The sequence below is a fragment of the Dipteris shenzhenensis genome, chromosome 23, assembly GCF_047967505.1.
Source record: "Dipteris shenzhenensis isolate YYH24624 ecotype China chromosome 23, Dip_SZ_1.0, whole genome shotgun sequence".
Taxonomy (NCBI): Eukaryota; Viridiplantae; Streptophyta; class Polypodiopsida; order Gleicheniales; family Dipteridaceae; genus Dipteris; species Dipteris shenzhenensis.
In genome coordinates, this window is record NC_141618.1 from 4,955,905 (window position 1) to 5,014,364 (window position 58,460).

The window sequence follows — 58,460 nt, forward strand, 5'->3', positions numbered from 1 at the left end:
CACTATTGTCGAAGAAGCTGCGTTGTAATGCAAGTGGTTCGCATCATTGCTGTAGTCATTTTGGGATGCATTTAATGACTCTGTAATGTTGCAATTTATATGATTTCGATACTATTGCAAACTTATGTGACTATAGTAATATCATAAATTTGTGTCGAATTATGACTCAAGTTGCTGTGTATCACAAATATAACACTTTTTTTAAAACAATGTCGTAAAGTGATGTTGCAAGGACTTTTTTATGGAAGTGCTATTATGACCTAAAATACGGTAGCATTAAACTTGACTAAGCTAGTAGGTTGATTGATATTGGATGTGCAAGTAAGTAGAGGTGGTAGGCAACATGGGCTAAAAGTATGGAAACGAAGAGAGACTAGCTTCTTACTCATGAAAAAGGGTGTAGATGCATGAGGTAGAGGGAAGCAAATATAGGATGAATGAATGCAAGATAGAAACATGGCAAGCAAGGGGGTTGCCTCAACAAAGCTCTGTCTAGTATTGCTAATAAGAACAATGTGAGCATATAATTTCAATAGTCTAAAACCTACTACTTTTGTAAGCAAGGGTATTAGACCATTAGGTGGGAGGAGTACTTCCTCAGACAAGGCTACACTATACTTGCATCCTATCTAATTTCGACAAATCTTACATGCATTGTAAGGCATAGCATTTTTGTTCATACTTTGTCAAAATCTTTGGTTCACATTTCTACATCACATCATGCATTCTCAATTTCGAGTGGTTATTTTCAAAGCCTTGGTTGGTAAATGTTGAGTTCATGTAGATATATAGAAATAAAAGCCAAAAGAAGTGGGAGTGAACAAGATGGCCTTGTTTGTGAGAGGAATGGTGAGTAGCTCATAGGCTAGGTTTTAACTTTTGAGTACGAGATGTGTGGTTGCCCATTCACGCCGTGAAGAAAGAAAGAGGGATCTTCGTGTGTGGGGGGTGGTGGAGCGGGAATTTTTATAACTCGAGTGGGGGAGGCACTTCGAGTATTAATGAATTAATGGGTGGATGGAGGCTACAGATGGACCGTGACAAACGGGGAAAGAAAGGGCGTGGACGAAACCCTAGGCGGGGACCCCAAAAAAAAAAAAAAGAGAGGTAAGCAAGCTGCGATCACAGTCTCGTGAGAAAGAAGGACAAAGGGTAAGCTAAAAAAAAAAAAACAAAAGGAAGGACGGAGTGTCGGGAGGAGAAGGAGATGGAGGAGGAAGAAGAAGAAGAAGAAGCGCTGGAAGCTATGGAGGAATGAAAAGCAGAGAGAGAGAGAGAGAAATACTGAGCTATGGCGCAAAAAGCAAAATGCAAATGCAAACGAAGCTTCAAGTTGAAGCAGAGCAGAAGAGATGAAGAAGAAGAAGAAGAAGAAGAAGCCATGATGAAAGCCTTAGTGTACTGCCTTTGACACAGAAATTGGGGGTTGTGGCGGGCGGCTTCCCTCCCCCCCTCTCCCCACGTGTCACCCCCCCATTCGTCCCCCTCCTCTCGTCCAATCACCTCCTCCCACGTGTCCCCCTCCCCTTGGTCCCCCTCTACCCCACGTTCTCCCTGCGCCCCCTCGATCTGCGGCACTCTCTTTCAATCAATCACTCCACCCCCTTTTGCCCTCGTCGTCTTCTCCGCTTCCAGGGTTTGCTCCCCAGGGTTTTGCTCCATTTTGCCGTGTTCCCTGCCCGATCGATCGCCTGCTCCTGCTCCAACTCTCGCACCATCCTCCGCAGCATCAGCATCGGCATCACTTGCAGTTGCAGCAGCACCACCCGCACCTTTGTCAACCCTCCCCCATTAATTTTTCTCCCTTTTCGCTCCCTTTTTCGTTTTATGTGGTTGCCCTCACGCCTCCCTCACCCCAGCCCCCTCCCCCCCCCCCGCCCCGCCCCCTCCGCCAGCCGTTGACGCTTTCATCGTGCCTTCCTTGCTTTTCAGCATTAGGCATTTCCCCGGGTTCTTCGCCTGTAGATCGCCTTGGTCACGGTTGCTTCTTCCGGTAAGTGTTCCGCTCGCTTGGAGTTGTACCTTTGCATCATGAGAGTCGCCATTCTCTTTGCAATAGTGCATTAGGATTTTTTCCTTTTTTGGGCTTTTCATCTAATAATTTTAGGTTGTTCGTCGGGTCACCTCTCCAATTCAGATAGCTAGCATCCGAGTGATGCGATCCTCGGTCTCCTGATTCCCTAGCCCTCTTTGCTAAACTTTGCATCTGCATTCAATGAACATTCCCAATGAGAGAGAGAGAGAGAGAGAGAGAGAGAGAGAGAGAGAGAGAGAGAGAGAGATTCTTCAATTTTGAATTGAACGGCGTGTCTGCCCATGCAGGAATTGCCACTTTTCCACTCCTGCAACGAAGAGTTGTGAACGGGCAATTATGGGCGATACTTGCAACCCTGGCAGGATACAGCTGCAGGACCGGGCATTGCCCCAGACTTTGTAAACACGGGGGTTGATTCATGGATTTGGCTTGATGAACAACCAAGTGACGTTTTGGAATCTTTCAGGAAGGAAACCAAAGCTAGAAGTTTTTTTAGGCAGAACTTCGAACAGGTATTTTGATCGAGGAAGGGATGAAAGGGGGGTACAGGTGGCAGCTTTGAGCGTGCCTTACAATGTTACAGTGCAGAATCTGGAAGACCATGCAACACATAGATATGACCTAATCTAAGGTCAAAAACTGTTCTTTGCTTTGTAGGGAATCAGCTCCAGTCTCAAGTCGTTTTCTGCATTGTTCTGTGGGTGCAAATTATATTGCTAAAAGGAGAGTTACCGTGCATTCATCAGGACGCATATATCATGTCCTGATGGTTGTCATGTGTTGGAACCCTACGCAACTATAGGCAGAATGGAAACATCTGCGAAAGAATTGATTAATTCCCCTTCTACTTTGAAGCTCAGTGGCAATAAATTGTCTCACCCCCCTGTGAGGTTTCGAATCAAGATGCCATCATCGTGCTCGAGTCCTCTTGTGATGGACTCAGCTATGAACGTGAACGATGGCAGTTGCTGTGGCAGTACTTGTGAGGCAGAGTTATCTTTAGAGCCAGAAGCAGAGCCCGAGCCAGAGCTGGCCTCATCCTTCGCCATTAATAAGTGCCAGACAGCAGCTGGAGAAGAATTCGGTATATGCACAACCAATTGCAATGGAGCAACTTTGGAGGACTACGAGGTCCAGTTCTCCCTGCTTTTATTCTGAAACCCTGTACCAGTTTCATTTGTACCATGTTTCTTGAAAGGTTTGTGGAGACTTTGATTCAGGCTTTGATGTGCTCATTGCTGATGGATGTTAAATTTGGAGCAGACCTTCTGTCTTAATCTTGTATATTTGAGCACTGGACCTTTCTCTACTCATCTGGCTGAAGTACTATGACCTCTGCTTCTGCACGCACCTGGTTGAAGTATCATGATCACAGCTTAGAGCGTTTTGTTCTTTTAGTTACTCTATGTGCATGTGCTTTGTGATTGCAAGAGGTGCTCTCATGTATGCCAAAGGTAGATGTACAGGGAGGTGATTTCACTGATCGCAAGCCTATTTTGGACTTCTGTTTTGCTTGCAACTGCTCTACTTTTCTTCTCTCAACTAAACGTAGAAATGCTCAAAAAGCACAGTGCCTAGGACATGACCTAGTTTTGCCTAGCGTGTAGCTTTTAGGAGCGAATTGTGTGGTTACCTTTACTGAAGAGCATCATTTAGTATGAAGTGTAGATCAGTGACAGCTCTTAGTTCGTGTGTGTGTGTGTGTGGGTAGAGAGAGAGAGAGAGAGAGAGAGAGAGAGAGAGAGAGAGAGATGCTGGTAAGGTTGATTATTTTAACGCCTGCTGGAGGTCGAATGTGACCTATGGGACTAGAAAGAGCGATTACAACATATAGCATAGGGAATTGCATAAAGCATCTCGTATCCTTTCCTATCCCTCTTCGCCCCCCGGGCCCGAGAAAATAACTTCTATTATTGCTTGCTTAACATACATGTAGATGTGCAGCAAGTAGTGGACAATGCATAGGAGAGATGTAGAACCAACAAAACTTATATTTCCATCCACAACAGACATAATACAAAAGCAGAGTGCTATCTAGATGTGAACATTTGTTCTCCTGCCTCTGTGGCACTCCCAAAGCACTCGGCCTGTGTGCTCCCTGTGAGCTTAGGTGGGCCTTGTCATTGTGCCCTGCAAAACACCTTCAAGCCGATCTCCCGGAGAGCCACAAGTAAGGCAATGCTTGACCTCCTTCCTGCCCCAAAATGCAGCCAATGGTAAGGCACAAGCTCCCCCTTTGATCCGTCCTCCTTATTGCCCTGATAGATAGCCAAGTATAGAACCATCTTGATCTGTCCTTCTTGCTGCCCTGATAGACAGCCAAGCACAGAGCCATCTTCGAGCTCTTTGTCTGCAGCACTCAGTGTGTTCCTTCCAGCTCCTGGTCCTCCTGAATGACGGCCCAAAGTCTGCTGAACTGCTATACCTCAAGTAGCTCACTAAGCAAATAAGTAATCAAGTCCAAAGGGCTGGCTTCTATAGGTCCCAAGGGCCCCCAAACCAACTGACCCAAAACAGCTGACCCCTTAGTCTGTGGGGCCGACTCTGGTTGGCTGGATTTGGCCAGCCTATACTGGCTTTCTGGTCCCGCCTCATGGCCACCAGCCTCAATGTGATTGCAAACCTGTGATAAGAGTTAAGAAGTCCACTAAGTGTCGTGGACACAATCTGACTGTTTGGTGCAACTTTAGATGCTTGTTTGGGAGAGACTAAAATGAAATCGTTTAGACTCACAAGCAGTTGTAGCTTGAATGAAGAGATTTTGGACTACTTTTTGATTAGCCTTCTCCTTTAGTGCTAGCCTTTGTCATGGCTAAGTCTGCCCTTCACCTTTGGAGTGCTGACAGAAACTCAGTTCGAAGACTTTGTATAAATGGATGCTCAAGTATGTGTGGGTGTGTGGATTTGTATGTGTGAGAGCATATTTTTATACTATGGTCTAAACCCACTGTTATGCACTGATGACGTCAGTGGGGATGTGATAGTAGCTAGTCCTTGCTATGCGTGGTGATGGAGTTTATGGTCTTCAATCTTATGAGTGACTATAGTGAGATTGAAATTGCACTATGTTGTGTTTTTAGAGGATGAGTTTGGGAATGTTCCTGGATTCATCTAGGTATATGCTTTTAGCGGACATGCAAATTTCGTTCAAGTTGCGGCTTGCTGGTATTGCGATAATTCTTTCTTTCTTAAATGGTGCGTTGCCCTATTAGCTAGATTTAGATGCTCATTTGGGAGAGACTAAAATGAAATCGTTTAGACTTCACAAGTAGTTGTAGCTTGAATGAAGAGATTTTGGACTACTTTTTGATTAGCCTTCTCCTTTAGTGCTAGCCTTCGTCATGGCTGAGTCTGCCCTTCACCTCCGGAGTGCCGATAGAAACTCAGTACGAAGACTTTGTATAAATGGATGCTCAAGTATGTGTGGGTGTGTTTTGTATGTGTGAGAGCATATTTTTAAACTATGGTCTAAACCCACTGTTGGGCAATGATGACGTCAGTGGGGATGTGATAGTAGCTAGTCCCTGCTATGTGTGATGAAGTTTATGGTTTTCAATCTTATGAGTGACTATGGTGAGATTGAAACTGCACTATGTTGTGTTTTTAGAGGATGAGTTTGGGAATGTTTCTACTGTAAATTAGTCCAACTTAGGCTGCAACTCTGAATTTTTCACGATAAGAATGCTCCCCGTAGCTTGGGACTGAGAGGAGAGCACAAGGCAGGATTGGAAACCTACTGAAGGGATGCGTGAGAGCAATGGAGCAAGGAAACAGCCACAAGCAGCACTTGAGTGCAAAAAATACACCTGAATTGAGTGCAAGCTAACCCTAAACCCTTGTCTTGTCAATTCATGATATAAGAGTTGACTTAGTTCCAATAAGAGTATGGTGCCCAATGCTGTAAATAAATCATGTCAAAAGTGATCCATTAACTTCATGCTATCAGTGACATTTTTTGGAGAAAACTCTTTGTCTTTAAATACATAACCAATGAATTGCCAGACAACTTGAGATGCTGAATTCAGGGCAGCAACCATACTTTCGGATTCGTAGGACTTGGCATGTCATCCTGAGTTTTAGTTCCATAATGGGCATAATGTATTTGATTTTAGACTCACAACCGATGCATTTATCTCCAATGGCAGAGCATACGCCAGACTGTGTATAGAGTCTGGTCTCTTTGTCTTCTCTCCAAAACTCTACCGCCAATCGCATGGCTTACAGGACTGGTCTACCATGACTGTTTTTGGGAGTTGTTACTGCGGCAAGTTGTCCTCTAAACAATCTGTCTGCTACCATTGTGAACAGACTGTATGTGCCTTAAAAGCCTACTATCAGCTGCTCTGGTAAGAGCCTTACTAAAAGCAAAATACCTTAGCTTGACATGTTTGGTACTTCCTCTCACTAGAAATTAGGTGCGGAGCAGCGAAGTAATAGACTTACCTTTTACAGTCACCAATTGAGAGCATGAAGTAAGAGACTTACCTTTTACAGTCACCAATTGAGTCTGCCCTTCACCTCCAGAGTGCCGATAGAAACTCAGTACGAAGACTCTGTATAAAAGGATGCTCAAGTATGTGTGGGTGTGTGGATTTGTATGTGTGAGAGCATATTTTTATTCTATGGTCTACACCCACTGTTGGGTGCTGATGACGTTAGTGGGGAAGCTTACAAAAGCTACTTTAATAGCTTTTCCTCCTCCTTAGCTTTCGTTGCTGTATACGCAGGTGATGGACTGTGTGGTCGGAGACGACCTTTTTTTAGATGCTTTGGCCACGCTCTCTCACGATGAAGGCGTAGCTATGCTAAGGAAAGAGACCAAGCAAACATGGCGCCTTTTGACTTGCGACTGGCTGCTCGTTTTCCAGTGGCGTTTGCTCCTCCAAACAGATGGCGACTAGATCAGCAATAGCGGCAACTCCCCTGGCGCTCTCTGGACGATTCAGTGAGAACGCTTGGACTCCATGATTACTCCGCGCCCAGAGACTTCCCTCCTAGAGATCTTTTGGCACTTCAATCAGCTCTTGGATCACATTCGGAGCGGAGCCATGGACTGCAAATCGGTGTTATGTTTCTCCTCCTGCAGGCGCATGAACTAAAACGAGTGGAAGCAGACAGAAGGTCGAGCAGGAGATAACCGGAGATGATGGACATGCTATGTGCTCTTGGAGATGGTTCCTCTACCGAAAGGAAGAAAGCAAACTATGACCAAGAAACACCTCCACTCATGGATCTAGATTCTAAAGCATCTTCGTCCCACTGATCTCCCAGCAAAGATCTGCTTGGATACCATGGAGACAACTCCTACCCTGAGTCTGCTACCATGATCATCTTCACCAAATGTCAAACTTGGAATTGAGCCACTAAGTGCTTTATCTATAACTCACCACATGCTGATACCGACCAGCCTCCTCCCAGTGAGCTCCCTATCCCAATATATAGTCTCAGTCCACAGCTATAATCAGCATACAGGTCCCATCTCTTCTAGACCTCCATCTAGATGTAACACTAGTAGGATTACTCATCCTGACTTTTTGACTCCACCAACTGGTCACTAGCTAACCCCAGCTAGGGATGTAACATTTAACCTCCTGCTCACTTGATTATCTCAGCTCTGAGCATTGCAGGTCGTTGACAATCCCATTGGCCAGCTTCTTTACCCTGCTCTCTTCATCTTCTTGAACGAAGAGTTAAAGTTGATTGTAATTTCTTACGTTTGCATCTCCCCCTTTCATTCATATGGAGTTCTCTTTTCAAAACTCTCTAGTGTCCCTTGTGAGTAGGCTCTATGTGTGCTTGCTTACGATAAGCATTAAACCATTGCATCATGTAGAAAATTTCCCTTCTTGTGGTTCCTCTATAAGGCATGCTTCCATGCTGTCCATGATTGCCATGATGAAAGCGTGCCATCTCTATTTCTTGAATAACTTTCCTTCTTTGAAATTCAATCTTTCCTTCCATGGCATATTCCATGATGAAATTCTGGCAGTAATTGTTCAGTTATCATCACTGATTATCAAGAACCCTCTGTTTTATGGCATATTGCATGACAAAATTCTGGCAGTACTTGTTGGGGATCAAGTTCATTATCATCACTAATTATCCAGAACCCTCTGTTTCATGCGTGAACAAAGCACAGTATCATTAAGAGCCGTCAATCCATTCAGATTCAACCTTTCAGAAAGAGTTCAGACACTTTACCTTGGATGTTGTATTTCTAGCTTGCTTGTATGGTGTTACAAATCATGCTGCCTGCACTGGGTTTACCCAAGAGATTCCAGGATCTTTCGAAACCGAGATGGCAGATTATGCTGGGTACTGATGAGAACATAAGTGTAGCTGTGCTTACTAAGTTTTTCTCATTTGCTCATAATTTTGTTTGAAATAGATTACAAGCTCCCTTGATCCCTTTGTTCTTTCAATCGTTTTACAAAAAACTTAATTTGTAAGATTGGATATATTCTAGTCTTATGAAGGTATATATATTCTGGCGGTGCAGGGTTATCAGGGGATCGAATCTGAGGTGGGGATTTCAAAAAAAGAGAGCAGTGGCGACAGCCTATCAAGTCATCGTGGTAAAAGCTTTGGAAGTCACATCTGAATTTTTGTTCTTGATGTTGCTTTTTCTTCTTCCTCCTTGTGTTATCCCTGATGTAAAAGTTTCACTTCTAATGATTAACGTATTTGAGTTATTCGGGAAGTTTACTTTTGTAGTATCATCACCTTTAGTGCTGTAGACAAGGACTCGTTTACGAAACTTTGCAGATTTTGTGTAGATTTTATGCAGGAGCAGTGGCTTGGTTCTTCGCAAGCAGCAAAAAGTACTACGGAGGAAAAAGATGCATCAGAACAAACTGCAGAGTATGTTTGAAAGCATTGTGTTCCTTTTAGTGTCTTCTTTAGCTGTATTTCATTTCATTGTTGATCCTTAGTTTTAATCATTATCTTAAGTGACAGATTGCGTGAGTGTTAGGATGCCTGTCTTTTACCCTTAGTTTTAATCATTCTCTTTAGTGATAGATTTTGTAAGTGTTAAGTGTGTCTGTCTGTTTTCTACCAATAGGCAGATGAAGCACAGTTAGAAATGTAGTAGGTCAATAGAAGGGGGCATGTAGGCAAATGTGTGGTTTGTAGCATTTTAAATCACAGGATTGTCACTTTGGTATCAGAGCATTAATATCTTGGGAGAGGACAGCTTTGCATAAGGGATACTCCCGTCAGTTTTGGATGTTGGTGCAAGCAATAACGAGGTAGGACACATGATAGTTTCTCTTTATTAGTAGGCAGCCATCCATGCATCTAATGAAGGATGGGGAGGATTGTATAAGCCCCATCCCCACTCATTTGTGCTCGTCATAGTATTTGACATCTGCTCTCCTCTTCCATCCTCAACATCTCTCTCTCTCTCTCTCTCTCTCTCTCTCTCTCTCTCTCTCTCTCAGAGTCCCTCTACCTCTCTTGCTACTCATGCTCTACCCCCTTCTAGCTCAGCCCTTCCCTGCATTGGTATCAGAGCCCTTCCTTAGACATTGTACCTTCTTCAACCCCACTTAGACATTGTATTGCCACAATGAACGAACTTCTTCCTCTCGATTTACAATGCAGACGGTTGCCCATGTACATCTTGTCTTGAAGTCTATTACATGTGTGCATTTGCGATCAATTGCAAGCATTTACTATGTCAAGAGTAAGGTGTATTGGCAAGACCTTTGGCCAGGCAATGCTCAGTGCTTGATGAAGATTTGTTTGCACAAGTTGAATCTTTATAATAACTGGCTTGTTCAAAATTGTAGCTCTTAACGGTTTTTGGTTGATTGAACCTCTCCATCTATTACTTAGAACAGGTTAGTCAGCTGACTAAGAATTCATTTTACATTTATAGAGTCCATATAAAGTGTATCCAAATCATTAGCCATTTACTTGAATGATGGCTGTAACTGAGCTATACTGACTGCCATGTCATCACATTTAGTGTAGTGAATGTGGATGTGACATCGGTGATGATATTATAGCAAGAGGTCCAGCCATGCGTGATGGAGTTCATGGTTTTCAAGCTTCTGGGTGAGTACACTATGTTGTGAGTTTGGGAATGTTCCTGGATTCATCTAGGTATATGCTTTTGCCGTATTACCGGACATGCAAATTTCACCTCGTGAAGTTTTCGTCCATGTTGTGGCCTGCTGGTATTGCGATAATTCTTTCTATCTCAAATGGTGCGTTGCCCTATCAACTAGATTTAGATGCTCGTTTGGGAGAGACTAAAATGAACTCGTTTAGACTTCACAAGCAATTGTAGCTTGAATGAAGAGATTTTGGACTACTTTTTGATCAGCCTTCTCCTTTAGTGCTAGCCTTTGTCATGGCTGAGTTTGCCCTTCACCTCCGGAGTGACAACAGAAACTCAGTACGAAGACTTTGTATAAATGGATGCTCAAGTATTTGTGGGTTTGTGGATTTGTATGTGTGAGAGCATATTTTTATACTATGGTCTACACCCTTTGTTGGGCGTTGATGATGTCAGTGGGGATGTCATAGTAGCTAGTTCCTGCTATGCGTGATGGAGTTTATGGTTTTCAACCTTATGAGTGACTATCATCAGATTGAAACTACACTATGTTGTGTTGTCTATGGTGCATAACGCTAATTCCTCGCTAACGGTTTAAGGAAGGTCTTGCTGTGATTACACGATCATATTACGGTTGCATGTTACATTTGCAACAGCGGACGCATATCTAATTATTGGCGGAAACGAATCTAGATGAACATGCCCAAACTCATCCTCTAAAACAGAAAAGATAATACAGTTCGAACCTCATATACCTAGATGAATCCAGTAGAGAGAAAGGAGATAAGGGTAGAGAGAGAATGGCGTCGACAGGGAAGGGCTGCTTTTATAGGCTACCCTGCACCCCTCCCTACGCCACCTTTTATGGGGCTTAGGGCTGCCTTTTATGGGGCCAAGGGACCAGCCAAACAGCCAGAAGAACTGACTGAAAAGTCCGCCATTTTGGGCTGGTCGGCTCAGCCCTTACAGCCCTATAAATAGGGGGCATCCAGGCCCTCATTTCCCATTCAGCTCCCAAGCCTTCAGCACTCCAAACAGCTCCCCTCTGGCCTCTTGTGTGCAGCCCTGAACACCTCCAAAGTTGGCCCTGATCAGCCTCAGTGTTTGGCCTTCAGTTCAGCCTGTTTGGAAGGTGTATATGCAGCACCACAGTTGAGGATTCGGACCAGCAAACAGAGTAAGGTTAGGGTTCTGTTTCGGCAGCTCTTTTCAATTATCTTTTACAGTTTGCACTGCTCACTTCTCAGCTCTACATTTCAGTCATCTCAGCTCTCTTTTAGGATCTCTCACTCCTAGCATTCACTCTCTCACTCACGCAGTAACCCTACATTCCAGTGGACAGCACCAGCCTCTTCCTTGCCTTGCAGAAGTGCCCTACATTGTGAGCGTGGACAGCATCTAGGTCTCGGTACTGGTCGGGGCCTTTGGGTCTACTATACGTGTGCACTGTGTACTCTTCAGAAGCGCGTTTACGTGCTCTCTCGAAGAGTGTTATTTGTATTTCTCAGTTCTCCAAGTATAAAGCAAATTCTCCCCTGATTGGGGGAGGGGCCCTCATTGGGTACACGGAACCAATCAGATGGAAACACTACCCTACTGTTCTACAGTGGGTAGCAGTGAACAAGGACTGATTTGCCTAACTTGACCTAAGGCTGAGAGACTGACTTATGTAGCTTGTGCCTGACTGTCCCTGGACAAAGGCTCACAAATGGGTCACGGCATACGACAAAATCTCCTATCAGGGAACTATCACGCACTTGTCGATGTAGCGAGTGTGTCACATTGCACCCAAGTGGAGGGGTGCATGTGACATTCCCTCCTCCTCAACTTGGTGGTAGGTTCATTGCTTCCAAGTAGTCCGTCAAAATCTGTGGGAACTCCCGGAAAAAGTCTTCGTCTAACCACAGTGCTTCATGGATACCTCGATCATGAAACTTGGCGTAAAACTTCCAGATCTTACGTCTTGCCCCATGCTTGAATTTATGAAGAAGGATTTGTTCTAGCTGCAAAACTTCGGCTTCATCAAGAACTTCAGGTTGTTGCTCTTCGGAAATCTCTGTAAGAGGAGGTCCAAAATACGGCTTCAACCAAGCTACATGGAACACATTGTGCATAGTCCAACTGTCTGGGAGGTGTAAGTTCATGGAGACATCATTGATCTTATGAATGATAGGGAATGGTCCGAAGCTCCTGAAGGACAGCTTAGGGCTTGCTTCAATCTTTGCTTGATAATGCGTAAATACACCCATTGACGGCTTTTCACGGACTCCGTAATCTCTGCTGTTGATTCGGTGGTTTTGTTTGCTTCAAGAGATGGAGACACCATTAGGGTGAGGAGTGATGTAAACCACCGTCCAAACGCTGCTTCATAAGTTGTGCGACCAAATGCTTGAAGATTATGTATCGTTCAAAATGACCTGCACAAGCGGAGAAACTGCTTCTACTTTCCCTGAGCATCATGACAATATGATTATAAAATATCAAACGCCGTATCATTATACTTTTCTGTCTCGCCATTCGATTGCGGATGGAATGCGCTAGACATCTACAGCTTAGTATCAAAATTATGGAACAAGGATTGCAAAAAATTAGACGTGAATTTGGAGTCCCTGTCGGATGTGATGGTCCTTGGCAACCCTCCAATGGGATACCCATGCTTGATAAACAAATGAGCTACATCTCCAGTGCTGGTTGTCTGTTTCCAGAGAATAAGCATACAATATTTACTAAAGCGATAAAAAATAGCAAGACATTGAGTGTTACGCGTGTTGGGGGTAAAGGCACATTGCCAACCCTTAATTAAAGAATTAAAGATAGGACACCTATGACTGTCTTAAGACAGTCATAGGGTAAACCTAATCCTAATAAAACATAAGTGAGTTTGTGGTGTGGCTCACACTTACTTCACACCCGCACTAGTGTCACTCTCTCTCACTCTCACTCTCACTCTCACTCTCTTGCTCCCTTCCACTTCTCTTCCCCCTCTCAACTGGTATCAGAGGCTCCTCTCCCAAGCCCCCTCTTCCTTGTCTACCCCTTTCCGTACGGACGTACGGCCAGATCCGTACGGCCGTACGTCGTCCGCACAACTGTACGGACGGACTGCGACGTACAGTGCGCAGGCGGCGGCGAACAGGTCGACAGCGCGGGCGCGGGTCAGATCGACGTCACGGGCGTGGTCACGGCGGTGGTCGCTGGTTGCGGGTCTCCATGCACAGGAGCTGCTAGCTGCAGCTCGAGGCGCCGCATCCAGCTAGCAGCCAGCAGTTGCATAGCAGCTGCTACTAGCTGCTAAGCCTTTTGAGGCATTGTGAGGGCGCAGGGCAGCAGATCAGGGCGTCGTCGGGTTGCGAGACTGCATCAGGCAGCTCCATAGCTGCGCGGCGCAGCTATTCCACGTCAACTGTACGGACTGTCCGTACAGTCGTACGGACTGCCGTACAACTGTACGGACGACAGTCCTTCATCCACCTGCAGGTACAATAGGTTGGCGTCGACAGCAGGGTACAGAAGTACAGCAGGACTTGTTTGTTTTGCTGCAAAGACTCAACTCGATTTTTTTTTGGGGGGAAGCGTGCTGCTGCGAGGACAGAAGTACAGCAGGAGCTACTATGCATTTACTGAGTGCAACTCTCAGTTTTGGGTGACCTTATCGAAGGGTTTTTGCCTGGATGTGTTTGCAGTATATGCCTTGAGGCAGTGTGTAGCCAGGGAGCACACATTTGCTTTATTTCCGCAGTGCATTTGGTGACATTTGTTGCAGGTCACATTCTTTGTACACACTTTGAAAATCTCAGTTGAGCCACGCTTGGTCAGGGCGCATCGAGTTTACTCGGTCCCTAACTGCCCATCGTTGACAGTGCTCAAAAGATTTTCTTCTTGGTGTCTGTACTTTGTGATTTGTGTTGTTGCTGAGTACACAGGGGCAGTCTATGCATTGCACATTGTCAGGTACAAGTGTCAGAGAGATTTCATATTGCATGCTACCTCAGTGTTGAGGTGTCCTCCACTTGATTCAGTTGTCAGATCAAGGGGCTTTTGCCCAGACTTTGTTTGATAGCACTTGGGTTACCGACAGAGATCTTCAGATGCATTTTCTCCCGTTGGTATAAGGGTGATTGCTTGGGATTTATCCCATTTACTGTTGCAGGCTTTGCAACAGGCTGAAGGATCATTTACTTTTTTTTTTTTTTTGCGGTGTTAGTCAAGTGGTTTCTGCAATTTAACTCAGTGCAATACCTCATCTGAGGTGGGAGAAGTGATCAGTACAGTCAGTACAGCAGTGTTTACAGCAGTGTTGGTGGTTTTGTCAGATGATTGTGCACTGTTAAGCACTTGTTGAGCAGCAGCAGCAGTCTGAAATTACTGTTTTTTATGCCTCTCTGAGCTCAGAACAGTTTGTCAGAAGGTACAGTAGTTGCAGGGACATTTACTGTTTTGCTGCAGATTTTACTGACAGTAAAAAAACAGCACCATTGAGAGTGCTTCTGGCTCTAGAATAGAGCAGGCCTTTTCTGAGAAATCAGAACCTTTATTCAGCCTTTTTTACTTCCAGGGAGTTAGGTACTTTCCTCATCTGATATGGCATCAGGAGGAGGTGATTCTTCAATTCTGAACATAAAGAAACTGGAAGGAGCACATAACTATGCATTATGGGCAGAACAGTGCTTGAATGTACTTCTGTTAAAGAAGATTGCTAAGCCCATAAGGGTGAAGGGTGTCAAGCCATCTGATATGGCAGCTGATGACTGGGAAGAGCTTGATTTGTCCGCGAGGGCAGCTATCATGCTCACTATTTGAGACACTCTTGTGTTCAATGTACAGGCTGAAAAGACCTCTTATGGTCTATGGCAAAGACTAGAAGAATTATATGCCCAAAAGAGCTCAGCCAGTAAGGTTTATTGGCTGAAGAAGCTGGTTGATCTTCGCATGAAGGAAGGTACAGCTATGACCTCACACTTGAGTGAGTTCAATGCTATCTTTACACAGCTGATTGCACAGGGGTTGAACCTTGATGAGGAGTTCAAGGCTACTTTCTTGCTGTGTACCCTTCCTGAGAGTTGGGACACTTTCAAGACCACCCTGTCAAACTCGAATGCCACTCTTATTTATGCTGATGTAGAGAGCTCTCTCCTTATGGAGGAGATGAGCAGGAAGAATAATGCGGGCAGCAAGTCTTCAAATGCTTTGCAGGTACAGGACAGAGGCAGGACTCAGCAGAAGGGGAGATCTGCTAGTAAGTCCAAATCCCGCAGTCAGTCCCGTGGCAAAAAGGACATTGAATGCTTTTATTGTGGCAAGAAGGGACATGTGAAGTCGAAGTGCTTCAAGTTCATACGGGATCAGAAAGCCAAGAAGGCTGAAACAAAGGATGCAGGAAATGCAAGCAAAGGCAAAGGCAAGGCCAAGGCAGATGACTTGGATGCAGTGAATGTTGCAGCAGAGGAAAGTGACAGTGACATACATGATGTTTTATGCTCTTCTGCTGTAATAGCACATGCTTTGGTTATTGATGGCCATGACATGCACACCTGGCTCTTGGATTCAGGTGCCTCTTTTCATGTTACTCCTCATAGGGAGTGGTTTACTTCCTACACAGGTACTCATGGAGTTGTTCATCTTGGGAACAACTATGCATGTCAGATTGCAGGGATTGGCAATATTCAGATAGTACTTCCTGATGGACAGTCATTTATGCTTGATGGCGTTCGCCATGTGCCGCAAATCAAGAAAAATCTGATTAGCACTGGCTTATTAGATGACTGTGGTTACCACACCACATTTGGGGATTCCAAATGGGTGATTACTGATGGCCAGACTGTAGTGGCTGAGGGTTTTAAGAGTGATACTTTGTATCCTCTTTATGTTTCCAGTGTGGGTAATCATGTTGTTGCCATAACCGAGCTGCCAAAGGTTTCATTGTGGCATAGCCGGTTGGGACACATGCCTGTTAAAGGAATGCAAGAACTGTCACGTTTGGGTTATCTGCCGCCTCTCTCTTTTTCAGATTTGCCTACTTGTGATCATTGTATTTTTGGCAAGCATTCTGTGACTCCTCATAAGAGGAGATCTCCCCAGAATAGAGCACCACTTGATCTAGTGCACACTGATTTGTGTGAGATGCCACAGTTATCACTAGGGGGTGCAAAATATTTTATTACTTTCATTGATGATGCCACACGTAAGGTGTGGGTCTATTTCTTGAAGCATAAGGGAGATGCCTTAGATGCTTTCAAGAGGTTTGTCGCTCAGGCTGAGAATCGGACAGGTCGTAGGCTGAAATGCCTCAGATCCGATAATGGGGGTGAGTATGTGTCACATGCTTTTGTGCAGTTTTGCCAAGCTAAGGGCATCAAACAGGAACTCACAGCCCCTCATAATGCATCTCAAAATGGTGCAAGTGAGCGGATGAATCGAACTATTCAGGAGAAGGTTCGATGTATGTTGTCTTATGCTGCATTACCCCATGGCTTTTGGGCAGAAGCCGTGCAAACAGCAGTTCACATTATTAACAGGTCACCAAATAAGGCTTTGGAGTTGAAAGTGCCAGAGGAGGTGTGGTCTGGCAAGCCTCCCTCATATAAGCACTTACGTGTATTTGGCTGCGAGTGCTTTGCTCATGTACGCAAAGATCTACGCACCAAACTGGATCCAAAGTCTATCAGATGCATCTTTATGGGTTATGGTGACGAAGGTGAAATGGGGTACAGGTTATGGGATCCCGTCAAACGGAAGATTATACGCAGCAATGATGTCATCTTTAAAGAAGATAGTGTACACAAGGAACCCGTGCAACCTGTGGAATACAGGAGGGTTATTTATGATGATGTTGGACAGCAAAGAATGCCCATTTATATGCAGCAGCAGCCTGCTGCAGATCACCCTGTTCAAGAGGGTATACAGGCTGAAAATCAGCCAGATAATTTTGCCAATGATGCACCACTGGATGTGCCAACAGATGGGGCTGTAGAACAGCCAGATATGGTGGTACAGCCACCCGTCATGCATGAAGAACAGGCTGGACAGCAGCCTAATCCGGAACATTTTGTGAGGAGGAGCACCCGTGCACAACGGCCTCCTGCCAGGTTTGTTCTAGGAGCCAATAATGTGGCTGATTTTATCATGCTGACTGATTGTGGTGAGCCTTCCAGCTGCAAGGAAGCTATGGGAAGAACAGAGAAAAAGAAGTGAGAGAAAGCCATGCAGTCAGAAATGGACTCCCTACTTCAGAATGATACATGGGACTTGGTGCAGCTACCTGCAGGCAGAAAGGTTTTGCCATGCAAGTGGGTTTACAAAGTCAAAGTGGATTCAAATGCTTTACCTCGGTATAAGGCCAGATTGGTTGCCAAGGGATTTAAGCAGGAAAAGGGCATTGACTTTGATGAGATTTTTTCCCCTGTAGTCAAGATGACTACTTTGAGAGCAGTGTTAGCTCTTGTTGCTCATGATGACATGGATTTATGTCAGATGGATGTGAAGACAGCTTTTCTTCACGGAGATCTCCATGATGAGATCTATATGAGTCAGCCAGAGGGATATGCTGTTAAAGGGAAATAGCAGCTTGTGTGTAAGCTCAAAAGGAGCTTGTATGGACTCAAGCAGGCGCCAAGAGAATGGTACAAGAAGTTTGATGCCTTCATGCAGTCCCAAGGGTATCATCGGTGTGAGACCGATCGTTGCTTGTACACCAAACGGGCAAAGGATGGCAGTTTGATGCTACTCATTCTATATGTGGATGACATGCTTATTGCCAGTAAATCTCAGCATGAGATTAGTGCTTTGAAGAAACAACTGTATAAGTCTTTTGACATGAAAGACTTGGGTGATGCAAATCATATTCTTGGCATGCGTATTACTCGTGACAGGTCCAAGGGACTTTTGTTTCTGTCACAGAAAGAGTATATTGACAAAGTACTACAGAGGTTTAAAATGGAGGGGGGGAAGTCCATTAGTACCCCGTTGCCTCCACATTTAAAACTCAGCAGTAAGGACAGCCCCAGATCAGATAATGATAAGGCTGAAATGGCCAAGGTTCCGTATGCATCTGCAGTTGGATCTTTGATGTATGCCATGGTTGCCACTCGTCCGGATATTGCTTTTGCGGTGGGAGTCATCAGCACGTATATGGCAAATCCAGGCAAGCGGCATTGGGAAGCAGTGAAAGGTGTCTTGAGGTATCTCAAGGGTACCAAAGACTTGTGCATATGCTATGGTAGGCAGGATGCATTGGTGCATGGTTTTACAGATTCAGACTATGCAGGGAATGCAGATAACCGGAAGTCTACTACCGGTTATATTTTCACATTTGCAGGAGGTGCTATATCATGGGTGTCTCGGTTGCAGAAATGCGTTGCACTGTCAACCACAGAAGCTGAATATGTTGCAGCCACTGAGGCTTGCAAGGAAGCAATATGGCTTACTCGGCTGGTGGGAGATTTGGGCATTACAGGAGATATGCCAGTTTTGCATTGTGATAGTCAGAGTGCTATCATGTTGGCAAAGAATCCGGTCTTTCATCAGAAGACCAAACACATAGAAGTGAAATATCATTTCATCAGGGAGGTACTGGAAGACAAGCGACTTGAGCTTGTGAAAGTACATACTGATGATAATCCTGCAGATTTGCTCACTAAGAGCTTGCCTACAGAGCGGTTTGCACATTGCCGCCACATCATGGGATTAGGATGAGACCATTCTTACTTTATGGTCTTGTATACAGTAACTGTATATTGCTGTAATTTTTATTCTTTTCTCCCCTTTAGGCACATTGGCCTTTAGGTGGGAGGTTGTTGGGGGTAAAGGCACATTGCCAACCCTTAATTAAAGAATTAAAGTAGGACACCTATGACTGTCTTAAGACAGTCATAGGGTAAACCTAATCCTAATAAAACATAAGTGAGTTTGTGGTGTGGCTCACACTTACTTCACACCTGCACTAGTGTGTCACTCTCTCTCACTCTCACTCTCTTGCTCCCTTCCACTTCTCTTCCCCCTCTCAACGCGTACCTGCAATGTTGGAACTGGTCCCACGAAATCCATATCTATGTCCTGGAAAGTACCGTCGGGTATTGGCAATGGCATAAGTAAGCTTGCCGCTTTCTTGTGGAAAGCCTTGGCCTTTTGGCATATTTGACAATTTTGAACATAGCTGTATACGTCCTTTCGCATCTTTGGCAAATAGAAATAGCCCTCTAACTTCTCCAAAGTACCGTTGATGCCTCTGTGACCATCGGTGAGGGCGTCATGGGCATCATGGAGAAGCAACTGCCGTTTGTCTTTGAGTACACGGAATCTTTTCTTATAGAAAAGCCAACCGTCCTCTAATGAGTAATGGCCTGGAGTAAGTGTCACGGCTAACTGGAATTGAGTGCCAAACTCTATTGACTCCGCGTACTGTGCCTTCATGCTATTAAGATCCTTTTCTTTGATTTCGATCACAGGCCTTCTCAATGGTCTGGATTGAACCTTTCTGACTTAGAGCATTGGCAATTAACCAGAAGCCTGGCCGTCTTTCTTTTGGTAGTGGTTGTTACTCTTCTGATCCTTACCCATTGTGTTTGACTGCTGGGCTTTCCCTCATTTAGCATCATCTCTTGATTTTGGGCGAGAGTCAGTGCCCGCTCGTAATCCGGCAAGTCGAAGTTCCAGATGGTAAAACGAATGTTAGTATTCAATCCTGGAATGAATTGCTTCATCTTGTCGCTCTCAGACACGCCAACTATTGTGTCAGAGTAATGACCTTGTTACTGTACGTCAACACAGGCAAACCGTTTTGGGAGAGACGAGAAAACTCATCCTCTAGGTTAAGCATATACTGTGGTGGTAGAAAACAAGCTTTGAGGTCGGTAAAGGTTGCCTAAATAAAATTCGTCTTAAACGTGGTTGAGTTAGTATACTTACTAGCTCAATGTTGCCACTAGATAGCCGCCTCACCAGTAAGATAAGGGGCTGCTAGGTGGACTTTGTCTTGCTCATCTTGAATCCGCGCTAACGGAAAATGAGCTATAAAGTGATGAATGAATTGAAGAATGGCTGAATGGTCACACTTACCATAATACTTATAAAATTTGGAGTGGATCGAGTGAGTGGTGTTACCTTTGTCGATGACAAAGTTGTGGCAGTGACTGCTGCCGCGCTTAAACTTGCTTGTATAGTGACTAACATCTGTTTGTGTTGGAGAAGCATCACCTCTTGGTCTAGCTTTTGTTTCCTCTCTGCTTGGGCGAGCTTTGTGCGTCGTAGTGCCTCCTCATTTTTGCATTCCTCACGCATCAACAAGAGCAGTTTTTTAAAATCTGTAGTTTCTCTTTCTTCTAGTGGCTTTTTTGCTTCTTTTTCCTCTAGACGTTGTTTTGTCTGGTCCAGCTGTCTTCTACTTTCTTCTAGCTGGGATGAATGCTCTTCGAGTTGCTGTAGAAGGACCCAATTCTAGTCCAGAAGGTTCGCCACCACTTCTTGAGCACTTGGCGGAAGCGTATCTTGTTGGTAGTCTTTCTCCTCTTCATAGTCTTCAAAGTTGACTTGCTTTCCCGACCCTTCCGTGGCGCTTGATTGTGTGTCCTTTCTGGATCTCAACACAACCATACACTCACGGTAGTCGAGCTGGATACAGATCGAAATTCTGATACCAATGTAACATGCAACGATAATTTGATCGTGTAATCACAGCAAGACCCTCTTTAAACCTTTAGCGAGGAATTAGCGTCATGCACCATAGAGAAAAGAAAGAAAGAAAGAAAGAAATTTTGTTAGAGTCTTCAGAAGACCGATGGGTCTATGAGATTGAAAGAAAACCTAATACAAATCACAGTAAGGGTGGAGCTACTGAAACGAGCGTCATCACCCGTGCTAAATCCTAAGTCTGATCATACATAATCAATTACATCTGGGTATGACAATGAAAAGAAAAAAGACTGGAGCGGAGCGGAATCCTCTGTATGTCATGTCGCCCTAGTTGGCACATAGCTGGTGATGGGACACTGGCGTCCATCAAGGGGTCCCGTGCATCTTGGTCTCTTGGAGGAGGCTCGACGTAAGACCAGAGCTACCTTGACTCCCTTGGGGCGTATCCCGGGTCTAAACAATGACGGGAGGTCCTCCAGAGTGATCTGTGTGTCCCCTCGATGTCTTGTGTGATAAGGGTAGAGAGAGAAATGAGATAAGGGTAGAGAGAGAATGGAGTCGACAATCGATTGGGTCTGTACCCACCGAGGGTCCCCTACTCCTATCAAGGGAGATTTTGCTTTATACTTGGAGAACTGAGAAATACAAATAACACTCTTTGAGAGAGTGTGGAAACACGCTTTTGAAGAGTACACGATGCACACGTATAGCAGACCCAAAAACCTGACAAGCAATGCCGACCAATACCGAGACCTTGATGCTGTCCACACTCACAATGTAGGGCACTTTTGCAAGACAAGGAAGAGGCTGGTGCTGTCCACTGAAATGCAGGGTTATTGCGTGAGTGAGAGAGTGAAGGCTAGGAGTGATAGATCCAAAGGTGCATGTGACAACAAGTTTCCTATGTACATAAGGCTTTTGTCCATGTGGCAGCTTGCCGCTAGCAATATATTCTTTCTTTATTAGTGGTGTAATACTTTATCAGCTAAGCTCTAGAAATGCTCGTGCGCGAGAGACACGTCCTAAAATTTTCACAAGCTGTTGTAGCTTGCATGAAGAGAATGTGGACTGCTTTTGAAAGCCTTCTTGTCATCTTCACCCACTGTTGGGCCTCAATACTATATTCAAAGTAGCTCGTCCTTGCAGTCTCTCAGGTTAATTTTTTTCAACCTTGTGCGTGATTGTCATGAAATTGGAACTGCACCATTGCTTTTGCTACTAGAGGATGTGTTCGGGCATGTTCTTCAATTCACCTAGATATATGTAGTGTTGCAAATATGGTCACTCTCTTCCCTTTGGAAATAAATGGTGTGGGGCTTATGCTCATCATGGATAGGATAATGCCCTCATCGGTTGTTAACAAGTTCAGTTCTAGAATCTGGGTTCAATGAAGGAGTCTAGGGTCCCTGAGAGGATGTTGCAATAGTAAAGTTTTGTACCATCCATGTGGCACTATACTGCATAGTTGATCTAGTTTGAGGTTTAGGGTTTCCTACAAAAGCCACTGTTTCTTTATATTTCAAAGTTATGTGCAACTCATTTCAGTAGTTGTGTTCTCTCTCTGCTCTCACAAACTTCAGAGAACGAAATCTAGACGGCATCTCGATTCTCAATGACTGCATAAGACTGTCGAGGCAGAGAGGGACTCACAGATTTTCTAAGTAACATGACCCTGGGACTGAATGCTGTAAGCAGATAGAAGGTGAAGGCACAAAGGTAAGAAATGGGAGAAAAGAAGGAAAGGTGCCCCAGGGTAGGAATCACAAGCTAGAGAGGAGGACCCTCCTCCATTCACAATGTGTTGTCGGATGCCATAACTTATAAGTCAACTCTGTTGCATGGACATGATATCCTCCTCTTACTAACTCTGCTGCGTTAATTAACGATGTCCCTTTCTTCAGTGGAGCTTTATTATGTTACTCATGGCATTCCTTCCCCATTACCAAGGTTATGGCACACAACTTTTTTAAAATGCAAATGTTACTTCTGCTCACTAGGTGTAGATTTGATGAAGGGAATTCCTTAGTTCCTTTGATGATGATTCCATCTTGAGCTCTTGTACAATGTAGCATGAAGGACCTTTTGTGGGCATATGTGCAAAGTAGTTCATGAATATTCGCCGGTGGTAGAGCATTAGGTAAAATAATGTCTACCCTGCACCGTTGGGTGCTGATAAAGTTCTTTGGGGAGGTTAGCAGACATTACATGTCTTAGGTCTGCACATAATATTATTGGGTTGAAAGCTGCACATTTTGTTTTGCTTTTTCATGATGAGTTTGGGCTTGTTATCGAATTAATTTTGATGTATTCTAATTTATGTAGTTAATGTTGTTGGGCAATCCGGTTTAAGGAGTGGAAAATCTAGCTGAACACAGGCTTTCCAGCACGGCAAGCAAAATTGCTGGAAGTGGAAAAGAGAACTGTATATTCTAAATAGTGTCACTGTGAAGGATGTTAATTGTTGCTGTGCAAGCCCAAGCATGCCATTTGTGTGTTGTTGCATTTTGAAAATATAACTAAGCATAGACATAGGCATAGTTTCTTGAATGAGAAAGGAAAGACAACTTATGGCTAAAGGATATTTCTTTGACGTACAGAGAAGCTACTTATGATGTGAAACTGCAGCAATTTTTTTTTTCAATTTTCAGGAATGCAAAAACTTAAACTATTTTGGAACTTCTAAAAGAAGTCAGAAAAGGAGATTGTGCTTTAGGGGCTAGAGCTTTTTTGTGCGATCATACTCTATACTGAAGTTGGTTCAAGGAGAGGTTAAGCGAGGGTTTTAAGGTGGCCTCCTTGTTGCTGAATAAATATGAAGCAGAGGACTGTTTTTAAAAAGAACTTGTGAGGATGTAGATAATAGAATCACCAAATTCTCTCTTTTTAACAGAGTCACAAGAACTTTTAATGACACCGAAGGCTGTGCATTGCCAACAATAGTAGCGGGCAAATTACCGAGCAACACCCCAGGAAGCTGGAAAAAAAACCGTAGTGCTCGCAAAGATGGAGGAGCAAGGAAATGGGAAAATGCAACTTGCGAGGTGTTACAGCCTACAAGTGGAAAAACTAGTGCAAGCATTTTCAGCCCTGGAGCACTGGTATGGGGAAAGCTTGGTGGTGGACTATGGTGGCCTGCACAGGTCAGTATACTGATGATAAGCTACCAGCATGCAACCGTTCCTCTGTGCTTCCTTTTTGTTTGTTTGATCTCTTTACCGTACAGTGCTGTGCCGTATTTTTGGATGTTATCTGATAATGTACTTGAGTTAACTGTTCACATTTGTTGTGCTTTATGTACAGTTATTGCTTCAATGTTGTTTGCACAGACATTGCCCTCCTTGTTTTATGTTTCATAAGGCAGTTCGCTCTGCCGTATTTTTGGATGTTATCTTATAATGTATTTGAGTTAACTGTTCACATTTGTTGTGTTTTATGTACAGTTATTGCTTCAATGTTGTTTGCACAGACATTGCCCTCCTTGTTTTATGTTTCATAAGGCAGTTCACTGTGGAACAGAGTCTGTATACGTTTGACCTTCATACTGGTGTTTTTGTCCAGCATGTTACTAGCCCTGAAAGCATCCCAAAAGAGAATGCATTCTTTTTTGCATTCTCAGTCCTTGAAATAAGGAACTTGCTGAAATACCTGGACGTTTCCAAGCATGAGATTATTAGAAAAACAAGCACCTGAAAGGTCACTGACTAAAGCCATTTGATGTGTCACCTTTTGTTCACTTGCATACTCTCCCTAGTTTCCACAATTTTTAGCCTTCAGTCCTTGCCCTCCTCTCTCTCTCTCTCTCTCTCTCTCTCTCTCTCTCTTTTTCTCTCTGAATGGGGAGAACATTCACAGTGGAGTGCCATGAGAATGTTGGCATGGTGGCAGCAATAGGTCATCTCAATCTGGATGCCCTCTCTGCGGCCATAGCCAATGCAACATAACTTTGTAAATTGTGTCATAGAGAACCCTAGTAGATCCTTTTGCCTGAAGGCAAAGATATGAATGTATAGGTCGAAGCCATTATACTCTATGTTCGTAGAAGAAAGTTGCACTATAACCTGCCTCTTGCTGCTCAAAGTAGTGATGCTGCCTGCAAGCTGCCTATTAAAAATACCATCTTCATTTTCCCTCCACAACTTGTAACATGCAACGGTTAATGATCGTGTAATGCGCAGCAAGACCTTCTTTAAACCTTTGTGCGAGGCGTATGGTATGCACCATGAGAGAGAGAGAGAGAGTAGATGACACCAGATTGGGTCCTTGTACCCACTAAGGGCCCCCCTCCCCTAATGGGGAAGAATTTACTTTATACTTGGAGAACTGTAACAGATACAAATGGCACGCCTTCAGAGAGCTCGGGATGCAACCTTGAGGATGACCCTTCGATACGAAGAGCTGACCCACAAATGCCTGAGAAGCAACCCAATCTTGACTAAGACCAATGCTGCCCACACGGAAGATGTGGACCATTGTGCAAGGCTATTGAAGAGGTGCTGTCCCCGGGCATGCAGCGGAGCTGCGTGAGTGTGAGAGATGAAGGGAAGACAGAAATCTGAGATATGGAGCTTGAGAGATCTATATGAAACCTGAGAGAGATGGAGCTAAAGAGAGCTGTGAAAGAACTGTGAAAAGAGCTGAAAACTGTAAAAGAAAGCTGCTGAAACAGGAAACCCAAACATCAACTCCGAACGGGTTATGGTGCTGCGTGGACACCTTCCTGGATCACCCTTAGGGACTGCTGAAGTGATGGCTGTCTTGCAGGCGATGTTTGGAAGGGCTGAGGGCTCCATTGGGCTGGCGACTAGAGGCTAATTTGCTGGCGAGCTGGATGGGAAATGAGGCCAGCAAGCCCCCCTTTAAATAGGGGCTGTGGGGCTGGTAGGGCTAAGCCAACCAGCCTGAAACAGGACTGGCTGGTCAGCTGGCTGGTTGGGCTCACATCCCTAGCCCTTTGCTGCCTAGGGAGGGGCACAGGGCAGCCTATAAAGGCAGCCCTTCCCTAGCCCATTCTCCATTGATGGGAGCTCACTTGGTCCAGGCCTTTGGGGGTTCTTCTGGGCTCCTAACCTAGGCTGAGACCTAGACCTACTAGCTAAAACCCTAAGACAGAAACACTAACCTACTGCTCTCCAGTGGGTACTAGTGAACAAGGACTTGTTTTTTGACGTGACCTAAGGCTGAGAAACTGACCAACATAGCTCGTGCCTGACTGTCCCTGGACAAGGGCTCACAATGGGTTCACGGCATATCATAGGAACTATCTGCACTTTGTCTATGAAGCCAGTTGTCTCCTTGCGCCCAAGTGCAGGGGTGCATGTGACACCATCACTTGCCATGCTCTTCAACAGGCGTAGGAGCTAGCTTGTATACTTCATTTCGATCTTCTTGAGATACTTGAGCTGAGACACATAGATGCTGTCCTTTGACTGCCATATAGCATGCCTAAGTTTTCTTCTCAGCCTTCTCTGCAAGCTCGTCTTTTGACTGCACATGGTTGTCTTCAGTAATCAGATCATCAGCATACAGGACAACTGCACTTCTTCGTCTGTACATATGAAGTAGGATCAGATCTACGTGTATGTTTGTCTTGGCATAACATGACCGGTGTACTTATTCTTATCCATAGAAGGTCTGAGCTTGCAAATCATGTTTTCCTGACGTACTACAAGACTAGCTGACTGCTTCATATGTATCTCCTTCTCATGGTCACCTACTTCCCATCCATTCACTGCAAGAGCAGCTGACTGCTTCATAAGTATCTCCTTCCCTATGTCACCTATGTCAAATCCTTTCAATGATGTCTCCACCCATACCAGGCTGCTGCAATGACCTTGCTGACTGTGTGGTGCTTCGTCAGGGTGGGAATATCTCAATAGTGTATGGATTCTTCCCATGAGTAGCCATTAGCCGTCAACCTAGCCATGTGCTTGTCTATGATGCCGTCTGCCTTGTCACTTGCAACAAATCACGCTTTTGTCTTTAGGAACCCTTACCAGCTCTGATATCATTCTTCATGAGAGTTTCTTACTGTCCTGCCATGGCTTTTCTGGTTTTCAAGCATCGTTGTAATTTTTTTGGCTCTCTCTTATCTGTTTGTTTGCACACAATGATAAGGCAACATGTTCTTTGCCCCGGTTATAACTGGCCTTGTGATTTTCTTTAAATAGTTGCTCTTAGGGAGCTGTTGTATTCGGCATAAGCCAGCTGTTCATCACCAGGGCTAAGCTGCTTAGATTTCCTCTGCATCATCTTGTAGGGGTTCTGGGTTCTAAACCACTCTCCAAGGTCCTGTCTCCCCATAGAGGACGAAATCCAGACAAAGTCACCATTTTGCAGGGTTCTTGGCTGGTTGGCTTGCTGCAGGTTGAAAGGCCGTTGCTTGCTCTAGTGCTTGATCACTTTTATCCTCTTCCATGCTGCTATATTGTAGAGAGTCGTAATGTGATGTGCCAGTGCAGTATAAAGGGCTCTGGCGGGAACATGTCACCGGTCCCTTAACTATAGAACAAAGTGGGAGGTTTTCCACCAGATGAAGTAGTAGTATCGGACTTTGAGTGGCACTGTCAGAATAAAAAAAGATCGGCGGTTGGTCGAGAATGGACATCAGGCAGAACATTAACTTTGACACTCTCTGTTAATGCTTAATCTTGCAGGCCAATCATGTCCTTGCACCACATCAACTCCCCGCCCGCTAGTGGCTTGATGAATTTATCAGCTGTGCGCTGATTTGTAGTGTAAAGATGAGATTCTCTTCCTATGATGCAGATTGCAATGCGTGGTTCTTGCCAAACGTACACAACTTTTGTTATCACAACACAGGTGTAGTATCACTCTATGTCATCCCAATCCCTCTGAATAAAGCTTCAATCACGTGGCTTCACATATTGCCGCTAGCTGCTTTCTATTGTGCTTCAATGGAAGGCAATGCAACAATAGCCTTTCACCCTTTCTGACCTCCTGGGTCCATTGTTGGTTGTTTCAAAGATTTCGTTAATGTCAGAATGCCCTGAGATCCAAATACTATTTTGCAAGTTTTCTACTAGGAGTAGCACGTGGAGATTCTTCTTCAGTCACTTTTTGCTTCCATTGCTAGTATTCCTGCCTTTATCCACATGTTTGGGCTGTACATCTTTTAGGGTATATGTTATTGTATATGTCTCTTAATCCAACAGATCCTTATGAATGCGTGGGATAAGTACTCTCAACCACTACTTGACCTGAGAACTTTAATTCTCTTAGCTGTTTTATTCTCCACCCATGCCTTACAGGATCTTAAAATCGTATCAGGTATCTAACCTGTGTGACATCATCAAATGAGTTTCCAAATGTCTATATCGACTAAATTCCAATCGGTTTGGAATTGACTTTGTTTTCCAGGGCTTGTAACAAATGCAAATGTCCTGCACTTCCAAAACACGTATGCTGCTCCATAAATACCATAAAATGCATGCGTTTGATAAAAACACCTAGCATACTCCATGAATCATGAATCTTTAGGTCCCAACAGGTATAAGGTATACATTTTAATTTTGAACATAAGTAGGTTTACAATTCAGGTTGAAGCTACCTATAAAACTATTTATACTCATCGTATGTGACAACAACACATAAAACAAAATTAAGAAAAAATACCTTTATCACATGCCACATATCAAGGCTCAAGAGTGAAGACTCAAATTAGATGGCTGAAACATATTACTAAAGTTCACCAAAGGCAAAATCCAAACATGCAAGTACTATAGTACTAAGTACTAAGAATGTGAACGCATCTAACTCAATTCTCTAAAGGCAAAATCCAAACATGCAAGTACTATAGTACTAAGTACTAAGAATGTGAACGCATCTAACTCTAGTCTTAGTAGTAAGTATAAATATGCAAATGCGTGTAAACTTTTAGGAGGCTTAGTTTACTATAAGCATATTCCATTCTCTTCAATGGGGCGTGGAGAGATGGTTTCTCTCCTTGGGTGGAATGAAGACTATGTACTCCAATTCACGAGATGCAACAATGTAATCTTGTAAGAGCACCCTCTCAATGCTACCGAAATGGCCTTTGCCTTCTATAGAGAGAATTTCCTCCATGGCTTCATTTAGGCACTAGGATACATACAGATCCACCTTTCTCATGTGGTGGAGATTGCCGTGAGTCACCTCCAGATCTCATCATATAGCTTGCAGATAGCGGCGGCAGGGTGAGAGATTGGTCTAATGCAACTCGGCAAACTAATCTCGTCTTTCTGTCATATGACTTGGTTGGTTCTCATGAATCAAAGTACCTTGGATTGTTAAAAGTTGCATCGGTATTGGACTCGTGGATCATATTACTGCTCATATCTGTCATTTTTCCTCTGCAGTATGTCCATGTGTCTACTCGTTTCATCTGCTTGCTTTTTTCTTTACTCTTTTTTTGAATGGCCCATCTCACCATCACGATAATATTGCCCTTTAGCTTATATTATCCAGGCTTGATTTGGAGCGTGCCTCTGATTACATATTTCTGATTTACTGATCACCTGAATAGGGATGTCTAGAGATGTATTCAAAAAATAATAAGCGAGTCTATGGCTTGAAAATTTCATGTTGTTTCTAGTCACATATTGTGTCTACATTTATCCTTCAGCAACAAACCTGGGGTTTCAGTAAAAAAACAAATTTTTAGTAGAGTTTTTTATTGGACAAAGCAAGCTGACGGAAGATAACGATGTAACATTATTGGCTGGCTTTGAAGTATTTACCCCTTGGGGAGGATATTTCTTTTGTGAAAGTCTTTGTTTTATCTGTCCAGCTTTATGGTTTACGTAGGCATATTGCAGAATGAGGCAACTAAGAGTGAAGTTAATGATTTCAAACTTTGTCAATCAATTTTTAGAGGTTGCAGGTTTGTGAAGTATTTCTTTTTTGTTGCAGGTTGCCAGGATTGAAGATCTTCTGCCTGAGAAATCCAAGTGAGCAGTCTTTTCTTGGTTCTAGGGATGTATATTTGTTGTACTCTTTTCAGTCGAAACAATGTACGCCCCTTTCCATGTTCAGAGATTGTGTGTATATGATTTTACAGGCAAAAAAGGGTTGATTGTGTTCCTGTAAAGTACTTTCGTGTACAAGAATCAGAGGGTAGTCAAATCACGTAAGTTATCTTCTTCTTTTTTTCCTTGTTTGACTGGAGCCTCACTGGTTTCAATTATACTCAATAAAAATAGGTATAACACATTTAGTATTTCCTTTCCCTTGAAGTAATCCTTCATGAGTTGTGCCATATGATATTCTAAAGTATCAGTCTATTTCTTTTTTGAGGTCCTTTTTTCTTTTATAGGACTACATTTCTTGTGTACTTGCACATATGCCATCACTATATTTATTACCTCCTTGTTAATATTGCTTTCCCCTGTTGTGTATAATTGTGCCTTCGCCATCTGGATATATTGGTGCCATGATATGTAGAAGCATAGTGCACAGTTGTATTTATTATATAGCAGCAGTGAGTGTGTAGAAATTGTTGAAATATTGATGTAGTTGGTGTTATTTTTTGCAGTGCTCTGTTAGAACCTGGAAGTGTAGTCTTATATGCTAACCGTAAAGAAGAGTTCATTCAACAGGTAATAAATTTGTTTTTTGGCAGCATACGGTGATGAACTTGTTGTGTACCAAGCTTGTTGTTGGACAAATTCTGTATCTGCTCACATTTTAAACGATTGCAGGCTAAGTGCCTCGTATATCTCAGATGTCCATTAATGCCAACTTGACATTGAAATGTATGACTTGCAGAACATTCCCATCTCTAAAGATGCTGATGATTTCAAAGCTGCCGTAATGGAGGTGGATAAGCTTCACGAGAAGCAGTCTGCAGATGTGACAAAATCATACTCAGCACGGTCCAGAAAGTCAGAAGTGGCTGACAGGGTAGATAGCACGAGACAGGGCAATAGAAGATCATCTGAAGGTTTTCGAAGTAAGTTAAGGGGAAAACAAGAAGTATGCAAGGAAGATCTGAAGTCATCAACAAATGCAGAAAGGACTATGACACGGAAACGAAAGAGGGAGAGTAATGAGGTAAAAGATAGGAAGGGCATAGCCTATCAGGCAGTTTCAGGGGAGCCATCAGCTGACGCGCAAAAACAGCTTCCTTCTAAAAGGAGGAGATTAGCTGCAGCTCATCGTGAAGGTGGTTTTGATAAAGAAGTGGGAGGAAATATTGATAGCCTGCTTCATGACAGTGTGCTCCAGGAAAAAACAAGGGGAGATGATGGGGTAAGCACATTTGAATGGCTCTTAATGTCTGACATCAATTGTGACGGAAAATGGTTATGTTCGATTTAACACTACACTTGAATTTGTTTGAAGTGATGCAGACTCTAAATTTATCGATTTAGTTTATGCTAACCATCAACAATTCTTTTGTGGAAAATCTTGTCATTCACTCTAATTTTACAATCATTCATTTCTGCCTTACTTTCACTGTTTACATGTATATATGTATTTTGCAACCCAGCAGCAAACTGACTTTGTCTAATTTTCTGTCTCAAATATAATCTCCTTTCTTATTGTGTACATTTTACTTCTGTTTTGATCTTCTTTGATAATTATCTGAAACACCACTGCACAGTATTTCTTTGAATGTGTAGTATGCGACATCGGTGGGAACCTACTTTGTTGTGACAGATGTCCTCGAACCTACCATCTTGAATGTTTGGACCCCCCGCTGAAGGTATAGAAATACACATTTTTCCACTTGCTCTTTTTTCATAAAGAATTTCAAAGGTTTTTTTAAAAGCTTCTTTTTGGGTCTTAAATGGGTTATTTCTAGGCTGGGTGGCTGTACTAGGTTCTGAATATTGAACTTCTTGCAGCGCACTCCGCCTGGAAAATGGCATTGTCCAGCATGTCGTGAGCATATGTCAGCTGTTAAGGTTTCGGTCTGCACGGGTTCGGAATTGAGAAGGTCAAGGGCCAGCAGGCGCACTGAGGACTCTCAACCTATTCTTAATCACCAAAAGGAGTCTTTGAAGCACCACGGGAAGGGCGATAAAAACGAGAAACCCGAGTTAGCATCACAAATGCCCCAGAAGAGGAAGGAAAACTCAAAGAAGAAAGAACGCAAAAGAACAAAACTTGATGAAGGGGAGGTTGAAACAGTTGAAGTTGTCTCCTTGAAGTGCTCACTTTGTGGAATTGATATCCAAAATTCAAAGGCGGCTATGAAAGACTCTAGTTTGTGCAAGCAATGTTATAAAGTTGGAAGCATAGAGACTGGAAGCAGTCATGCTAAGGAACTAGAACATGTTTCTGACAAACAATTGGAGGTAGTTTTCAAACTTTTCCTTGTGGGCCTATTTCTATGAGATGTCTGTGCATTAACGGCTAGTAGAGTAAAAATATTTTGCAAGCTGAGGAATGCCAGTTTTGTGTGACAGTCAGGTTATATGGTTCCGATCGGTATTTTTTGATATTTTATGTCAGAAGGTAGCAAGAAATACACTTGAGGAGGACCGCTGCCGTTATTAAATAATCTGTACCAGCAAAGATCCAAGAAAACTCTCCATCGACAGGAAGGAAGAGGCTTATAGCAATAGTTTAGGACAGACATTCTTTTGACCCTAGATAGGTGTCCAAAGTGTTTGTCGCAATACATTGTTCTCATCAGCAACACCACAATGCACTGGTTTTGCCTTTATGAACAGAAGCATGGTTAGGGAGAAAAGTCTGGAAACATGGACACAATTTGAGTCACACATCGATCTGTTCTGACCCCTGGTAAAAGTCCTTCTCTTGTCCTGAAGCGCCATTCTGATAGGATGATTTTTGGAGGAGCATTGAGGGAGGGTGGACCAGCGATTTAGGAGGAGAATCTGTCCTCTGGAAGACGTAGACTACATCTTCATCCCTTGGGTGTCTAAGCCAGGCTCTCTTGGTGCTTTATCCTGCTTTGTACTTTCCATGTAGTAATACAGCAAATACTGTAAATGGAAAGAGGGCGGGGAGGGGTGGGGGGCTTGATCTCTCTTTTTCTCTCCATTCATATAGTTTTGGCAAGTATTGCACTTTGTGGTTTCCCAGCTCTATTTCACATCTGGTACATGTGTATCTTCTTTTTGAAGCTAAACAGCATACCATTTTTACATTGATTGGTGTCTAAAACTGGCGTGTTTAAGAACAATTAGCTCTTAGTTTCATTCCAAATGCTAATGAGAAATGATTGCCTGTCCCTTTGTTTGGGGGCATTTCTTTTCTAATACAAACAGATCCAGGTGCTGTACTTCCTGTAAAATAATATGTTTGCACTTTGACTACACATGGGTTGAGATTCTTGATGGGGAAGATGGATCCTGAAATGACCGGGTGCATCATTCTTTGCCTTTGGGTAACATGGGCCTCTCTTGCATTGCTGATGGCGTAGGTTCTTTTCAAGCCCCCGCCATGCCTAGATTCAAGCCAAAACCCAAGTAGCTAAGCGTAGTCCCTTTCAGCTTCATGTATCGGACATACATACAAGCATGAGAAAGAGAGTCTTCAGGAGGCCTCGCGGACCTATGAGACAAAGTACAATATCAAAGTGACACATGCTGATACAAGCCGCTATGGGCTGAGGCAAAGGGCTCACTAAAACCCTTTGCTGAGTACTATAATAGACTAAACTCAGAAATACAAAATGCAAACTCAAAGTCCAAACTAGGGACCAATAGCTAGACTCAATCTCAAAGTAGGAGTTAGAAGACATGCTAGGCGCCATGGTAGCTGTGAAAATATCTCGTATCTGTCTTTGTCTGGTCGTTTCACACTGTGATGGGGGGCGTGGTCACTGTGATATCTGTATCCTGTGGGCCATATCAATAGTGATGCCTCTGGTCCGACGGTCTCCACTCGTAGAGCTGTGATGGGCTGAACCTCCATTGTGTGTGCTCTGGTCCGTCACGGCATCGTGTGTGGCTCTTGCATCTCTGGTTGCATCCCTCCTTGTCGTCATCTCGTCTCATTGATCCATATTGCCCTCATGTCGGCGATCACCCCTCTCTTGCTATGTGATCTGACACAGAAGGATCTCTCTATGACGTCTCATCTCCATCAGATAGAGGCCAACGCAGACCTAGTCTTGGAAGTGAATCAATCAGGAGAGAGGCTCAAAGCCATGGCCCTCCTGGAAGATTTAGTGATCATGTCCTTGGATAGTAAACCGAATTGGTACATAAGAAATGCTCCTCCGTCTCTATCTCTCCCACAGTGCATAGTCTGTAGATCCGCTGCTCCCTAGGTGTACGTGTGGCTCTCCCTATCTCAATCCTCAGATGATGGTATGAGACTCACATTTGCGTACAATGTATCTATATCATCAGGTCAGCCAATTGCGATCCCTCAAGTCCCAAGCGGTCAATGAATGTCATGATCTCATCAATATATAGCCCAAACAATGTTGGTGAGAGGGGGCTTTCCTTCTTCACCCCTATGATATACTTTCGACCCAGTCTGACACGCCTCTAAGGGCACGTCCTCTCCCTCTGACTTATTGATACAGACTCATCGCCCCCTAAATCATGACATCTGGAATTTGGATCTCTTGTATTCTCTTATGTAGACTCTTGAGTACATCTCTCTCTAGTTCATTCTCTCTCTATGAGTAGTCTTGGAGCTTCCGCTCCCTCTTATACGTATGAAACCTCTTCTTCTACCTTGTGTTTGTAGTATTTTGAGTTGCATTGGAGTGGAGCCTCACTCTATTGACAACGAAGATCACTTCGTATTCCCTCTCTTGAGTCTCTCTTTCCCTTTTCTTTCTTTCAAAGCCTTAAAAGTTCTTTCTATTCAGTCGCTCATTGCACACACATGGTCCATCCATTTCTCGAGCCACCAAGGTAGTTACTCTCTTCTAGGAAAAATCTATGAGTGGTGGATCGGATGAAGGTGGAGTCTTGAGGGAGCATCCTACTCATGTGAAATTAGCATGGGTGGAGGGCAATTTTCATGACAGTTTGACCCCGTGTTAGTATTTTGCTCATAACTTTCTGCTCGCTAATCCGATTTTGATGAAACTTATATCAGCGCGAAGCTCTCTTTAAAGCGCATGTCTTGTGTTATTAGACGTTGAATCAGATATTACAGCAAAAAATTACGAGTCTAGTCTATTTTCATGACAGTTTTTATCCCCATCTAGTAAACTGCCCATAACTTTTTGGCCGCTTCTTTGTTTCTTACGAAATGTATATCATCACGAAGCCCATCTCAAGCGCATCTCACGAGATCGTGGGACGGTGTCAAGCCCTTCCTAAAGTCTACAAAGCAAGTGTAGACTTTTTGGGATAGCGATCGTGTCTCCTCAAATGACTGCCCGCAAAGTGAAGATATGATCCAGAGTGGAATGGTGTCTCCTAAAACCAGCCTGCCCCAGTGCTCGCTGCCTATGCGTGTCTGTGTAGAGAGAGAGAGAGAGAGAGAGAGAGAGAGAGAGAGAGAGATTTTGATAATGATGCCCTTCTTAATGACTCACAGAAGACATCAAAGGAGCCCTCTACATGCACAAAACCTGAAGAGGACAGTTGCAAAAAGAAAGACGAGGTGAATTTAAAGGACACCTTATCAGTCCCTCTAGAGGTATTCACAAAGTTCTTTCATTTTAATTTCGGATATTGATTTGATGGTATGCTTTTCTTCTCAAGTTGGGATTTTTTGATGGGTGCTGTATTTCCGTTTTCCAATTCAACGAATTCTGCTTGGTTTCTCTCAAGCAGGTGGATCGTATCTTTGGTTGTCGAGTCGGCTCTATTGCAGACTCACTAGGCACAATAGAAAAGAAAGTCTTCCTGGATGAGGAGCTTGGATCAAAGAGCTCGTTAGATGGGCAGGGAGGTGCAGCAGGAGAAACAAAGGCAATTTCTGCATTAACAAGCTCTGCCATAGAAAGCAGCTGGGAACTTGAGAGTGGGGTGGAACAGGAAGCAAATTTGGTATCTGACAGTAAACAGAAGCAACTCTTTCAGGCAGCAAATGAAAACGTGGTAGATGCATGTGAAGGCTCGTCAGCTTCCTGTATGGATACAATAGGCAGCACTGTGCTTAGTAAGGATGATGCTTTATCGAATGGGGATATAAAGGGAAGGCTTGAGGGGAACCTTTTGGGAAGTGGGAACGAAGAAGAGGGAACTTTGGGCTCTAAGAAAGAGGGGGACATCCTGGGAAGTGTCAATGAAGAGGAGGGAGCACTGGACTCCAAGAATGACTTTGCTGCACCTGTGGTCCAATCCCTCTCTCAAGTTGAAATGGAGTATCTTGTGAAATGGGTAAGTCGGTCACATATTCATAATGAATGGGTTAGAGAATCAAAACTGAGATTGCTCTCAAAACGTAAGCTCGACAACTATAAATTCAAATTTGGAACATTTCCCATTGTTCTTACTGAGGAAAAATGGTCTAGGCCACAGCGTATTATTGCAAAACGAAATGGCCAACATGGTGTAGCTGAAGTATTGGTCAAGTGGTGTGGTCTGTCATACGATGAATGCACATGGGAAACTGTGGATGAACCAGTCATTTCCAGTCATCCAGAACTGCTTGAAAGATTTGATCATTTTGAAAATTTGGCATTGAAATCAGGCAGTTTAGATAATGGGACTGTTGCTTCAGATATTCGGTCTACTGAAATTGAGACCCTTACCGAGCAGCCAAAAGATCTAAAAGGAGGCTTGCTTTTCACACATCAGATGGAAGCTCTTAATTGGCTTAGAAAGTGTTGGAGTAGAAAGAGGAATGTGATTCTTGCTGATGAAATGGGCCTTGGAAAAACGATTTCTGCCTCTGCCTTTATCTCATCTCTTTACCAGGAATTCAAAGTTAAAACTCCGTGTCTAGTTTTAGTCCCACTTTCCACAATGCCAAATTGGATGGCTGAGTTTTCTGCCTGGACACCACATCTAAATGTCATTGAATACCATGGAAGTGCAAAGGCAAGGGCAACTATTCGACAGTTTGAGTGGCATGCGGCTGGGGTTGCCGGTAGCAAAAAAAATCAAAGAGGGTACAAGTTCAATGTACTGTTGACAACATATGAAATGGTGATTGCAGATGCTAGCCCACTTCGTGCTGTGCCTTGGGAAGTGCTAATAGTTGATGAGGGACATCGGCTCAAAAACACAGGAAGCAAGCTCTTTCAGTTGTTGAATACATTTTCTTTTTCACATCGTGTTTTACTGACAGGGACTCCCTTGCAAAATAATGTTGGGGAAATGTATAATCTCCTGAATTTCCTGGAGCCGGATGTATTCCCTTCTCTAGCTGCATTTGAAGCAAAGTTCAATAGCCTTAGTACTGCAGAACAGGTAGAAGAGCTGAAAAAACTGGTAGCACCCCATATGCTTCGTAGACTTAAGAAAGATGCCATGCAAAATATCCCCCCCAAGAGTGAGCGTGTTGTGCCAGTAGAGCTCAGCTCTGTGCAAGCGGAGTATTATCGTGCTCTCCTTACGAGGAACTACCAAGTCCTCAGGCAAGCTGGAAAGACAGCACAGCATAAGTCTTTGCTGAACATTGTTGTTCAGCTTCGCAAAGTGTGTAATCATCCGTATCTTATTTCAGGGACGGAACCAGAAGCTGGATCTACTGAGTTTTTACAGGAGATGCGCATCAAAGCATCAGGAAAATTAACCCTCTTGCATGCAATGTTGAAAAGTTTAAAGGAGGAAGGACATCGGATTCTCATCTTTTCTCAGATGACTAAGCTTCTTGATATCCTGGAAGACTATCTCACAGTGGAATTTGGCAATCAAGCTTTTGAGCGAGTAGATGGATCCGTTGCAGTTGCTGAACGCCAAGCAGCAATTGCACGATTTAATCAGGATACATCTCGCTTTGTATTTCTTTTGTCCACACGGGCATGTGGCCTTGGCATCAATCTAGCTACTGCAGACACAGTGATAATTTATGATTCTGATTTTAATCCACATGCTGATATTCAAGCAATGAATCGTGCTCATAGGATAGGTCAATCAAAGCGGCTTCTTGTGTATAGGCTTGTAGTTCGGGCTAGTGTGGAAGAGCGTATTTTGCAACTGGCAAAGAAGAAATTAATGCTGGATCATCTTTTTGCCAACAAGTCTGGCTCTCAGAAAGAAGTTGAGGATATACTAAAGTGGGGTACCGAGGAGCTTTTCCAAGATTGTACTGCACAGGCTGAGGAAGTTTTGGACGAGTCTGATGGGAAGCAGAGAAAAAAGGTGGGTGGCCTGGGTGATGTGTATGAAGATACATGCCATAAAGTAAGTAGGTCAAAGATTTTATGGGATGATGCAGCTGTGGCGCGCTTGCTAGATCGCTCAGATTTGACCACAGAAGTGGCTGAAGGGGAGGGGGAAAGTGACATGCTAGGTTCTCTTAAGGTCAGTTATACATCACTGCATTATGCTTAACTATTTTTGTGTAAGCAGCTTCCATATTGCATTTCACTACATAGTGAAAAGATCTAGAGTATTGCTGTATTTAATGTTGTGAATTGGCCGGAACTAGCTAGATATATTTGAAGGTTCTGCCGTAAGCTTACTATTTCTTCTCCGGGTCAGGCATGGGACTGGAATGAACAGGAAACAACTGAAGATCAAGAACAAGTTGAATGCTTCGTTAAAGAAAAAGATACAGGTTCTCCAGCAGATGCAAATAACATTTGTATTGTACAAGGAACTGAAGAAGAGAGTAATTGGGACAAAATCCTTCGTAGAAGGTGAGGTTTCCAGATTTGGGGTGAAATCAATATCTGAAACGTTGTTTTGTTTCCATATATATTGCAATGGGAATAAAGGGGCATGCTAAGTAGGCATTGATATGCAATGAGAATTAAATAAACATGTTAAACATTTGCATATTCAGGATGATTCTAGCTGTGGGACCTTGCTGCGCTTGATGCTAGAAGCATACTATTGCTGTCAAGGATTGCTTTCAAAGCTCTATCTTTGGCCTGTTGTTGTCTCCACCTCTGATCTTTAAAAAGTAATGATTTAGGCTACTCAAGGCAGTTACTGAATTGATTTATACGAAAGTTCCACTTTGTATGGAACTATGCACACGTGAAAAGAGATTGCCTGCACTTTAGCTATCGTATTTTCTGCACTTGCGTTGACAAAATCTGTGTGTTCGGGAATATCGTTGAACCATTTTTGCTGGAGTTAATTCCCAGTATGGTTGAGGCTAATAAAAGAGCGTTTTGTCCATAAAGATTGGCTGTTTTCCTAGCTTGAGATCCATACGGGCATGCTAACAAATGGACTATGGATGAGCTGGTTCTTATCAGACGATATGTGGTCTGGATTTCTGAAGCAAATTCATTAAGGGGCATCTGTAGGATCACCACTTTTAATCTACAAGAATGTTTTTGTAGGTGGGAGAAGCTGCAGAGTGAGGAAGAAGGAGCCCTTGGTCGAGGCAAAAGGATGCGGAAAACTGTTTCATACAAGGAGAACTTCAATCCAACTGCAGCTGAAGTCTCAAATGAGGTTGGCCTATGATAACCCTTAGTCCTCTAGACCCTTAGGGACTGTTATGTATTGATAACATTTTGGCTCATACTTCTATAATGAGATAGTTGGTTTACCTCTGCTGCCTTTCGTTTGCTGGCCTTTCAAACTTTAAGCTTGGTTGGACAATTTCCTCGCCAGGGCAAAGCATTTTAGCAGGTTGTACACCGAGAAGATTTCCTCAGGCTGCTTGGGCATTCATCTTTCAGCTTAGATACAGGCTTGAACCCATAAAGAAGACAATCACTTCTCAAAGGAATCATATTGTCTTCGGTCCTAGGGTCAAATAATCATAGCGGTCTATGATCTGGCAAAGGATGGGAAAGAGGCAGCCTCTCGTGGGATGGGAAAATTTCCATGGGGGGATAGGTAGGCAGAGCGCTCAGGTGGAGGGCGTCAGCAGAGAGAGAGAGAGAGAGAGAGAGAGAGAGAGAGAGAGAGAGATTATTAATGTCTAAGAGAGTTTACTAAGGGAGGGAAGGAGGGTGTCAATGTGTAAGAGAGTTCGTTAATGTCTACAAACACACATGTTATATACATATCTTTTTCAGTGCAAACACACATGCTTGCTCGCACGTGGGCGAGGGCAGGAGAGAGAGAGAAAGAAAGAAATAAAGATATATTAACGTCTGCGGGAGGCCTCGCGGGCCTATGGGACAAAAGTGCGGAAACAATGTAAACTCATACAAGTCACTATGGGCTGGAGCAAAGGGCTCGCTAAGGCCCTCACTGAGTACTAGAAAACACATAACTGAAATACTATTGTAGTACATCATATCAAGTCAGGCCATAAAAGACAAATAGTGTGTAACATGAGTGAGGCATGTTAGGCGCTCAGGGCTAAAGCTCCAAGAACATGATCTGACTCCATGTATCCAGGCTCTGTGGTAGCTCTCTGGTGTGATGCAAAGAGCTCACGTATCTGCATCTGTCGAGTTGTCTGGCGCTGTGGTGGGGGGCGTGGTCTCCTCGATCTCTGGATCCGATGGGCTATGTCAAGTGTAATGCCACGTCTCTGTCGGTCACCTTTGAGGAGAGCTGAGATAGGTCGAACCTCAATCGTGTGTGCTCTGGTCTCCTGTCGCATGTGAGATCCCCGTGTCCCTCATCCAATAGTGGTGTTGTGTCGATTCCCTCTACTGACCCATCTATCTCTCATGTCAGCTAGCTCCTCCTCCTCTACTCCCGAGTGCCCTGGAGCTGACTCAAATGCATAGAAGTACGTGACCTGCCTCTGCGCTCAATCCACCTCAGTGTCCTATGACATGGTGGTCGCATCCTGCTGCTCTCTGATCCGTTGCAGTAGTGTCTCTGTGTCTCCGCATCTCCATCAGGTAGAGCCCAATACAGACTTGATCCTAGAAGTGGATCAGTCGTGAGAGTGGGCCAAGCCCGTGTCCCTCCTAAAAAAGGCAATGGTAGCGCCCTCGGATCTCATAGTAGGTGGGACACATACAACGGAAGTGCTCCTTGGTCTCGACCTAACCCATCGTGCATAGCATATAAGTTCGCTACTCTTTGGGTATGCTTGCAGCTCTCCCTGCCTCAATCCTCAGCTGATGGGAGGAGATTCGCGTCTGTCCAATGGCAATCCTCAGTGCATGTGAGACTCCTTGGTCCTCAAGATACTGGGGTTTGATGATGAGGCCATCCTCCAATACTCTCAAGAAATGGTCATAGTAGAGTTGGGTCTTGGTGGGGAAATCCTAGCCCCCCCCCCCCCCCCCCCCCCCAAAATTCTGAAGTGTGTGAAGCTGGAGGAGGTCTAACCGTATGATGTGGTTAATCTCATCTCGCGGAATCAGCTCGGGGGGTGCATCCATGCTGCACTGAAAAGGGGGGAGCCTGTCCATCTGAATGCCATGACTGGCGAACCAAGAAGAGACGCATGCATACCATGCTGTATCAAACCCACTCTCTGCCAGTCGTATAGAGGATTCCAATGCCAGTCTCGGTAGCCTTTCACAAGGTAGGTCCCAGACTCGACGGAGGAAGGTCACTGTCTAAAAGGTGGCATCGATCTGAAGAGGACGACGGGAGGACTATGTCATCCGCATATAGTAGTATCGGTACCAACAAATCAGCCAGCGATGACCCCTCATCTCCCAGGCAGTCTATGAAGAATGTGATCTCATCAATGTAGAGGCCGCAGAGAGTTGGTGAGAGGGGGCATCCCTGCTTCAACCCAATTGTGCTCTCCACCCAGCCTGATAGGCCTCCTGGGGCACGAACTCATCCCTTGACGGACTCATATAGGCTCATCACCCCCCAAATGAGAACCTCTGGGATCTGCATCTCCTGGAGTCTCCTGATCATGCTGGATCGTGGGACAGTATCGAAAGCCTTCCGAAAGTCTACAGAGCAGGCATAGACTTTATGACGCCTCGACCTCGCCTCGTCAATGATAGCCCTCAGTGTGAAGATGTGGTCTTGGAATGCTGTCTCTGAAATCCTACCTGTCCTAGAGCACGCTGTGCATGTGCCTTTGTGTGACTGCTGATCTCTCTCTCTAGTACAGATCCATAGATATTGGCCAGAGTGTGGCCAATCATGAGAGTGTGGTAGTTCCCAGTGTCCATGGGGTCACCTGCCTTGTGTATTGGGACGATGGTGGTAGTGCTTCAAGAGGGTGGAAAGTCGTGGCATATGGCGTGGTTGAACATTTGTGCTAGGATCGGGGCCAAAACGTCGGCCAAAACCTCGTGCCCATGTGCGAAATGCTCCGTACGTATTCCCTCATGATCCTATGCTCTTCGGTTATGTAGCCGACGGAGTGTCGCCCGCACACTCTGTGCAGTGAACAAGTGACAAGTGTCAGGTCTGGGCATAGCGGACATATCAGGTGGTACCTGCATCGGAACATCATAGAGAGAGCATGCATATGTGTGCCAAACACTCGGGTCTGTGATGGGGATAGGCGGCTTCCTCTCCAACAGGAGCCCCCATCCGATAGTAGGATCCCCTCCTCTGAATGAACTAATCACCTCGTCCATCCTATGGGTGAGGAAAGCCAGCCGCTTGCGGCATGTCAGCCGTCGTGAGATCCTCTGTGCCTTAGGTGGTGTCAAGTGTCCAAGGGCTTGCTCACGTGTGAGGTGAGCTCTCATCTCTCTGCACTAGGGGTTCTGAGGCATCTTTCCCACTGAAACGCGCCTAGGCCGAGTCGTAGGGAAAGATCTGATAGTTGCGTCCATCACCACTGTGGCAAGGGTGTCTGATGCATGGGTGAGGTCTACCTCATCCCCAAGTAGTAAACCTAGGAGCTCTTGTGCCAAATGGCTCACGTAAACGGGGTCAAGGGTCCGGTCAAAGTGGACCCGTACACAAGTGGGAGTGGGGGGGGCTTTCCATGTGACTGGTGTAGTGATGGAGATACTGAAGGATAGGTATGAGTGGTCAGCACCTAGCAGGGGAGGAGGCACAATGAAGTCGTGTACTTGTGAGGTGAAGGATAGGGGACCGAGTAGGTAATCCACTGTACTAGTACCTCCGCGATGTGGGAAACAAGTGAACCCACCAGATAATGGCCATCTCTGTAGGCCATTATATACTAGAGATGGCCATTATATAGGATTAGGTCATGGATAGCCCCCAGGTCAAGTAGATCCCGGCCGTATCTTGTCATGTGTGGTGCATCGGCTGGGTGTCTCACTATCCCAAGCTCTGCAGTGTCTAGTTCTAGTACTGTGAGAGAGTTTGATGTAAAGTCAAGTAGGCCCACTTGCCTGTCACCTGTGCGTGCATTGAAGTCACCAAGAAGGAGGCTGTCTCCTAGTCTGGAGAACTCAATGAGATAATCATGTATCGTCTCATATGGGCTGTGTCCCTTCGTAGTGACTGCGTTTGCATAAGATGATGTATCTGGGGGAAAGTCGCACACTGCCATGTAGATTGGTCGGCATCAGGTATCTGGACACGGACCCACATATGTCGCGCGTGCTTCTCTCTCCAAACCACTAAAATGAGGGGTCTCAAATGTGATCTGAAGAGGATGGCCACTCCTCCATTGTCCCCCCTCATTTCCTTCTGGTGGGCTGACTCCCATGTATATCCTGCCACAGTGGGCAGTCCTCTCTCTGGACTCCTCTGTGTCTCGGTGTAAAAGATCATGTCTCTCCCAGTGTATGTCTCCGAGAATACTCCTAGGTCAGACCAGAGTGTGCCATTGCAGTTCCACACTGCCATCTTGAGTTCATTCTGTACATTCATCCCATTGGTCCGACACCGTCATAACTCCCCATCTTCCTTCTCTTCCCTAGCGGGTCTCTTGCAGATAATGACTTTACCATCTCTATATACAGCCCATTTTCCTGCTTCCCTTGCTGCCATTACCCGTACCATTCCCTCCCTTCTGTGCTCCTGCTGTAGGAGGGTTAGATCATCATCCAAATATATCCTGGTCCCTTTTAATGCTGCTCTCATGCTCATAATGGTGGACCTATCCATGGCATTCTGGAATTTCAGTACTAAGGGTCTCATTGGTGTTTCAGCTTTACCTACTCTCCAGGCTGTCTCGCATGTCCCATTTTAGTGAACAAAACTTGGGCATCTGCCATTGGGGTATCTCCCACCGTCAAGCCCCTTACAAGCACATTCAAGACCTTGCTGGATCTCCTTTTCTCTTTCTGTAGAGTCTCAGAGATAAACTCCTCCTTGGGTGCAACTGATCCCTTTTTAACCACTGCTGTCCATTTAAGCATTTCTTCTTTCCCTTTATTGAGCTGTTGTGTGATCTCAGCATGTTTCCCAATCATCGTGGCGTGCATGGCCGCAATCTCTTTTTTGAGAGCTGCATTCTCTGTTCTGAGTATTTCCATGGCTTTACAACTCCCCTTTGAAGGCATTTGCATATCCTTCATTTGCTGTAATTCAACACCTAGTGAATGCATCTTGTCTTGGAGCTTTACCTTCTCATTAATCCATTCTGTTTTTTCTTGTTCCCAATCCTCTTCCTTGGCCTTTTCTTTCCTCCATTCTTCTTGTATTTTCCCTCCCTGCTTTTTAAACTCAGCAAGGGTCTTGTCAACATGGGATTTTTCAGCCAATAAGGCCACATTTGTGGCCTCTAGGCGGTCTAAGCACGAGACATTTTGTTGAGGCATGTGAGCACTTCAGTGGTACCTTTGTGGGCTGTCCCATTCGAGAGGGCTGTCAAAGCAAATTCCAAGGCTTGTTTTCCCCAAATGTGCTCCACACACCCTCGTGTATGTAAGGGAAAGAGGGGAGTGGAACAGTAGGAGACAGAGACACAAGGAGTGTGGGTGTGTAAAGAATGCCTTGAGCCACACCACAAACTCAAAGGTTTTATTAGGATTAGGTATTCACCCTATGACTGTCTTAAGAGAGTCATAGTGGTCGTAACATTTTAAAGGGTGGCAATGTACCCCAACAACCTCCCACCTAAAGGCCAATGTGCCTAAAGGGGAGAAAAGAATAAAAATTACAGCAATATACAGTCACTGTATACAAGACCATAAAATAAGAATGGTCTCAACCTAATCCCATGATGCGGTGACAATGTGCAAACCGCTCTGTAGGCAAGCTCTTAGTGAGCAAATCTGCAGGATTATCATCAGTGTGCACCTTCACAAGCTCAAACTGCTTGTCCTCCAGTACCTCCCTGATAAAATGATATTTCACATCTATGTGCTTGGTCTTCTGATGAAAGACCGGATTCTTTGCCAACATGATAGCACTGTGACTATCACAATGCAAAACTGGTATATCTCCTGTAATGCCCAAATCTCCCACCAGCCGAGTAAGCCATATTGCTTCCTTGCAAGCCTCAGTGGTTGCAATATATTCAGCTTCAGTGGTTGACAGTGCAATGCATTTCTGCAAACGAGACACCGATGATATAGGACCTCCTGCAAATGTGAAAATATAACCGGTAGTAGACTTCCGGTTATCTGCATTCCCTGCATAGTTTGAATCTGTAAAACCATGCACCAATGCATCCTGCCTACCATAGCATATGCACAAGTCTTTGGTACCCTTGAGATACCTCAAGACGCCTTTCACTGCTTCCCAGTGCCGCTTGCCTGGATTTGCCATGGCATACATCAAAGAACCAACTGCAGATGCATACGGAATCTTGGCCATCTCAGCTTTATCATCATCTGATCTGGGGCTGTCCTTACTGCTGAGTTTTAAATGAGGAGGCAACGGGGTACTAATAGACTTCCCCCCCTCCATTTTAAACCTCTGCAGTACTTTGTCAATGTACTCCTCCTGTGACAGAAACAAAAGTCCCTTGGACCTGTCACGAATAATCCGCATACCAAGAATATGGTTTGCATCACCCAAGTCTTTCATGTCAAAAGACTTATGCAGTTGCTTCTTTAAAGCACTAATCTCCTGCTGAGATTTGCTGGCAATCAGCATGTCATCCACATATAGAATGAGTAGCATCAAACTGCCATCCTTTGCCCGTTTGGTATACAAGCAGTGATCGGTCTCACACCTATGATACCCTTGGGACTGCATGAAGGCATCAAACTTCTTGTACCATTCTCTTGGCGCCTGCTTGAGTCCATACAAGCTCCTCTTGAGCTTACACACAAGCTGCTCTTTCCCTTTAACAGCATATCCCTCTGGCTGACTCATGTAGATCTCATCATGGAGATCTCCGTGAAGAAAAGCAGTCTTCACATCCATCTGACATAAATCCATGTCCTCATGAGCAACAAGAGCTAACACTGCTCTCAAAGTAGTCATCTTGACTACAGGGGAAAAGATCTCATCAAAGTCAATGCCCTTCTCCTGCTTAAATCCCTTGGCAACCAATTTGGCCTTATACCTCGGTAAAGCATTTGAATCCACTTTGATTTTGTAAACCCACTTGCATGGCAAAACCTTTTTGCCTGCAGGTAGCTGCACCAAGTCCCATGTATCATTATGAAGTAAGGAGTCCATTTCTGACTGCATGGCTTTCTCCCACTTCCTTTTCTCTGTTCTTCCCATAGCTTCCCTGACGCTGGAAGGCTCACCACAATCTGTCAGCATGATAAAATCAGCCACATTATTGGCTCCTGGAACAAACCTGTCAGGAGGCCGTTGTACACGGGTGCTCCTCCTAACAAAATGCTCCGTATTAGGCTGCTGTCTAGCCTGTTCGTCATGCATGACGGGTGGCTGTACCACCATATTTGGCTGTCCTACAGCGCCATTTGCTGGCATATCCAGTGGTGCATCATTGGCAAAATTGTCTGGCTGATTTTCAGCCTGTATACCCTCTTGAACAGGGTTATTTACAGCAGCCTGCTGCTGCATATTAATGGGCATTCTTTGCTGTCCGACATCATCATAAACAACCCTCCTGTATTCCACAGGTTGCACGGGTTCTTTGTGTACACTATCCTCTTTAAAGATGACGTCATTGCTGCGTATAATCTTCCGTTTGACGGGATCCCATAACCTGTACCCCATTTCACCTTCGTCACCGTAACCCATGAAGATGCATCTGAAAGACTTTGGCTCCAGTTTGGTGCGCAGTTCTTTGCGTACATGAGCAAAGCACTCGCAGCCAAACACACGTAAGTGCTTGTATGAAGGTGGCTTGCCAGACCACACCTCCTCTGGCACTTTCAGCTCCAAAGCCTTGTTCGGCGACCTGTTAATTAGGTGAACTGCTGTTTGCACGGCTTCTGCCCAAAAGCCATGGGGCAATGCAGCATAAGACAACATACATCGAACTTTCTCCTGAATAGTTCGATTCATCCGCTCACTCACACCATTTTGAGATGGATTATGAGGTGTGAGTTCCTGTTTAATGCCCATAGCTTCGCATAACTGTACAAAAGCATGTGACACATACTCACCCCCAAAATCGGATCTGAGGCATTTCAGCCTGCATCCTGTCCGATTCTCAACCTGAGCGACAAACTTCTTGAAAGCATCTAAGGCATCGCTCTTATGCTTCAAGAAATAGACCCACACTTTGCGTGTGGCATCATCAATGAAAGTAATGAAATACTTTGCACCCCCTAGTGATAGCTGTGGCATCTCACACAAATCAGTGTGCACTAGATCAAGCGGTGCTCTATTCTGGGGAGTTCTCCTCTTATGAGGAGTCATAGAATGCTTTCCAAAAATGCAATGATCACAAGTAGGCAAATCTGAAAATGAAAGAGACATCAGATAACCCAAACGTGACAGTTCTTGCATTCCTTTAACGGACATGTGTCCCAACCGGCTATGCCACAATGAAACCTTCGGCAGCTCGGTTATGGCAACAACATGATTACCTAGGTATCACTCTTATAACCCTCAGCCACTACAACCTGGCCATCAGTAATCACCCATTTGGAATCCCCAAATGTGGTGTGGTAACCACTGTCATCCAACAAGCCAGTGCTAATCAGATTTTTCTTGATTTGCGGCACATGGCAAACACCATCAAGCATAAATATGCGTCTGTCAGGGAATACTATCTGTATACTGCCAATCCCTGCAATCTGACATGCATAGTTGTTCCCAAGGTGAACAACTCCATGAGTACGTGTGTAGGAAGTAAACCACTCCCTATGAGCCGTAACATGAAAAGAAGCACTTGAATCCAAGAGCCAGGTGTGCATGTCATGGCCATCAACAACCAAGGTATGTGCAATTACAGCAGAAGAACATAATACATCATGTCTGTCACTGTCACTGTCCTCTGCTGCAACATTCACTGCATCAGTGTCATCTCCCTTGGCCTTGCCTTTGCCTCTTTGTCTCAGCCTTCTTGGCTTTCTGATCCCGTATAAACTTGAAGCACTTAGACTTCACGTGTTCCTTTTTGCCACAATAAAAGCATTCAATATCTTTCTTACCACGGGACTGACTATGGGATTTGGACTTGCCAGCAGATCTCCCCTTTTGCTGAGTCCTACCTCTATCTTGTACCTGCAAAGCATTGGAAGACTTGCTGCCCGCATTATTCTTCCTGCTCATCTCCTCCATGAGAAGAGAGCTCTCCACATCAGCATACATAAGAGTGACATTTGAATTTGACAGAGTGGTCTTGAAAGTGTCCCAACTCTCAGGGAGGGTACACAACAAGAAAGTAGCCTTGAACTCCTCATTAAGGTTCAATCCCTGTGCGATAAGCTGTGTAAAGATGGCATTGAACTCACTCAAATGTGAGGTCATAGCTGTACCTTCCTTCATGCGAAGGTCAGCAAGCTTTTTCAGCCAATAAACCTTACTGGCTGAACTCTTTTGGGCATACAACTCTTCTAGCCTCTGCCATAGGCCATAAGAGGTCTTTTCTGCCTGAACATTGAACACAAGAGAATCATTGAGAGTAAGCATGATAGCCGCCCTTGCGGACAAATCAAGCTCCTCCCACTCATCATCTGCCACCCTAGATGGCTGGACACCCTTCAACCTTATGGGCTTAGAAATCTTCTTTAGCAGAAGTACATTCAAACACTGTTCTGCCCATAATGCATAATTGTGTGCCCCTTCCAATTTCTTTATGTTCAGTATTGAGGATTCACTTCCCCCTGATGCCATATGAGACAAGGAAAGTGCTTGACTCCCTGTAAGTCAAAAAATGACTAAATAAAATTCTGATTTCTCAGAAAACCTGCTCTATCAAGAGCCAGGAGCACTCACAATAGTGCTGTTTTTTACTGTAAAAAATCCTGCAGCAAAACAGAAAATTTTCCCTCGAGTCACTGTACCTTCTGACACACTGTACCGTGCTCAAATAGGCATAAAACAGTAACTACAGAATGCTGCAGCTGTTCCACAAGTGTTTTATCAGTGCATCATCATCTGACGAAGCACAAAACACTGCTGTCCTGGACACTTCTCCCACCTCAGATGAGGTATTGCACTGATTTTATATGCATAAACCACTTGGCATACACTGTTTTGTCCATTGAAAAAAAAGATCCAAACACCTCAGCCTGTCACAAACCTGCAACAAAGCATGGGACAAATCCCAACCAATCACCCTTCTGCCAAGGGGATAAAAGGCATTTGAAGTTCTCAAACAGTAACTCAAGTGCTCACAAGCGAAATCTGGGCAAAAGCCCCTTGATTTGACACCTGTACCAAGTGAAAAACACCCTCAACAATGAGGTAGCATACAAAATTCAGCACTCTCCTGGCACTTTCAACTGACAATGTAATGCATAAACTGCCTGTGTGCACAGTAGCAACACAGATCCCAACGTACAAACACCGAAAAAAAAAATCTTTGAGCACTGTCAACGATGGACAGTTAGGGACCGAGTAAACTCGATGCGCCCTGGCCAAGCGTGGCTCAACTGAGATTTTCTAAGTGCCGTACACAAAATGTGACGTGCAAAGAAATGTCACTGATACACTGTGGAAAACGAGACCAATGTGGGCACCGTGGCTCCACACTGCCTCAAGGCATACACTGCATACACTTCCAGGCAAAAGCCCTTTGTAATAGTCACCCGAAAACTGAGATTTGCACTCAGTGTAAGCATAAAAGCCCTCTGCAAATTAAGGCATCTGACCTTCCCGAAAAATAACTGTGCAACCACCACACACTGTGGCACTAGTCACCTCAAGCACGAGGGACACGAGTGTACTTGCTGTACCTCAAACACACAGTTTTAAAACTGAAAAATTCCGGGAATGCATCAAGAAAAAAAAACCTCGTTGTACTTCTGTACCTGCATGTACTTGCAAGTACCACGCAAAAGAGCAGAGTGCTCTCACTTTTTCCTTCTTCCCCAAACAAAGTCTGTTTGTGCCTGTGCAGCTGTACCTTCTATACCTGCGCAGGGCACGGATCCCAAAAAAAAAAGGTCGAAATTCTAAAAAAAAAAGCACTCGACCCTTGGCTGAGGGTACAGTCGGTACGGTTGTACCTGTACGTGCACGCCCGCTGATGGAGATCGGCTGCCTGTGTGCAGTCGGCTGCTGCTGGTCACACGACCCGGCAGCTAACAGCTGCACGGCCGGCTGCCTGTCGCGGCTGGTCACGGTCGCGACCAGCTGCATATGTAGCCTGGCTGCGCGCGGCCGATGCTGCGCGCTGCGCGCGCTGGCTGCGCCCGCCTTGTAGGCTGCGGCCGCCGGTTGCTGGTAGTAGCTAGCAGCAGCTATGGCTGCTCGCGCACCTGTTGACAGAGGGCACGAGGCCCGAGGGGAGAGGGAGGGGTAGACCGGAGTGAGAGGGAGAGGAAGGCTCTGATACCACTTGTAAGGGAAAGAGGGGAGTGGAACAGTAGGAGACAGAGACACAAGGAGTGTGGGTGTGTAAAGAATGCCTTGAGCCACACCACAAACTCAAAGGTTTTATTAGGTAACATTTTAAAGGGTGGCAATGTGGCTTTACCCCAACAGTGTAGTGCAAAGTAGATTTGAAGAAAAACCCTTGTAGAGAAATAGTGATCTTACATTCTTGCACAGGATCCCTGCCTCAATCCTTAGGTGATGTGATCGGACCTGCATCTGTCCAATGGCAGTCCTCAATGCATGCGAGACTCCTCTGTCCTCGAGGTGATGGGGTCTAATGATGAGTTCATCCTCCGATACTCCCAGGAAGTGGTCATGATAGAACGGGATCTTGGTGGGGAACTCCTGGTCCCCCCCCTCCCCGGAGTCCGAGATGTATGGAGTTGGAGGAGATGCAGCCGTATGATATGGTAAATCTCATCGTGTGGGATAAACTCAGGCAGTGCATTCATGCTGTATTGAAACGGGGGCAGCCAATCCATTTGAGTACCATGCCTTGCAAACTATATAGATACGTATACACACCAAGCTAACTCGACACTGCTCTCTGCTAGACCTCTGGATGACTCTAGTGCCAGTATCGGTAGTCTCGAGTGGGGTATGGCCCAAACTCAGTCTACAAACACACATGTTATATGTATATGTGTGTGTGTGTGTGTACACATTTTTTTTTAAATAGTGAAATCTTATATTTCTGTGTGGGAAACCTCAAAAGAGGTAAAAACCCACGAATAAGTACAAGAAAAAAATTTACAAGTAAAGCCTCAGAGCAAAAGTCATGAGGGAGCTAAGTAAAAAGTTACATATCAAGCTGGAGGAGGATCAAACACAGCATCCTCCAGCTTCAAGTTCTTGCTCTGTAAAAACTGATGCAGTGATGAAACCACACCATCAATAAAAACCAGCTGTTTTTTGCCCTTGTGATTCTTCTTAATATAGGTTGGTATCCGAAATTTTTGAATCACAGGGTCAAAAACCTGTTGTAACATGGGATGAAAAGATTCCAGTAAAAAAGGCACTCCTGCATCCCAAACAGAAGAAGACTCTGGCACAGGCATCAGAGGCAATGGAGCTAGATCAACATCTGTATCCTCCGATGAAAGAGCTGCATTTGATAAAGCAGGACTCAACATTTCAGCTTCGCTTCGAGGATCAACCTGAGAAAGAGCATGTGCAGCATATCTAGAGGAGGAGGAGGATGATGATGCTCAATGGGAGTCAGATCCTGAACTTCTTCAGCAAGAGAAAGATTAACCTGTGATTTTTCTACCTTCCTCCAGTAAGGCTTCGGAGCAGCAAAAGAAGGCTTATCCAGTAAAGCCTTAGTAGAGACCGGAGGAGAAGGAAGAGTAAACTTTATGGTTGAATAAGGAGCAGGAGGAGTGGTCATGGAAGCCGAAGGGCAAGCACGTGCAAAACGACCAACCTGTTGGCACCGATAACGTGCTGTAGGAAAAGAGGCAAAATGCAACCTATGCGCATCGGATGAGCAAATCCCAAATCAAGATCCAGAGTAGAGGGCATGGGCTGCATCATATCCCATAAAATACAAAGGCGAACATCCCGATTAGCTTGCAAAAACTCCTGTCTTGGAACATGTAGAGGCCTCCCCAAAAAAGTTGCAAGAGTAGGAAGATGTTGAAGAAGAGGCAGAGGCAATGCTTTGAGGGTAATCGAGACTGGACAGTGAGTTAGAAGAAAGGCAGACGGATCAAAAAGCGGATCCCAAGGCATCACATAAGCAAAGAAACCAGCCCCATGAATACTAGCACGACTGACAAGTCGCTCCACCACATCAGTCGAAGAGTAGTGGGCATAATAAAAACCTTTGCCCAGAAAGACAAAGCAGGAAAGGCAATCCTGACCCATTGCAACTTCAACCCAACGACGAAGTTGAGCTACAGATTAAACCCTACCCATAAAGTAGAGACAGACCCCAAATTGTTGAGCCTGTCGAGGATCGAAAACCAGAAGGGCAGAGTCCAAAGAACAAACAAGCTGTGAACCCAATGAAGGAACATCTGTGACAGAAGCAAAACACATCTGGCGAAGGAGGTTCACTTGAAGGGAAGACGAAGGACCATCCGTGATATCTAGCTTTGCCGATTTAACCAAGGTGGAAGGAGGCAAACCACCACGCTTCCATCGAAAGAAGACACGTGCAGGAGGAGCAGAGGCAGAAGGGGGGGCTGAAGCAAAGAGTGACAAATGGGGTACGAAAGCAGGCGCAGCAGCAGCAGCAGGCTACGGCCAAGGTATAAGGATGGGTGAGAGAGGGGCTGAGCTTGCCATCACTCCACACCACACACACACACGCACACACTACATGCACACGTGTGTGTACACACACACACACACACTTACATATATATAAATAAATACATAAATTTAAAAAAAAAAATATATATATATATATATATATATATATATATATATGAAATTTAGAGGATGAGTTTGGGAATGTTCTTGGATTCATCTAGGTATATGCTTCTGCCGTATTAGCAAACATGAAAATTTCACCTTGTGAAGTTTTCGTCCAAGTTGCGGTGTGTTGGTATTGTGATAATTCTTTCTATCTTAAATGATGCGTTGCCCTATCAGCTAGATTTAGATGCTCGTTTGGGAGAGACTAAAATGAAATCGTTTAGACTTCTCAAGCAGTTGTAGCTTGAATGAAGAGATTTTGGACTACTTTCTGATTAGCCTTCTCCTTTAGTGCTAGCCTTCGTCATGGCTGAGTCTGCCCTTCACCTCCGGAGTGCCGACAGAAACTCAGTATGAAGACTTTGTACAAATGGATGCTCAAGTATGTGTGGGTGTGTGGATTTGTATGTGTGAGAGCATGTTTTTATACTGTTGTCTAAACCCAATGTTGGTCATCGATCACGTCAGTGGGGATGTCATAGTAGCTAGTCCCTGCTATGTGTCCTGGATTCATCTAGGTATATACATATATAGATATCTATCTAACACGAACGCACGCGCGTGCACACACACACACACACACACACACATACACACACACACACACACATATATATATATATAGAGAGAGAGAGAGAGAGAGAGTTAACATCTACCAACACATGTTATATACATATCTTATTATCTGGATTCTGCAAACACACATGCATGCACGTGTAGACATGGACATACACACACGGATGCACGCTGGCTCCCTTGCTTTGTTTGTGGGTGGGTGGGTGTGGATACTTGGATCCATCTAGATATGTCTTTTGCCATTTAGCAGAAGTGCAAATTCCAGCTTGTGATGTTTTCGTATGTCGCTTCCTGTTGATGATATTACCTTAATTCTTTCTATTTGTTGTAGTGTGTTGCCCTGATGAGTTTCTTTGCCATAGCAGTGGTCATAAGAATCACCTTGTGAAGTGTTGTGGCTTGCTATGTAGCTATAATCCTTCAATACTCTTCTCAGTCCATTCGTATTTGTTGTGTTTATCATCTGAAATGATTGTGGACGTGTATTTATGCGGCAGCAATGGTTGGTTGCGAACTTTTTGGTTTGAAATGGTACTCACTTCAAGTAGTCCTTTATGACAGAAGTGAAATGTTTAATCATGTTATGTCTTCAAAAAAGGCAATAATACAAGAAAAGTAAAGAAGAACCCGCTCTCTTATGCATTGTAGTCGTCATATCTTGGAATTTTATATTGGAGTATGTTTATTATAATTATACATAGAATCAAAATCCAAAGCAGGGAGTTTCAAAGCTCTTTTTTTTTTTGTTCTTAGCTTTGTCATATAATATAAAATCTTTAAAAATTTTGATTCCTTGTGTTGCATTTGTTTCCATGTATTTGCGTTGGCTTGTCTTTTGTTTCCTTATATTACCATTGGTATTTCTTTGTTTTTAAAAATAACTTAACACAGTTCTCTCTCTCTCCCCCCCCCCGCCCCCCCCCACCACCCTTTCAGATTTCTTCTTCTTCATTCCTGCTTTGTTACCTTCCTTTTTGCTGTTGTAGTTTCTTTCGTTTGGGTTGGGATTTTGTAGCTTAGTAAGCAACTAGGTTTACCCAAGAGATTCTGGGATCTTTTGAAACCTAGATGGCAGTTTATGCTTGGGTACTGATGAGGATATAAGCATAGCTTTGCTTACTAAGTTTTTTTAAATAAAAATGTCTCTCTTTTACTGTCTGTTCTTGTCTCTTGTGTGTTCCCTTCGATTCTTCCTGTCACCTGTTATTTGGAATTCATAATTCTTACCTGTACTTGATTATTTGACGAAATCAGACATAGAGAGAGCTTTGTAAATATGAATAGTTTCCGTATAAAAATGTTTAGAAAGCTCTACAAATTATAAATTCAAATTTGGGGTATAGCTGTTGTGCTATTTTTTAAATACATTTTATTTTGCATTGATATGGATATGACCATAAAGAAATTGGAGATGGTTTACAGCATGACCAAATTAAGTGTATGGTGGTTCTGTTTTGATACAGTCAAGGTTGATTGCTCGGCCAACGTGGATGTTAACGTAATTTGTTGTGATTTTTCTCTAGAGTGGTAATGAGGATGAAGATGATGCTGAACCTGAGTACACACCAGCAGGCAGGGCCTTAAAAAACAAGCTGTAAGCGTAAATGATATTTCTGTCTTTTTCATCCTTGCTATGAGAAAATATTTCCTGTGCAATATAGAAGCACTGATATATTGTGCTGTTTTCTTTGTGTAGAGCAAAACTCCGAGCTCGGCAAAAAGAGCGGATTGCTTCGCGATGCAGTAAAGATAGTGAAGGGACCTTTAACATAATTGATCTACAATCGTTGCCATCCTCAGAGAAACCATGTGGCATCCATCATGTTGATCAACAATCTAGTCCACCTCAAAACGGAGGTGTGTGTACCCTTGAGACTAATGGTCAGGGAAGTGAACAGCCATCTGATGTTTGCGTCGGGGAGAAGGCTCCACCCTGTACGTCTATTCAGCACAGTGGACAGCCATCTCTTGTATGTAGTGGGGAAGATGTTCCCCCTTGTACATCTATCCTGCACAGTGGACAGCCAGCTGTTGTATGTACTGGGGCAGATGCCTCCCCTTGTACATCTATTTTGCACAACAGTTCACCTAATTTGATGATGTCTTTAGGGCTGGGAGTGTCTTGTGGAAATAGCCTCGATCTTTCTAGTGCTTTGAAACCATCAAAGAATGCAGTGAATTTGAGGCAACCTGTCACAATGTCTACCCTTAATGTAGCACCTCCCAACTTTACTCAGGTTTCTGAATTAATGAAGAGTTACACTGATTCTGCATCTAGATGCACTTCTAATTTTGGAAATGAGTTTGCAAGTGGATTAAGCATACTGGGGTCATCCAATATTCTCCACAGAGATGAAAATCAGGGAAAAAGTTATCAAACCCTACCTTTTTTTAGCGGTGTTGGAGGTGCAATACATGCAGTTGAGGATCCAATACCTTGGACCGAAGAAGAGCTTGATGCTTTGTGGTCTGGAGTACGGAGGCATGGTCGGGGTAATTGGATTTCTATGCTTCAAGATCCCAGGTTGTGCTTTTCTAAATATAGAACTGCAAAAGACCTAGCAGACAGGTGGAATGATGAGCAACTTAAGATGTTCGGAGGGACCTTTGATTGGTCAGACAACCCAATCAACAGGGAAGGCGGCAGATCGCTATTCAGCTCATTCAGTGAAGGTGTGCATACACCTTTGTTGCAAAGAGAGAGATTTTTTACCAGTGGACGACTGAAGAGCAGCACAAACTCTTCAGGTTTAACTCAGACAGGGGACATGTTCATGCCAAAACTTGATCTGGAAAGTGTTCCATTTAGAGAGATGCGTGATGAAAAGACATCCTTACTGGGACCACCTCAGGCGGGTGTTTTGAGTAGACTTGCACAGATGGGGACTGTTTCTAATGTAGTTATGAGCACTTCAAGGGTGGAAGACGTAGCAAGGTTAGACTTGGGTCGGAAATTTGACTTTCACAGATCTGTGACTCAAGGGTTGCCCAACACAGTTATTCCACCCAATAAGCAGGTGGAGGATCTCTTTTCAAATCATCGATTTGTTGACAGAATAGGAACTATTCCACAGACAAACATTCCTAGCACACCTTTTTCGTTTAACAGAAGTTTTCCGGATCCACTGACAACAAGCAGTTTACCTAGATGTACAGTGGGGGATGGTGAGTGGAATTTCTCGAATTTGCAACTGAGATTTGGAAAAGGAGCTGCATCGACACACATGGAGACAATTGATGCACCAAAGTTTCAGAACTTTCCCGATAAGCTACCGCATAGACTGCAAGAGTTTCCAGCTTTTACAAGTTACTTGAATTTACCAGCACCGGATGTTATCAAGGTTCCAGAGATGAGGGGGACAAGTCTACCTCCGTATGTTGGGCCTTCTGATGTAAGAGGCTTGCTGAAAAATATCACTCCACATGCCAGCTTGGAGAAAAGAAAAGCCAAAACAGGTCAAAGTGCAATCCACATTCCTCCTATGTCTGCTGAGGAGGCTTCTAGTAAATCAAACTTTTCAAGCAATTTGCCGCATTGGCTAAGGGAGGCTTTCAAAGCACCAGCACCATCTGAACCTGCTTTGCCATCAACGATTGCTGCTATATCGCAGGCAATTGATCTGGTTTATAGGGACACCAAGTCAGCTTTTCCAGCTTGGATTAACCCTGGGCCACCTCCAGTGCCACCTCACAGGAAGACAAAAAGAAGAAGGAAGAAGAAAAGGGGCCTTAAACTTGGATGTACAGTAATGGGAGATGCACATGCTGGTACCAGAGATTACATTGGCAATGTCATGCTACCAAATTTGGCCTTGCTGGGAAAGCAGAATCAGTCATCATCTTTAACCACACCTAGTTTCTCTCTTTTAGACAATGGTAGGCTTCTTGATGGGAGCTTCCCTCCTTTGGAAGGACGGCATTCTTCTGTGCTGCTAAATGTAGCATCATGCACACCATTCCAATGGACTCTTGGGCAAGGCATAGACCGGCGTAGTAACAGCAGTATCCCCTTTAACTCTGATTTGTCTCCACAAATACCAAATATAGGAAACCAATCAATGTTGGCTTTTGGACTCTCAGACAAAGTTCAGGCTTCTGGTTTGAAAGCCCCCCTCTTGTCTTTTGATCAGGTTGTATCCTCTGGCCTGGCTCTTGACTCGTTGACTTCTCAGGGAAGAAAAACATTAAACCTGCAGGATCAAGGCATCATGCAGCAACATTGGCCATCATTTGCATTTGGCACGAGAGAGGGTCTCCATGTCCGACCACAACCAAATTTATTGCAACCTGACTTGTCACAACAGATGCCTTCAGATGCTCCTGCATCAAACACTGATCCTGTCAGTCATAAAATGAGGCCTACCAGTGCTAAAAGTGAAGATTCTTCTAGTAAAACTCATTCAGATCCCCTTATTCAGGTCAATGATCCAGAGCTGGGTAACAATGAGGATGCATCTTCGGAGCAAACTATCTCTGATGACAGAAACAGCAGACATTGATTGTAAAGATTTGATGACTGGCTCTTCTTAGAGCCTTCTATTTTTGTAAAGGATAAGGGACATCAGTTATGATCCCTCTCTCCCTCTCTCTTCCCTATTCCAAAGAGTCCACATGAATTGGAAGTATTGAAGTGTTTTGCAAGAAGGATACATTGCCTCTATGTATACGTTACGGAGTTGGGCTTTTTCATTGTAATTTTACACCTAGACTATGTAACCATAGGGATTGAGTAGCCATGGATGCTGGTTGAGTTGGGCAATTCATTTGCCCATGGAAAGCATGTCACTGATTTTTTTTCCTGAAATATGGAAACTCTTCTTTTGTCAACTTTCCAAAAGAAAGGGTTATCTTAAAAGACTCCTTTTTTTTGTTAAGGAGCATATGGGGGGGGGGCTTCAGAAGCGATTGTCATTTGATGTGGAAGTTTCAATATATATAGCCTACTAGGACTTTAACATCTGCGTTCCAGTTTTTTTGTTGACAGATGTGCTTATTGTTGGTATTTAATGGTGAAGTGTTGTTGAATTCACAGGCTGCATACTGTATT

General features: G+C 44.3%; 1 protein-coding gene across 2 annotated transcripts; it reads left to right on the forward strand.

Annotated features, from left to right (window-relative positions):
• The first annotated feature begins 1,878 nt into the window (after positions 1-1,878).
• LOC147886899 (protein CHROMATIN REMODELING 4-like) lies at positions 1,879-58,240 on the forward strand. 2 transcript variants are annotated; one of them, XM_087394417.1, is made up of 17 exons: positions 1,879-1,993; positions 2,323-3,166; positions 8,535-8,610; positions 8,812-8,896; positions 23,617-23,866; positions 29,634-29,671; positions 29,782-29,850; positions 30,256-30,319; positions 30,489-30,971; positions 31,327-31,428; positions 31,571-32,023; positions 35,202-35,303; positions 35,441-38,080; positions 38,261-38,418; positions 39,073-39,187; positions 54,937-55,007; positions 55,110-58,240. In XM_087394417.1, the coding sequence occupies exons 2-17, from the start codon at positions 2,843-2,845 to the stop codon at positions 57,910-57,912; spliced, it is 7,833 nt and encodes a 2,610-aa protein (XP_087250543.1). In that variant the 5' UTR covers positions 1,879-1,993; positions 2,323-2,842; the 3' UTR covers positions 57,913-58,240. The 2 variants fall into 2 exon arrangements, with proteins under 2 accessions (XP_087250543.1, XP_087250544.1); XM_087394418.1 differs by having other exon boundaries at positions 35,205-35,303.
• Positions 58,241-58,460: the final 220 nt, after the last annotated feature.

Coding starts and splice junctions, on each gene's coding strand:
- LOC147886899 (XM_087394417.1), top strand. CDS start 2,843: ATGGAAACATCTGCGAAAGAATTGATTAATTCCCCTTCTACTTTGAAG. Junction 30,972..31,326: donor AAACAAGGGGAGATGATGGG/GTAAGCACATTT, acceptor ACCACTGCACAG/TATTTCTTTGAATGTGTAGT. Junction 55,008..55,109: donor AGGGCCTTAAAAAACAAGCT/GTAAGCGTAAAT, acceptor TTCTTTGTGTAG/AGCAAAACTCCGAGCTCGGC.